General features: G+C 37.5%; 2 protein-coding genes across 2 annotated transcripts; both read left to right on the top strand.

Moving 5' to 3' along the window:
* The first annotated feature begins 24,600 nt into the window (after window positions 1–24,600).
* LOC149835826 (uncharacterized) lies at window positions 24,601–35,692 on the top strand. Its single transcript, XM_090010684.1, has 3 exons — window positions 24,601–24,987; window positions 25,067–25,225; window positions 35,219–35,692. The coding sequence occupies exons 1-3, from the start codon at window positions 24,673–24,675 to the stop codon at window positions 35,357–35,359; spliced, it is 615 nt and encodes a 204-aa protein (XP_089866810.1). The 5' UTR covers window positions 24,601–24,672; the 3' UTR covers window positions 35,360–35,692.
* A 2,993-nt stretch (window positions 35,693–38,685) lies between these two features.
* Window positions 38,686–59,098, top strand: LOC149835825 (high mobility group B protein 9-like). The gene is made up of 7 exons (XM_090009659.1): window positions 38,686–38,745; window positions 56,329–56,543; window positions 56,634–56,712; window positions 56,880–57,045; window positions 57,168–57,302; window positions 57,384–57,739; window positions 58,865–59,098. The coding sequence occupies exons 1-7, from the start codon at window positions 38,686–38,688 to the stop codon at window positions 59,096–59,098; spliced, it is 1,245 nt and encodes a 414-aa protein (XP_089865785.1).
* Window positions 59,099–72,089: the final 12,991 nt, after the last annotated feature.

Below are 72,089 nucleotides of genomic sequence, written 5' to 3'. Positions count from 1 at the left end.
TTCCTTATAATTGCTAGAGAAAGTCCAAGAGTTCTCCACTTGAGGCATTTTTCAGTTAAAATTCATTGAAAAATGCAACCATTTCATTTTTCGTCGTTCCTCTTTGTCGTAACAGCATTTTCTAAATAGAAGTGTAACTAACCATTTTGGACCTTGTGATCTTATGCTTTTCATTGATGGGGAACTTTTACCATTGGGGTGCCGTAAATACTTTTTATACTCTTCATTCCCTTTTTCTTTTTCATTCAATAAACAAGGTTCTTACTTTTCTGCCATTCAATAAACAGGGTTCTTATGTTTCTGTCCTTTATTTTGGAAGACTTTAATTTACTATTGTTCTACAATGACCCCAGTAGCAGCCCATGAAGGCACCGCTCATCTCATAGGGGTGACTGGTGAAAGTCACCAAATTGGCACATGTCATTAGTTCAAAACCCAGTCATGCACGCCCTTCTCTGCGAGAGCAAAGTTTATTTTTTGAGCAGTGAAAAAATTTATTAAATAATGCTATAATACAGGATTTTGAGGACGAGGGATCCTCAGAAACCAAAGTTTCAATCTCAGGTTACATGGTCAACTCGAAATAGAGGATGGAGTTCTTGAAGTTGTCTCCAGCAAACGTTTTCTTGGGATCCCGATGCCTTTATCGCAAAGTGCACATCTCACCGAATTAAACTCTCTACTTTGCGTGAATGGACAAACTTTTCTCTAAATAACCTATTATTTCTTTCCTCCCGAAGCTTCCACCACAGCACAAATCCATCAATGCCAAACTTTAAGCCATCTTCTCGAGAACATAGCGGCCTGAGGTCCAAGGAATATCTGCCTCAGATCCGAATACAGTTGATTAGTCCACACGATTCCCGGCCAGAGCGTTCAAGGAGGGAGCCAGTCAACCCCGGCAAAGTTGGGTGTACTCTCTGGTGTGCATGGGGGCCGGCTTGACATTTTATGCCAGTGAATTCAATGAGCGAAGGCAGTTCTCTCTCTCTCTCTCTCTCTCTCTCTCTCTCTCTCTCTCTCTATATATATATATATATATATATATATATATGACCCCGATATCCTTGAAGGCAGTAATGACATTCTGATCTAGTGTCGGTACAGAATTCCTGCAGCGAATTACCGCAGGAAACACAAAAAAACTGAGGAAAAAGAAAAAGGCGCCCATATCATTAAATTTCAAAAACAAAAGCCAGTTTTCCTACCAAAAAATTAATGAGGCTCGTGTATTCAAATTCTATCAAAAAATGTATCTGATAAAGACACCACCGAGACAGAATACATAAACAATTTATGACTTGTAAGGCCTCTGCCTGCACTTCTTTATTTCTTCACCCTTTTGTGTCTCATAGATTTGTTTCGTTTCCATTGGCATTTGTGCTGGTCATTACGAAAAAAACTTCTCCTGGAAGAGTTCGTACTGGTGGAAATACATTCCGTGTTTGGCATAACCAATTCCTTTTTTTTTTAACAAAAGATATTTTTGGATAGAAAAACCAATTATTGTTATTAATTACCAATATGATTCTTACTCTTTAATCCATCGCACGCATGCATAAAAAATCTATGCGTTTAGGTCGTTTATTGAGATTTGCCAATCTAATTTTGCAAAGGGACGTCTGAATCAGAAGTTCTGATTAATACTCATAGAGAAAGAAAGGTGAGAGGTATCAATTGCATACTTTCATTACCTACACATATTCACGTTAATGCATGTTTTTTAGCTTACATATTCACATCAATACATGTTTCCACTTATTAATCACACATGTGAGCATTCATGCACCTACGCTTGAAACAACTATGCAATATTTCTTTGTTTGAACATAACATAACGTGACTTCAATATATATACAATTGTTGCTCATGTATATACCAAACCAAATGCGTACATGAGGAACCTCATTCTTTTGAATGTACCAGCCCAATTCAAGTGTAAACATATGGAAATTTTAACTTCAGAGGTGCGCACATATGTAAAACCTCATTTTTTTTCTCCTGCGGTCCAGCCGAGCCACTCGGTTGAGCTCCAACAACATGACAGGCCGGGCCAACTGAATGGGTTCAGCTGGACCTGCGGCCTATCAAGGAGTGGCCACACCCGGCCGCGCCTGGCCAGCTGAGCTGAACTCGGCCGGCCTGCTGCCCAAGCCTGTCGTCATGCCATCTCTTAAGACTACTGGGCATTAAAAGAAATAATCCACCTCAAAGTACTTAAAAGAAAGAAATCAATCTCATGAAGTCCTTGAATGCAATGCTAATTGAAGCTGTCGTTTAGCCTAAAATCACATCAGATTTATGACCATATTAAAAAGAAACAAAATTTACCTTTGCAACCCGAAATCAAGTTTTATAACTATACCTCAGACAAATCCAGATTCATAAGCAAAATACCAGATTTTATGTGTTCAAACAATAACTCAGGTTTACTTAATAAAATCCCAGGTTTATAAATTGAAGAACCTCAGATCTACATGTTTAACAAAAACCCAGATTGATTTAATTAAATCCAGATTTAAAACATGTTTTACAGTAACTCAGGTTTAGTTAGTTAAAAGCCCAGATTTAAAGTGTATTTCAAGTTCCAGTTCAAATAAATAAAATCTCATGTATACTCATGCACCATACCAAAAACTTTGTACTTAGCACAATACATAGTCGTCACATTCCACCAAGGCACATGAAGATTATGTTCGTAATCAAAGCTAAAATCTGTATACATATTCAATTTGATTTCTCAGTTTAAAAAAAAACACACGCATATTGTGTTATCTTCATATATACCCCATATATGTATGTATATAAAAAAATAATTTTTTTCTCTAAAGGGGTTTACACCCAGCAGAACTAGTTGGCTGGGTTCCAGACAGGCCCAGCTGGCCTTGGTCGGCTAGGTCTAGTCATAAAAGACCCCAGGCCGGGTGTGGCAGTGGACTGAGTCCTGCCCAAGGCTGGACTGGGTTTGGCTAGTCCCTAGCAGAGCTAGCTGGGATCAACTGGGCCTGACAACTCATGCACAGACCTAGCCCGAGCCTGTGTGTGTTGTCAGGGCTGGACAGACCTCCTAGCAAAACACTATATGTTTATAAAATCTCTCTTTTTTTAAAGATACTCCCAGCAACTACACTATATGTGAGTACTTCTAGATGGCGAGTCTGAAAACAGTTTTGATTTCCATCGTAATAATGGACAACCTCCTATCATTGTTATGAGGATTGACATGTGCAACCTTAATCTGTTTGCTGAGAACACTCGACCCACAAATGACGCATTAACTAGTTTTTTTTTTCTTTTCAAAATTCCTCATAATCCATCGCAACTAAAATACACAAGAAACACATAAATAAAACCTAGTGTGGATCGTGAACACCATTAGAGATACTCCATTGTCCAAACTTTAATAAATATTGCATGTATGAAAAAACTTGTTTCATCACATGTTTATATACGTCTAAAAGATCCCTAACATGGATCCTCCATCAGGATCGATATCATTGCAATGTAGACCCATAACAAACTATTTCTTTGTAATAAAAGAAATTCTGTTTTAACATAGAAATAGATATGTACATAATTTTAATTTAAAAATGAATGAAAAGAACCATCAATGCACCCATGGAATATACATCTATTTCAAAAACAAAAATCAAATATGCATTGGTTATTGACATGCTCATGCAAACTTCTGTGAAACTATAAATGCTTATATAGATTTTCCTTTTTCATAACAACCATACATGTGTTCAATAGCATATATATATATATATATATATATATATATATATATATATATATATATATATATATATATATATATATATATATATATATATATATATATATATATATATTGAGCAAAAATGTAGGAATCAAATCCACTATAAAACAAGTGCTTAAAATCATCTTTAACAACAACAACTACTACGCCTTCATTCCAAAACAATTGAGGTTGGCGATATGAACCAAAAAAGGAAATCATTCTTGGTCTTCCACATGAATCCTTCTCCTCCAATCATTTCTATCCAATTCCATGTCCTCGGTGAGGTTCAAAGCATTCATATCATTTCCTATCATCTCCATCCATGTCTTCCTAGGCCTACCCCGACCTCTTTTAACTAATATATTTTCTCATTTCTCCATCCTTCTAACTGGAGCATCATTAGGCCTTCGCTGAATATGTCCAAACCACCGTAAACGATTCTCTCTCATCTTATTTTCAATGGGTGCAACGCCTACCTTCTTACGTATCTCCTCATTCTGAATCTTATCTTTTATTGTATTTTCACACATCCATCTAAGCATACACATCTCAACTACACTCATTTTTTTAATATGATGTCTCTTGGCAGCCCAACATTCCGTACCATATAGTAAAGCGGGCCTAATAGTCGTCCTATAAAACTTTTCCTTCAACCCCAATGGCATTTTATGATCGCACAACACTCCAGTTGCACTTTTCCATTTCATCCATCCAACCTTTATCCTATGATTTACATCTCCATACTTTTGAATGATAGATTCCAAATATTTGAAACAATCATCCACCGGTATTTTTTGCTCACCAAGCTTCACTACACTCCCATCATTACTTCGTTGCTTACTAAACCGACATTCCATATATTCTGTCTTACTCTTACTCAACTTAAAACCTTTTGCTTCCAATGTCTGACTCTATATTTCTAACTTAACATTAACCCCAACTCTAGACTCATCAATCAAAACAACATCATCAACAAACAACATACTCCACGGCACATTTTCTTGAATTGATCTCGTAAGCTCATCCATCACTATAGCAAATAGGAAAGGGCTTAAAGCAGATCCTTGATGTAACCCAACCGTTATAGGAAAATTAGTTGTCACCCCTCTACAAGTGCGGACATTGGTTACTACTCCTTCTTCTTGTATTCTAGAGTGAACATATAGATTCACTCTTTAACTATGGATTTATCCCAAATATTGCATGAAAATCGAATCGGCATTCAATTTCTCACTTGATCCAAAAAAGAGAACCCGTACCTTTGCAAAAATTGGAAGAACAAGGAAAAATAATGGTAGATGGATGGAGAAGAGGGCTCCTCCTCCTTCTTCTTCCTCCTCTCATTCTCTTTCTTTCCCTCTCTCTATCTCTCTTATTTCCCTCTTTCTTGCTTTTTTTTCCTTTCTCTTTTTTTTTCTTTGTTTATGTAGGCCAAAGAGGGGGTGATACCATAAAAATCTTGTCCACACACACCACAACAAAATGGCCTAGCGGAGAGAAAACATAGGCATATTATTGAAACTTCAAGAACTTTACTTATTGGTAGCTATGTGCCTAAGGTTTTTTGGGCAGTTGTCCTTACTGTTGTTTATCTTATAAATAGAATTCCATCTTTTTTACAAAACACCTCATCAGTTGAAAAACTCTTTAAATTCTCCCTTGATTATTGAAGATTATGAACTTTTTGTTGCAAATGCTTTATTTTTGCCAATAGGAATGACAAGTTTTCTCCTAAAGCTATTCCTTGTGCCTTCTTTGGTTATGCCGATAACCAAAAGGGGTATAGGTGTTATAACTCTAAAAATAGAAAATAATATCTCTTTCAAAATGTTACCTTTTTGGAAAAAGAAAACTTATTTGATAAGGATCAACCACAGGAAGTAACCAAGTATTCTTTTTTGTTTGACCTTGTTTCCAAATAAGATAGTTATTGAATCTAGCGACTTTGACTCTCTTGATGGAGTGTCTCACAATTATCAAACTTATAGACAATATTCTATAAGGGGAAATCAAAACCCTCCATATGCACTTGAAAAGTTTTCTAACCTTAGTAAAGATGATTTGCAAATTAAGAAATCATCTAGAATATCAAAACCCCCATCTAAATTTGTATCCTATGATTCTTTTTCTTCAAAATATCAAGCATGCATAGCCATAATTTACTCATACGTAGAACCTTTATCTTATGATCAGGCTAAAGAACAACCTGAATGTGTTGAATTTATGAGGGTAGAACTTAAAGCTTAAAAAAAGGCTCAAACTTGGTCTATTCAAAATCTTTCACCAAGAAAGAAACCCATTGGTTGTAGATGGGTATATAAAATAAAAACCATGAGTAATTGAATTCTTGAGCGATATAAGGCTAGGCTTGTTGCAAAGGGTTTACAAGAACATGACATTGACTATAAAGAAACCTTTGCTCCAGTTGCTCGCATGACCGCAGTTAGAGCTCTTATTACAGTAACGTTAATTAAAAACTGGTCTATATATCAAATGGATGTCAAAAATATTTGTTTAAATGAAAAACTTATGATGAAAGAAGTGTACATGGAATCACTTCCTGGTATGAGTCTTTCTCAAGGAAAGATTTTTCACCTTCAAATGGTGCTATATGGGTTGAAATAGGCACCTAAAGTCTGGCATGATAGATTCAACAAAGTTATGTTTGATATTGGTTTTAGATCTTGCTTGACTGACATTACTTTGTTTGTGAAGAATTCAGATGCAGACATTGTCATTTTATTGTTCTATATAGATGATATGATCATTACCGAAGGTGATAAACAGAGAGTTCAATATATCAAACATATTCTTAAAACTAATTTTAAAATGACTGATTTGGGTTTCCTATGTTACTTTCTAGGAATAAAAGTTGCCTATTCTTCTAAAGGTTATTTATTATCTCAATCTAAGTTTGTTTCTGATATTATTCTCAGGTCTGAAATATCAGATGATAAAAAGGTCGACACTCTTGAAGTAACAAATGTCAAGATAAAAATTTATGATAGGGAGCCTATGGATGATCCAACTCATTATAGACAATTTATCAGAGTTCTTTCTTACATAACTATTACTAGACCTCATATATCACATGTTGTACACACAACTAGTCAGTTTTAGCATGCTCCCACATCTTGTGTATTATTAGATATCTTAAAAATTCTCTTTTTAGAGGTTTGTTTATGTCTTCCTCTTCTGCATTAGGTTTACTTGCATATATTGATGCAGACTGGGAGGTGATCCAAACAATAGACATAACCACAAGTTTTTGTGTTTTCTTAGGTGAATCGTTGATCTTGTGGATGTGCAAAAAGCAACAAAAGGTCTATCTTTCCTCAACTGAGGCGAGGCTGAGTACCAATCCATGACTACTACCACAATAGAGGTAGTGTGGTTGAGAAGATTGTTGGTTGATATGAAAACTAAGATTCTAAGAGCTTTGAAGATGTGTTGTGACAACAAGAGTGTTATCTACATTGCCAGCAACAACACCTTTCACGAAAGAATAAAGCACATTGAAATAGACTATCATTATGTTTGAGAGAAATATCTTCAAAGAACAATTGATCTGTCTTATGTCACATCAAAATACTAGTTGGCAGACTTTTTTACCAAACATCTCTCTACTTCTAGGTTTCACTTCCTTTTAAACAAACTTTTGCTTATCTAAGTAATGATATGTTGAATATGAAATCAAAACATGATTCCACCAATATTTCCTAGCAAACACATCCAGATGCTTAACAAATATACACGTATAGCTTGTGATAAAGACGCATAACAAATTGAGAAGCCCAGCATACACAAATAGCTTGTCATAGAGATGGCTCACAAATTGATAAAGTAGTTGCTATTGAGAGAATTGAGAGCTCTAGAGAACATTGAATGGCAGACGTTCCTTCTCTAGTGACAGGACAAAGAGCTAAGAGATTCATTTCCACAACTTCAAGGTTAACTTACAGGGCCTTGGTAGCTAGTAGAAAAACAATTACTTTTGGGAACACACTAAGAGAAGGGAGATTTGATCAACCACAATAGAATCAACTGGAGTAACATCTAGAGTTATGGAATCTCAAACCTAAGTCACATGGATGCTCCATTTTGGCCCCCTATGTTGTCCCCATATATACTAGTCTTATTGAAAACTTCATAAAAGTAGCCTTATGCCCATGTCGACAGCCCTATTCATGTGACATAGCTTCAAACACATTTGGAATCATCACATTTTTAGTGCGGCTACAAGTTATGATTTAAGAAGGTGATATATTCACCCAAACCCATTACTTGGGTTTTGACCATTAAGCCCATTTTCAAAACTCCAAACCTAAGCTTTGCTTATTTATGATCTTTAAATTTAGATGACTAGATCTGCAACTTTTAGCTTCAGCTATTAAACCCTAGCACATACTTAGGGGCATCATAGGATTTGTGAAGCATCAAAACTGCATGAGACAGATGCCTCAAACTAGAATACATGGTGTAAAATAGCAAATAATGTCCATGAAAACTTTTCCATCACATACAAATAGAACTGTTGCAAGAATAACCAATGACTAGCCAAAAATTCATGCACGTTCATTGAAGTCCCAACTTAAACCCAGAAGACTTGAATATGAATTTGGGTTTCTGATAAATTTAAACCACACCATTTTCAGAATCAATCTCACAATCTTGGGTGAAAGAAAATATTTCTGTAATTTCCTGATGGTCATCCGTTTTCTCTGCAAAATACTGCACTTCTTTGCTGCATACTTGTACAGACCTCTCACAAAACCCTGGCATAAGAAACATCCAGAAAAGAATAACATTCACTAAGTTTTTATCAAAATCTTTCAAAAGAAAAGATTTTTTTTTCTTTTGAACTGATTTAACTAACTCTTGTCCACAACTCCAGATAAATGTATGAATCTTTTTGCCATCTTCATCTGTTACTTTGTATGAAGGACTAGAAAAAACATGGACAACCTCCTCACCTTCTAGTCCAGCAGTTTCATCCCCAACCTCTCTCATACTAGTCCCAACTGTTTCACCATTGCCACTAAACCTCTGTACAAGAGACTCTATAGCTGCTCTATAATGATGCACTACAACACCACAGTTTGAATCATCAATGTGCAAGCACTCATAATTTTCCTAATTGGCAGTTGATCATTATACTTTGATGCAATCAAGCAAGTTTTACGTTTTTTGGACTATTTTGAAAACATGAATTTTAGACTCTCTCTCTCCTTACATGGAGAAAGGAAATCTTCTTTTATAATGGGATTAAGAGGGGCAATAACTTACCTTATCAAGCATGGAAATCAGCCGATTCTTCTTCCTCCTGTACTCATTACGATCTGCAAAACACCATCCAGAAAAAATATAGAATTACCCCCAAAAGAAACATAAAATTTGCATTCAGTATCCCGCATTTCCATCCATCACAAAGAAAAACAACAATATTAATCAACAGAATAACAAAAATGCATAAGAAGACTTATATCCAATCTTCTGCAATGCAGAATCATATCGAAAAAACCCAAAATCGTTAGGAAATCCAAAAAAATTATTGTAATCGAGGACCCATCACCATCTTCATACGCACCCGAATTCGACCCAGCGATTATCGAGCTCCCGATCCTTTTCATCAGATCCTGACCCCCACAACACGCCTCCCCCCCCCCCCCCCCCATTCACATTCAGCATCTTTGACGCCGACCATGGGCCCCGCCTCCCATCGACGCAGAAGCACCCGACCTGAATCTCCTCCGAAGCCCACAATAAAAACCTCAAAGGAACCCCCTTCCAGCAGACACAAACGCAACAAAAGAAAGCTTAATCCTGGAGCAACAATTCTTCCGGGACGCCCATTCGCAGCCTGAAACCCTAACGCATCCTCCCGAAAACGCGATCATCTCCGTTCATGAAACCACATGCGAACCGTTCTCACCATGAGGGAAACGCATCCCTGCCGAATCCCTCGCTATTTAAAGACGAAAAGGATAAAGAAGAAGAAGGAACAAATTTGTTCTGAAGAGGGGGGGGGGATAAGAAGGAGAAGAAAATGGGGAATGAATGGATTACCTGAGAATGTGGGGGTTCGGACATGGTTGCATGCATTTGAAGTTGATTTCGGGAGATTTTTGGGGGAAATGAAAATCCTCTTTCTCCTTGTCCTGCTGCTTCTTCTTCAGAGAAAGAGGGAGACGTTCTAGAAAAGGGAAAGAGAGGGAGCAAGTTTTTCGGGCAAAAAAAAAGTTTTTTTTCGCTGGCGCAATCTAGAAAAGGGTTTTTTTGCGCCAGCGAACCCATGTTTTGCTGGCGCAGTGTTATCTTGCGCCAGAAAAAGTGTCTTACCTTGCAAAAATGCATTGTTGATTTATGTTAGGCAGTAGTGAATGGGTGTCATACCAAGTATAAATTTGATTGTAACAGGTTTGATAATTGTAGAAAACATTTCTAAAAATTGATGCCAAGAATTTGATCATACCCCTTCACAATCAATCACCCTTTCAACCATTCAAGAGAGTCAACACTCTTTATTTTGTTTTAATAGCCCATTTACTCCCTTTTACATTCATATCTGATGAACGAGGCACAAGTTGTCATTTTGCTCTAAAGCTTTCATTTCTTCCATCATTGCAGCATACCATACTGGATGCTTGAGCGCAGCCATAAGAGTCCTAGTTTCAAGTGGTATAAATAATGCCAAGAAATACTTGGGATTCGGTTTCACTATACCATCCTTCATTCTTGTTGTCATCTGATCTAGATTATGAGGTCTAGCTACAGGTTGAGCTCTTTCATTATGCTAATCTTTGACAAGTTTGTCAAAAACAAACTGCCTTGATAGAAAGTCCCACCCTGTAGGAAGATGTCCTGTATCTTTTATATTGTTCTTTGTATCCCAAGAATGCATACAGAAGAGATTTAGGTTCAAATTTTGTCTTGTAATCCTTGAGGTACAGAAAACACCTAGACTCAGACGTTTGAAGAGAAGTATAATCCGGCTTAGTATGAAACAAGAATTCCAATGGTGATTTCATCTCCAGAATTGGTGTAGGGATTCCCTTTATTAACCAAGCTACTGTAGGAAAATCTTGTACCCAAAATTAAGCAGGAAGGTAACCATGAATAACATGGTGAGACCCAATGCAGTGACGGTTCTATGCTTACGTTTTGCAGGGTTGTTTTGTTCTGGGTTCTTAGGGCAAGCTTTCAAATGATAAATTCCACCATCTTTTAGATAGGTATTAAGTTCTCCACCCTCATCAGTTTGAAGAATCTAATTTTTCTTTCAGATTGTGTTTAAATTATTTCATAAAAATCAACAAATTGTGTTTATAAAGCTCAGGCTTATACATCAAGGGAAGGGATAGAACCACGTGTGTTGAGTGCATTCATTGATGAAAATGGCGTAAAACCTAAAGTTTTGAAACGAAATAATGAGAACTGGTCCCCATAGATCACAATGTATCTTCCCAAATGGCTCATTATAGTGTTAAAAAACTGGTTAAAATGGAAGATGACACATCTGGCCCATTTGACAATTAGCACAAATAGAAAACTCCGCTCATTTTAGTGCTATTTATGATCTTTATTTTTTTCAAGTAACTAACTATCTGAAAGTGAGGATATCCTAAGCAAGAATGCTAGATATCTTTATTTACCACATGGAATCTCGAGGAGAAGAAATCTTTCTTTATTCCAGTCTTCAAAGCATGGATAACACTTTCTCTACTCCCTATCACCACTGCCCGGTGACTGTTCAGTCATATGAGAACTCAAAAGTATATGGCATTTTTTAAGTTAACTGGCTATCCAAATTTTTTTATTTTTATTTTGAGAACAACAAGAACTATATGAAGAAATCAGGCTTGATCTTGAGAGTCAAAAACCTCCATTGCTGCGAGTGTTTGAGGAACATCATCAGATTGGTAAAAATGTTTAAATCGATGCTGATAATTGAATGCACTATGATTTGAAATCCCATAAATTTGACAAACTACTTTCTTATCTTTGTTTTGTTGTTTTGAACTACTGGCTGAATTCTCTGCCATTATTTGACTTTGTTCCATCTTAATTTGGCTTGGGTCTAATTATTCCTACTACTCACAGTGCTCAGCGTGGGAGAAAGCCCATGACCCTTAGAGTTTCATTGCTACTTAGTGTTTTTTATTTCTTTGATTCCCAACATGTTGACTCAAAAAAGCAGCATTGTAATCAGTTTCATCATAGTATGTAAGCTACGCATTATCTCATGGCAACCTCACTGCAATATGGTGTTGGTGGCTTGAGCATTATAGTAACAAATGCCTCGTAGCTCAGACCTAAATCGTTGAGGACCTAAAGATACTTTGTTATGGCCCTCAACAGGTTTCCCCATGGCTGCCAGTTTTAAAATTCTAATAAGATCTATTATAGACGGATTCTTCTTTTGTAGTTTTTGGATCAAGAGGAACTTGCAATCCTATGATTCATGATGTCTATGGTCCCACCACGAGTCCAAGCACTTCTTCCAACAATGTTATAGTGATCCAGACATGCAAAAGCCGATCCGGCTTCTTTCAAGATGCAAGATCAGCATTTGTACGTATCTGTTGATTATGTCCCTTCACCATCTTAAACCTCAATGACAAGCAGCGACATAGGGTGTTCACCATCGACGTATCAGCGATATGGATCAGGCCGTTATCGATAACACACATGCAGGTGTTATCAATAACACATGTTGCCGATAAAGCAGGAAATGCAACCCACTCATCGGATATCGATAACACACATGCTAGTGTTATCGATAACACATATGATGTCAATAAAGCAAGAAATGTAACCCACTCACCGAAAATCACGTGAAGATAACGTGGGCTTATGTCCATTGTCACTGGGTCGTTAGCTGAAGATAAGAGATGTTATCAGATGTTTTATCAAATCTTATCTTTCTTAACTGTTATAAAAAATGTAACAATAAGGTACACACACACACACACACATATATATATATATATATATATATGAAGTGTAAATGTCAGCAAAAAAGCAAGTGAATAATACATTCATAGGCTGAGCTAGGGGGGGCAGAACTGGGCTGTAGCCCAGTCCTGCCTCCCGGCCCAGTCAAAAAAAAAAATTTAAAAGCCCAGTCCTAGCCCAGCTCTGCAGCAAATAGTTTGATTTGTCCATATAATAGATTTTTATTAATAATTGTAGCCATTTTTTATTTTATCTCAATTTTTTTTTTCGGGGTGCTGCCCCAGAACCCCAGACTATCACACCAATTTTTATTTTTTTTGCTACACCCTTGTTCCCCTCCCCCCCTCACATGAATCCTAGCCACGCCCCCGAATACATTCATTATTCTGAGAAACCTATCTCTCATTTTTTCTTTATAGTATCAGAGGTCTTTTATTATTCTCACGATCTTAGATGGCTTCTTCTTCTTCAATTCCTATACCATTCCAACCAATTTATCCCTACCCATCCACGTTAAACGTGGGGAATTTTGTCTCCCTCAAGCTAAATCAATCTAATTACCTCATATGGAAGACCCAAATTCTGGGATTAATAGAAAGCCAAGATCTTCTTGGTTTCATCAATGACGAAACTCCTATGCCACAACCTATCATCAACTCCCCCACACTTGATTTTTTTGAAAAAACATCAGAAAACCCAGTGTTCGAGGCATGAAATAAGCCAGATATCGGCTTTTAAGGGGATGAATCACTGGAACTATCCGAAGAAGTTTTTGGCCTAATCGTAGGACAAGAAACCGCTGCCCAAGTTTGGGCCATGTTGGAGGAATCATTCCCTGTTGACTCTCATAAAAGTGAGTGTTACCTAATCCAACAATTACAGATGTATCACATGCGAAATTCAACCATCACCGAATATATTAGAGGTTTTAAAAACATCTATGACGAGTTGGCGGTGATTGGAAAACCGGTAAGTGATCAAACAAATGATTTCAATCTCATGAATGGACTCAGGACATGTTATGGGTCATTTGTCACCACTATGCTGAAGTCGCCCACTCCATCATATAGGGAGATAATCCTTTTACTTCAAAGCCATGAAACAATGAGGAATTTTCATGTTGCATTCGAGCACCCAGAACCCGCAAACAACAACGTTGCCTTCTTTAGGCAGCCACAAGGAAAAGGAGGACCAAACAAAAGGTTCTCTTCGAAGGGAAGAGGATTTGCTCAATTCGGGCAACAAGCTTCCCGCCAAGGAGCTAGTTTCAGTGGAAATAATAATTTGGCAAGATCTCAGGCTATCTCTGCTAGCAACAATCAATCACATGGGGCATACAAAGGATCCCAAAAGGATAAGGGTGCTATCTGCCATATCTGTTTCAAGCTCAATCATACTGCACTCAAATGTTGGCACCGGTTCAACCAAACCTACCAAGCAGAAGACGTTCCTTAAGCTTTGGCAGCCATGGACATCTCTGACAATCAGGATGATCATGCATGGTTCCCTGATACTGGTGCGCCTTCTCACATGACTTCCTATTCAGGTAAACTCCAAAATCTTGTTAAATATGAGGGACCAGAAAAATCATGGCCGAAAATGGTGATAAATTAGCAATATCACACATTGGTTCAATATATATTAAACTTGACAAAAAGGAATTACATTTAGAAAATGCATTGGTAGTCCCTGAAATAAAAAGGAATTTGATTTCAATCAGTCAGTTGACAGAAGAACAACCACTAATCGTTGAATTCTTTGCTTATGGTTTTTTTGATAAAGGACAAGAACACACAATCAATGATCACAAAGGGGCGCAGGAGCGAGGACTTATACATATTGAAACCAAGATCTCAAGAAGCATTTTTCTCTACTCGGTTTCAGATTGTCAGTGATAATCATTGGCACCAAATGCTCAATCACTCTCACATGAACGTCGTCAATTTTTTGAAGAAAAATAAATTGATAGCTAGTAGTTCTAATTCCTCCACTAAGTGTAAAAGCATTTGCCCTAGTTGCTTCATGGCCAAGGTGTGCAAACTCCCATTCATAGAATTTGATTTTATTTGTAAACATGCTTTCAATAAGATTCATTGTGATCTATGGGGCCCTATGCCCATAAGTTCAAACCAAGATCTTTAATACTATGCCATTTTGATAGATGATCACTCTCGATCTTCCTGGATCTATCCACTTAAACAAAAATCAGATTTTGTGGATCACTTTGATGGTTTTAGAAAGATGGTTAAGACACATTTTGAGAAAGAGATCAAAATTTTTTAATCTGATGGTGGCAGCAAATTCATTAACCATAAATTGACAAAGATTTTTTGAGAGAATGTGATACATTATAGTATCTCGTGTCCTGACACACCAGAACAAAAACCATTTGAGAAATTGAATGGTAAGATACCAAATTATGGATATATGAGAATTTTTTGTTGCAGATGTTTCCTATACCTACGGGACTACTCCTCAAACAAGCTCGATCCACAATCCTTGTCGTATGTTTTCATTGGTTATAATCAGCAATACAAGGGTTATCACTGCTTGCACGTTCCTTCAGGGTACGTTTACATATCACAACATGTGATATTTGATGAGAGTGTTATGCCATTCCAGGATCCCAAGTCGGCATCTATTCAACATTTACCACCATATAAATTGATTGAATTTTCATCTTGGTTTCCAGACACTCCTAATCTATCATCTATCAACGTGCCACAACACATTGTCCCACAACAATCATTATATGATGTTGTCGAACAAAACCATCCTCGTACCATGGACGGGCTCCCTAATGTTGAGATTGAAACCCTTGCACTGGAACATGAAGGACCGGCCGACTAGCAACAACTTGAACTTGGCCATGATCATGTTGTTGCCAGCCTGCCAATTGCAGTTGTCTGTGCTACTCATGCCATGATCACCCGTTCACAGGCAGGTGTGTTCAAACCCAACCAAAAATAGCTCATGTTGGTCACTCTTAGTTCCTCTTGAACCTAAGTTCGTCAAGGCAACACTCAAGCACCCTGGCTGGTTCGAAGCTATTATAGAGGAGATGCACGCTCTCCACCAAATGGAGACTTGGGAACTAATTCCACCATCACCCCACATGAACATTGTCGGTTGCAAATGGGTGTTTATAACGAAGCTTCATGTTGATGGTTTCCTTGAGCGGCTCAAAGCATGTCTCATTGAAAAAGGCTTCAACCAAGTTGCCAGCATTGATTTTCTAGAAATATTCTCACTAGTGATTAAGTCGACAATCATCTGAATTATCTTGTCAATAGCTATCACTCATGGATGAACAATCCGTCAACTTGACATCAAAAATGTCTTTTTACACAGTTTTCTTATCGAGCCTGTGTACATGCAACAACCACCAGGTTTTAAAGATCCCACCAAGCCTCATCATGTGTGCAAACTCAAACATGCATTGTACGGGCTGAAGTAATCCTTGCACACTTGGTTTGATTGATTCGACGACTACATCCTTAATTTGTCTGGGGTTTTATTATAGTACCATTGATTTCTCCTTGTTTGTTTGCCATCATTCACGAGGAACCATTTTACTTCTCCTCTATGTTGATGACATCATCGTCACCGACAATCATCCCACTTTTTTATCTAACTTCATTCAGTGGTTAAGCTTCGAGTTTGTCATGAAGGACCTCGGGGATTTACATCATTTTCTCGGTATACAAGTCCAATGTTTTGCCGGTGATATTTTTCTAAATTAATCTCGGTATGCTCTCGACATACTTGATCGGGCCAACATGATTGATCGCAAGCCCATTTCCACACCCATGGTCAGAAAGCCTTATACTTCCCTAGATGATGTGATGTTCTCTGATCCCCATTACTATCAAAGTCTTGTCGGGAGCCTCTAATAACTCACCTTCACCCACCCCGACATTGCCTACAGTGTCAATCATGTTTGCCAATACATGCATGCCTCGATGAACCACCATTTTCAACTAGTCAAAGGCATTCTTCGGTACATCAAGGGTTCTATCAGTCATGGGATTCGTATCATGTCCAAAACCCTATAATTTTGTATGTTTTTTTTTATGCAGATTGGGCAGGATGTTCTACTACATGTCGGTCCACCTCTGGTTTTTGTATTTATTTAAGAGGAAATTGCATCTCATGGTGTTCCAAGAAACAGCCCACTGTAGCCCGCTCTAGCATTGAAGCATAATATCGTGCGCTCGCTTCTGCCGTTGAATTAACATGGGTGTCATTTATTTTGCACAACATTGGGTTATTTCTTCGAGATCCGCTCACTCTATTTTGCGACAATCTCTTGGCTCTTGTCTCTGGGTCATTAGCTGAAGATAAGAGATGTTATCTTTCTTAATTGTTATAAAAAATGTAACAAGGTACAGGTATATATAAACGTGTAAATGTCAACAAAAAAGCAAGTGAATAATACATTCATTATTCTGAGAAACCTATCTCCTCTTTTCTTTACGGCAAACCCCAAACAAATATTGGCTCTCACTGAGCCCAAGGAACTGAGGTTTTACACAGAAATTTTTGAATGGGAAAGTTTAACGGTCACAAAGCTGACCACATTCAGGGTACACGTGTAAGGTTACTTGGACATGGACTGTTGTTGATTTGCTGAACAAACAGTATGACTATTTGAGGTAGCAAATGACTGTGAAGCCCATAGGGATAGTAAATCACGGTTCATATACTATGACTTGCTTATGTGCCGAAACAAATCAAATTAACTATAAAAAGTTCTAAATAAAACAAAAACCTAAATTACAAAAAAAAATATACTATAAATTCAAACCCCAATCAAAGAAATTAAAAGAAAAACAGTCCTAATCAAGAAAAGTTATAATCAAATTAACTATAAAAATACATAAATAAACTAAAAAACCTTAAATTACAAGAAAAATAAAGCATAAATTCAAAGCCTAATAAAAAAACTTCAAAGAAAACATTTGATTCAAAGTCTTAATCGGAGAGAGAGAAGAAGAAAAAAGAGATGAACAAAGAAGATGAGAAAAAAGAGAGAGGAACGAAAAAAAAAAGAGAGAAAGAGAGCAACCTTTCACTGCCACTCTTTGTCCGGCTGCTACACTGGAGAGAGAAAAAGAAGATCAAGAACAAAGAAGAAGATGCATACAAAGAGAGGGGGTTGTCGATAGAGTGCCTCGTCAGCCCAGTGGCTTCGCCCGACTGATGCACAAGGGTGAGAGAGAGATAGGGAGTGTTGGTGCGTGTGGCCATGCACTGGACGTTGTGCTTATCCATGAGTAGGTCTTCTCATGGATAAGCTAAGTTTATTTTATAAATCAACCTTTTTATTTAAATTTTAAACTCTAGTTTATTAATACATTGGACTCATCGATATTCTCTCAACCGTCTGCTGAGCCGAGAGAGGGAATCCGAAGGCTATATAAACACGGGACTCGGCCCCTATGGTGATATGCAATACAACACATCGTGAAGCCTTTGAAGCAAACCTCCAAGCTTCAAACTATTCTCTGCTCTTTCTTTTCCCTCTTCACTCTCTGCTGTCGTAGCTCAACCTCTCTGTTGCCACCACCTCAAGACATTTCGCTGTGCCACCTCAACAGTAGTATCAGAGCTAAGGTTCGAGGACACTCATCAACACCTGCGACCTTCAATCTGCAAAGAAGAAACAAACACAAACAAAAAAAAGGAGGGAAAGGTAAGAGTTACTGCTCTTTTTGTTAGTCTTTAAGCTTCCCATTTTTTGTCTCTAAAACAGAGATCTCTGATTATTTTTGCCTGCCTCTGAAAACCCCAACCGAGAAAACAGAGACCTCTGTTTATTTTTGCCTGCCTCTGAAAACCCCAACCGGGAAAACAAAGACCTCTGCTTATTTTGCCTGCCTCTAAAAACCCCAACCAGGAAAATAGAGACCTGCCTGTTTTTATATATTGTTTATATCTGAAAATCAAACCAGAAAACAAAGTTGATACTTACTTGTCCGTCTCTGTACACCAAAAGAAAACAAAAAGGAGGGAAAACAGAGAGACACACCGAAGAAAAAAAATAATATATAGGTTTTGTCACCGGAAAGACATCGATCGCCTGCCATTCTTTCCGGCAACACCAATCTATTAGAGGTAAAAGGCCTCCTACCTGTTTTACTATTACTCCCTGACTGGAAAAGAAAATCACAAACACAGAATAAAAAAAACAGAAAACAGAGAAAGGGAAAAACCCCAAACCACCGGAGAAAAAAAAAACCCAGTTTCGCCTTGGGTTTGAGCGCAGGGAAAGCCCGTGTCAAGGAAAATAAACCCAAATAGGAAGTCAGCCTATCGCTGCCAGAGAACGACCGAAAAATTTCCTGGTCATTTTATCTTCCAAGGAAGCTCCGCCGTAGAAAGATGCCTCAGACTTATGTCAGAGGGAGCCTATAACGAAAACATCAAACCCAACCACAGAGTCGAGGCTATCACTGCCGAAGATCGGCTGAAAAAATCGGTTTCCCATTTTTCTGGAGCTCCGATGAAGAAGAGAGAGAAAACCTTATGCTCTTTTGAGTCGGTTTCAACCTGTTCGGGGCTTAAATAGCCCAAGGGGTAAAAAGACCCCTTTGTCCCTAGATGTTTTACATATTTTAAAAAAAGGGTTAAAATAAAATATTCTATAACCCACATACCTTTTCAAAAGTATTTACTAAAAAGGGTCTGCGACTTTGAAATTTCTAAAAAATTAACAGAAATAGTTATATTTCTCATTTAATACCCAGAATAATTTTTAAATTTTCAAAAAACCCCTTGCTCCTGTTAAATTAAAAAAAAAACTCATTTAAATTTTGTTTAAGACCAAAATTAGGTCTATTTAAAATAAACAAACTTGTTTAGTCTGACCAGATCTTCCTTTTGTTTTTTATTATTCCTGTGTGCTAACTTGCCATAAATAAATTAAATTAAAATTGGTTAGTTCAAAATGTCAAGTCGTGTCTGTGCCTCTGAATTAGCGAAAACATACAAGCTAAACGGAACCAACTTTCCTTTCTGGAAAAGGCGGATCCCTTTAGCTCTAACCCTGAAAGGACTGAAATATGTCTTTAGTATGTCTATAGAAAAACTGAATGACGAATCATCTCAAGAAGAAGTAATCAAATTCAAAAAAAATTAAAAAGACGATCTGATGGCAAGAACCATCATGCTCACCTATATGGACAATGATTTGATCAGAGTCTTTGAAGATTATAAAACCGCTAAGGAAATGATGGAGGCCATCGCCACCAAGTATGATACCACATTCGAAGTCCGCATTCAATTGTTACTCGAACAATACAACTCATATAAGATGAAAGAGAGTGACAATGTGGCAGATTACGTTAATAGGATGTTGGTCATAGCTAAAGACCTAGCCATTGCTGGAAATGTAATTCCAGATAGAATGCAGGTGTCCACCATACTGAATAGCCTCCCACATTCGTGGAAAATGGTGACCATTACGTTAAGATTAAATTCAAAAAATTTAAATTTGACTGAGTTGCCCCTGCAATTATCTATAGAACAAGAACACATGGCTAAGGAGAAGAAGTCTGAATTGATGATGGTTCAAGACACATCATCTCATAGCCAAGTACCCGTTAAGCAAAATAACTGTAAAAAGAAGGGTAATGGCAAGTTCCATAAAGGACAAAGTGCAAGTTTCAAACTTCAAGGCTATAAAGGCTCACAAGTCAAGTGCGGCAAGATGGGACACAACCAGAAGAATTGCAAGATAAAATTTCCCAATAACAGGAGCAACTGGAACGGTGGGTGATACAACAACAATTCAAGCAAAAAGCGTGATGGAAAAAAGTCATTTGTGTTGTATTTGAATGTCACTTTGCGAATGAAGAACTCTCAGGGTGGTGGGTGGACTCTGGGGCTACTCGACATATAGCCAAATCCGTTGATAGAGCTGTGGATCTCAAAGAGCTAGGACCAGGCGAGCACAAGGTCTACATGAGCAACAACTCCTATAGTGATGTTCTAGGAGTTGGGTCCTACAAACTCAATGTGGGAGGGACTAGTGTATTACTGAAAGATATACTTTATGTCTCTTCAATGAGGAGAAACCTTGTGTCTGTATCAGCTTTGACTGGAAAAGGTTTTGAGGTCTGGTTTGTCCCTGTGATGGTCACTATGAGGAAACATGGTAGAATCCTGTTTGAGGATAAATTTGACAAAGAATATGAAATGTTTAAATTATCTGAAAATAAAGAAAACTTTTCATCGTATATTGATTGTGCCTTAGTGATTGATGTAAATGCATGGCATAAAAGACTTGGGCATATAAGCTTAAAGAAAATGAAAAATCTGGCACAACAAGGACTAATCCCTAACTTCAATGAATCTCACTTTGAAAAATGTGAATCTTGTATTTTTGAAAAGTTGGCAAGAAAACCCTTTTCACATAATATTTTTCGAGCCACTAAGCTATTAGAAATAATTCATACGGACATTTGTGGACCTTTTAGAGTCCAAACTCATAGTGGCATATTATATTTTATAACATTTATTGATGATTTCTTGAGATATGGATACTTGTATCTCATCAGAAATAAATCAGAAGTACTTGAGAAATTCAAAGAATACAAAAATGAAGTTGAAAGATAACTTGGTAGAAACATTAAAATTATGAGATCTGATAGAGATGGTGAATACACCTCAAATGAGTACAACAATTATTGCAAAGATCTTGGTATTAATAGGTAAAGAACCGTACCAAGGACACCGCAACAAAATGGTGTTGTTGAAAGGTGCAACAGAACTCTCGTAAACATGGTAAGATCCATATTAGTAGGTGGTCATCTACCCAAAGTTCTTTTAGGGTGAAGTTGTAAATACAACTATGTATACATTAAATAGAGTACCTTATAAGGTTGTCTCAAAGACTCCATATGAAAGATGAACTGATATGAAACCAAACTTAAATCATCTAAGGAGATGGAGATTTGTAGCTCATGTAAAAATCTTAGATCCAACTATGGATAAATTGGATAACAGATCAGCTAGATGTATCTTTATTGGTTATCTAAAAGAGTCAAAAGGCTACAGATTGTATCACCAGAGTCTGGAACTGATAGAGGGTAGAGATGTTGAGTTTCTGGAAAATCTCAATAATGAATCCGGTGATCCAACTGAGGATCCCTTTTATTTGCTAGATGATCATGATGATCAAAATGAATAGTTAAGTAATGAACCATTTGTAGAATAGTTAGGAAATGAAACAGCTGTGGAACAGTCAGGCAATGAACCACCTGATTTTGAACCCTCTATCTCTCAAGGATTAATTGGTCGTAAAAGATCTAGAGCTCCTCCATCCTACTTGGATGACTACTATGTATATTTATGTGAGGAACTCTGCTATTTTGTGGATCTTGATGAGTTGATCGATAATCTCTCATATGCTGATACAATTAATTCTAAAGAGACATCAGAATAGAAAAGAGCTATGGATGAAGAAATTGAATCCATTGAAAAAAACAAAGCCTGGGACTTAACTGATCTTCCTGAGGGAAGAAAACCAGTTGGTTATAAATGGGTTCTTAAGAAAAAATATATAAAGTTGATGGATTTATAGATAAATTTAAAGCAAGACTAGTAGCGAAAGGTTTTTCTCAAAAGGAGGAAATCAATTATATGAAAACCTATTCGCCAATTGCTAAATTTACGCCCATCAAAATGATATTATCCACAGCTGCTCATCATGACCTGAACATATGGCAAATGGATGTAAAGACTGCCTTCCTAAATGGTGTCCTAAAAGATGACATATATATGACTCAGCCAGAAGGTTATGCGATAAATGATGATAAAGTGTACAAGTTGAAAAAATCCTTGTACAGATTAAAGCAATCGCCACGACAGTGGTATTTGGTTTTTCACAAAGACATAACAAAGATTGGATATGAACTAAATCAGTTAGACCACTGTGTATATGTATGGAAAAGTGAGTCTTTTCTGTATCTTGTCATTATATATTGATGACATTCTGCTGATTGGGAATGATAATGAAAAGTTAGTCAATACAAAGAAACGGTTATATACCAACTTTAAAATGAAAGATATAGGTGAAGCTTCCTAAATTTTGGGAATTAAAATCACCCGAAACAGAGATTCAAAGACTCTCTGTTTAAGCCAAGAAAGGTACATTGACTATATTCTTAAGATATATAGAATGCATGACTCCAAACCTATTGGAACTCCTGTTGCAAAAGGAGTAAACTTAAGCAAAAACGATTGTCCTGATGAGGGCCAACCAAATCTTGAAATTCCTTATGCTCAGGTTGTTGGAAGCCTAATGTATGTGATGCTATGCACAAGACCTGACATAAGCTTCACCGTATGTCTTGTTAGCAGATATCAAAGTAATCCAGGATGACCTCACTGGCAAGCTGTAAAGAGAATTTTTCGATACCTAAAAGGTTCTAAAGGCTTGTAACTGAGCTTTCAAGTTGACAACCTTGATTTGATTTGATACTCTGATGCTGACTTTGCAGGGTGCAAAGATGACAACAAATCTACTTCTAGCTACATCTTCCTCTTTAGAGGAGGAGCTGTTGCGTGGTCCTGTAAGAAACAGGGTTGTGTGGCTAGGCATACTCAAGAGACTGAGTATATCGAGTGTAATGCAACCACGACATTTGCAGTATGAATCAACATATTCATTAAAGATAGAAATATTATGTGAGCCTGTACAGATATATTGTGATAATCAAACTGCTATTGTTCTAATGAAAATTGAAGTTGATAGCTCCAAGAGCAAGCATATAATGATAAAATATCACTACATACATGATATGATTGAAAACAATGAAATAACTGTAGACTACCTTCCTACATTGGATATGGTAGCGGATCCCTTAACTAAGGGTATTGCAGAAGACTTGTTTACCAAGCATGTTGCTCGAATGGGATTAAGATATATATGATTACGAAGAAAATCCTTAACAAAAAATCTGTAATCAATTCAAGGAAGCCTACAATAGTGGGAGCAAACTGAGTAGTCTCATGTCCAAGTGAGAGATGTTGGTGCATGTGGCCATGCGCTGCACGTTGTGCTTATCCATGAGTAGGCCTGCTCATGGATAAACTAAGTCTGTTTTACAAGTCAACCTTTTTATTTAAATTTCAAACTCTAGTTTATCAAATACATTGGACTCACCGATATTCTCTCAACCGTCTGCTGAGCCGAGAGAGAGAATCTGAAGGCTATATAAACACGAGACTCAACCCCTATGGTGATATGCAATACAACACACCGTGAAGCCTTCTAAGCAAACCTCCAAGCTTCAAACTATCCTCTGCTCTCTTTTTTTCCTCTTCACTCTTTGTTGCTACACCTCAACCTCTCTGCTGCCGCCACCTAAGGACCTTCCGTTGCGCCACCTCAACAGGGAGAACGAGAAGGTCGGGGTTAGACATCCCTCCACTTGATTTTTTTTCATCATTCTTCCATCCTGGTCTCAACGTAAAGGGGTAAAACAACTGCATCAATGAAAAATGAACGCGACAGACGACATTGTGTGTGTCCACCACGTCCATTGTTTGATGACTCCCTTATTCTCAGTGACCGTGCCATCGAAAAGCGTGTGTGGGATGAGGGATCAAACAACCCCTTGTGCCCACAATTTGGGTAAGTAGGACAAATCCTTTTCCATTTGTAAAAGAAAAGCAAGATGAAGAATAACCCCGTGGGATTTTAAACCGACACCCCTATTACAAGTCGCACCAAGCCGAGTTGACTAACCATAATCGGTTCGAAGCAGTTTCGAACCCAACGTCGCCGTGCCCTTCCCGACCTGTGCTCCTCCAACCTGAGAGAGAGAGAGAGAGAGAGAGAGAGAGAGATCCGTGTAAAAGAGGGGAAAGAAGTCTGAGAGAAGGAGAGAGAGTTTTTTCCGTGTAAAAGAGGGAAAGGAAGAGCCTGAGAGAGAGGGGGGAGCAGAATGGAGGGGGCAGGGAGCATGCGGCTAGGAAGGTCGTCCACCCGGTACGGGCCGACGACGGTATTCAGCGGGCCCGTGAGGAAATGGAAGAAGCGATGGGTCGAGATCTCTCCCCCCAACCCTCCCCCGCCCAACTCCTCCTCCTCCTCTTCCTCCCACCACCTCCTCCTCTACAAATGGACGCCCGCCACCACCACCGCCACCGCCACCACCACCACCACCACCAACGGCACCGCCACCAACAACGCCAACAAGGACGATTCTTCGCCTTCTCCCTCCGAAGAGCCTCCTCTTCGGAAGTTACGCTATGTTCCGGTAAAACCCTTCTTTCTCTCTCTTTCTCTCATGTTCCTGCGATGATCACCATGGATTGGTGATGTATGACATGTACTAGATTGTTGCAATGGAGGAGGATCAGAAGAAAGAGGCTTCTTCAGAGACCGAGGATGAAACGAAGCGGAGCGACACGAATTCTCAATCTTCGCCGGGAGGTAACAAGGGCGATGCCGATTCCGTGCCCAATTCCACCGATGTGGAGATGTCAGACTTGCAGGTTTGCTTGATTCTCTTGTACTGTTATTTTCATAATGAATTCAGTTTCTCTCTGCTTTGATGGGTGTATCTGATGTCGGTATTTTTACTTTATTGTGATTGTATGTTGCAATATCTCAATGGCAAAAGGATTGGTTTTGTTCTCAGAATCTTTTTTCCATTTCGATTTAGAATAAGTAGTTACATTTTGGGTTGAGGAAGATTTAATAAATGCATAAGGCTACTTGTTGTCTGAATTTGGTTGGCTGTTGAAATTGATGAGTTGGCTCCTTTTGTTGAGAACATGTAATATGTTAGTGAACCTAGCAGATTTCTGTTTTTTGAGTTTTCAGAACATTTTATTGGAAAAGTAACTAGTTGTACTTAATGTGGAAATCCTTTCTATCATGGTATTCGTGGTGTAAGTGTTCGTCTCATAAGTTTGCAAGAACGGCTAATGACAAATTGCTGAAGAGTCCATAATATTTCTCATTGTCTGCAATAGAGGCACCATATTGTGGTGGCTTTTTACCTCTAGATCGATCTTTTGAATCATGGGCAGTTTCTCGATTATGATGTATCCACTCGCATTTTTTTACTCAAAGCAACAAAAATGCTCATTTGAACATAGCTCTATTCTGAGGACAGGATTTATGCTCCGTATTGTGAAGAGTAGGACTATCTTGGAGCTCATATGATTCCTACTATACTAACATTCTAAAGCAGCAGTAGTACTTTTGAGGATCACTGTGAGTATTGTAAAAGGCGAGCAATAATGATAATAAATGAACTCGAGAGAAAAACAAGTCTATTTCAGACTAAAACTAGAATTGTAAGTGCTGCCTTCTCAAACATGGGCGGATTTGTAGTTTCTTGATCTTGCTTGAGTCAAGCCTCTTGTTAAATCTCTTAGTCACTTGTCCAAGTTGCGCTTATTGGAGTCATCTCAATCAAGTTACAGCCCAACATATTTCTTGGGAAGAAAAACCCAGTGAAACCATTCATGTTAGCTACATTAGTATCTAGGTTCATTTTTTTCTGGAATAGGCTGAAGGTAGAGAAAAATAGAAGGGACATCAACTTGAAAACTGCAGCAATTTTTACTTAATTAACTAATATATTCATTATTGCACAAGTACTCCAACTGTTAATGTATGATCAGGGAGAATCATGGGTTCTGTTGGAATTGATAAATTGCTAAGATATACAAGTCAATGCTGTATTATCGCGTCCTAGCCCTTATTGGAAGGGCTGGTATTATGGGTGTATCATACCATATCATAAGATATGGCAAAAACTCATTCTAAAAATCACAAAAAAGTAAAAAAAACACATAAAAATTTGCAAAAAATCAGAAAAGTTTAGAACAAAATCATATAATAAAATAGAAAAAAAATCAAAATTAAGCATTATGAACAATTAAATCAGAGTTGCCAGTTGGGAAAGCGGGAGTGGGAAGCGAGGCACTTCCAAAATTTTAGGAAGCGGGAAGCGCAGGACGACTTAGAAGCAAACCAGGAATCATCTCGGAAGTGACCTAGGAAGCAAGGGGGAAGCAAAAAAAGAGAAAAAAGAAATAAAAATAAAAATAAAAATGAAAGCACAAAAAAAATGAAAAAAGAAGGGGAAGCGTACTGCCCAATTTTTTTTGTGCTTCTCAGCATATTTCGGAAGCACCACGTTTCGCTCTTCTAAAATGCACATCGGGAAAGCGTGCTTCCCCATGCCCTATGACGCTTCTGGTAACCCTGAATTAAACATGTGCATGTACTACTATTAACATGTGAAATGCTATTATAACAAACTAACAACTAACAAAACAAAAGGTTTACTATTAAAGAGCTTAGTTGTCAAAAGTGGCACCTATGTGCCGCCTAGGCGGGCTAGTCATAGGGCTACTGCCTAAGCTTATGGGTATTGGCAGTAGGGCCCTGTTTTATCTGCCTAAGCTATCCCCACCTAAGCCATGGGGACATGGTTATCCTTTTTTCTTCTTCTTCTTCTTCTTTCTTTTTCTTTTTCTTCTCCTTTCTCTCGCCGTAAGCCCTTTCTTTTTTCCTCTCCTTTTCTTCTTTCTTTTTTTTCCCTTCTTCTTTCTCTTTTCTTTTTTTCTTCTCCTTTCGTCTCTTCACCTTCTCTTCTTCGTCGTCTTCTTCTTCTTTCCCCTTTTCTTTTTTTCCTTATTTTCTTTTCTTTTTCTTCTTCTTCCTCCTCCACTCTCCTTTTCTTCTATTTCTTCTTCTTCCTTTTTTCCCTTTTATTTATTTTTTCCTTCTATTCTATTTATGTTCTTTACATGTATATCTATGTTTTTCACACACACACACACACACACACACACACATATATATATAGTTTTTGTATATACATTATACAATATGTATATGTATTTATGTATGCTTTATGTTTAACGTTGTGCAATTTTACGAATTTTGCAATATGTTACACTGAATTACACACTTCATTCATAGATACAATCATATTGACTATTTATTGTTATATTGCTACTTTTCTTCATGTTTTTTTTGTCCCACCTAGGCCCGAGTCACATTAGATAACAAACAAAAGAAAAAAGATTTGAGTAAACAAATTATAACAATCACATAATGCAAAAGTAAAATAAAACTTAAAATAACTGTAAAAAAATAAAAATATGACAACAAAGAGAAATAAAACACATTTAAGTAGTCAAATTACAATATTAAATCAACTTATTTATGAAAATTGAGCATGAATAAATATGTAACAATTATCGGAGCACAATTTGGCCAGATATGATTTTGCCGCATCGGTTGACCCCAAACTTTGGGCCAACTCTTATTTTTCTAAGAAAAGATACAATCAGTTGACAACAAATGTAGCGGAGAGTTTCAACGCATGGATCAAAGATAATCGTGATAAATTGATTATCAAGTTTGTTGAGCATACTTGGCATATGTTGATGATGGTTTTTGTGGAGAGAAGAAAACATGAGAATGAAACGAAAGGCATTGTTGTACCAAGCGTGACGCAAAAGTTAGATGATTTGAAAAAAAATGCTAGAGAATTGCATGTAAATGTTATACTTCCACTAGATAAATGCTTTGAAGCATGTGTGGGTCCTCACAAGAATGGAGTCAACCTTTAAAAATGTAAGTGTACGTGTCTAGAGTTAAATTACACTATGATGCATGTGCTCATGCGATTTCTTGCTATCTAGCTTGCGTGAATGACCAAAAAAATTACTGCGATGAGTGTTTCACAATTTAGAAGTACAAGAAGACATAAAACAATTTTCTTTTTATGGAAATGTCAAATAACATTCCTTATGAGGCTCCACTTGATCAACTTTTGGTCGTAATGCTGCTTGACGGAAAACTAAAAGAAGAGAAACACAGTGTCAGACAAGATTCCATACAAGTAATGTATCCATTACATATATCAAGTAAGTATGAAATTAAACATTAAAAAGTAAAAATAAAAAAGAAAGTAATATGTCATTTCTAAGTAGTAAGCAATAAAACAAAGAAGTTTCATAATGTCTTTCATTAATTAGTTTCAGTAATTGCTATAAGCACAAGAGTGGAATAATATGTGATCTTCCATAATAATACTTCTCTTCTTTCTTGTCTTCACTAATCACAATAAATTAAGAAGAAACTTCTTTTTTTTATTCTCGTAGTTTATGAAATAAGTGAATAGGACTCTACTAAAGTCTTATTTATGTAAGTTGTCAGGGCGTGTTTGATGCCCAATAAAAAAAATCAACTTGGGTAAATTTTATCATGGAGAAAGTCTCTATTGTACCCCAGCGACTTTTTCTCGTCAGAAAGTTGGGAGAAAAAACCCCCACCAAAGCAAAAAGTAGGGAATTTTTTCTCTCCCGTTTGAATGTGTGCATAGGGCCACCAAAAATGGTAGTTTTTATCCCCACTGGATTCTTTTTACCAGGCGTCAAACATGCCATAAAAGTGAAAAAGATCCAAAATAAATTACTTGACATTTTCAACACAAAAAGTAAAAAATTAGACATATCTTATGATACGACATGTATCATAAAATACAGTATGATGCACTCTATTTTCCAATTCAAGAGGGTATATCATATCGCATGGGCTAGCCATACTACTGTACACCGTATCGTATCATACGATATTTATAACACTGACACAAGTTACTCCCAGACATCTAGACAGGCATTAAGGACTCAAACATTGGATACTTACAAAAGTTGTGCATTAACATAGCATAAATTATGCTCTTGATTTTCATTGTTTCCGAAAAACCTTTTCCAAGCAAGTACTGAGTAGCTTGAGGTTCTGTTTTTTTACCGTTGTCTAGTATGTACCTTTTACCAAAAGATCTACAATTTTATCCTTAAAACTATCTTATTGAATGAGTCATCAAATTTTTCGTGAATGATGTTTCAGTCAATTTTATCGTGTTTGGTTTTCATGTTGCATTGGATTTAGAGATATCTTAACAGCAGTTTAATTGTAAAAAATACTTTATGCCCATGGATACTTTTTTATGACAAGCTGTAAGTAAATGTTAAATCTACGTTACCTGTGGTGCTACTCATTAATGCCAACCAAATGTATTTGATCTAGCTATTTTTGTCTCTTTTTACATCAATATGGTATAGCCATTTCTAAGAATGAAGCAGCATTCTGAATCAGCTTTCACTATGATCCGTTGGACAATCAGCCTCAAAACCTGTTGCATCATTAATATGCCTTGAGTTGAATTTTGTTCACAACAGCCATCATCAATCATTCCCTTTGAGTATTGTAAGATTACTAAATGTCTTAAGTACATTCATTGTTCCCTTTTGAGTATTGCAAGATTACTCAATTTCTTAACTGCATTCGTGAATAATGTTGGATAAAGGTTGGGTGGATGAAATGGAAAAGTGCTACTGGAGTGCTGTGCGATCGTAGAATGCCATTGCGGTTGAAGGGAAAGTTTTACAGGACGACTATTAGACTCGCTTTACTATATGGTACGGAATGTTGGGCTGCCAAGAGACATCATATTCAAAAAATGAGTGTAGCTGAGATGCGGATGCTTAGATGGATGTGTGGAAATACAATAAAAGATAAGATTCGGAACGAAGAGATACGTAAGAAGGTAGGTGTTGCACCCATTGAAAATAAGATGCGAGAGAATCGTTTACGGTGGTTTGGACATATTCGGCGAAGGCCTAATGATGCTCCAGTTAGAAGGTTGGAGAAATGGGAAAATATATTAGTTAAAAGAGGTCGGGGTAGGCCTAGGAAGACTTGGATGGAGATGATAGGAAAGGATATGAATGCTTTGAACCTCACCGAGGACATGGCGTTGGATAGAAATGATTGGAGGAAAAGGATTCATGTGGAAGACCCAAAATGAATTTCTTTTTTGGTTCATATCGCTGACCCCAATTGTTTTGGGATGAAGGCGTAGTTGTTGTTGTTGTTGTATTTGTGAATAATGTACATAGGTCCATGAATTTGTGGAGCTTGATTAATGCCAACACATTTTGTCCCTATCATCAACTTCACTTTGTTGGAAAAGTTCCAGTTTTCTTAGATCTTTGATCTGATACTTATTGCGTTACAATTTTTAACTTCATTCTTTTGCAGTCCTAAATTCTTGTTTGTATTGTATCATCTACGTAATCTAAAAGGGCTGCTGTTCCATGAGTGCCAAGCTGATAAAATTGGAAGGACTCAGAAAACATGCCACAATTATTGACCCTTGATAACACCATTCAAGTCAAAATTTGTTTTCAAGCAATAGATATTTCTTTGGCACCATATAGACTTCTTCATTAAGACTCCCATGTGGAAGCAGAATCTTACATTTAATTGATGTAGGGCCTAGTAATAAAGGATAACTAAAGAATTATAAGTTTTGATACATTTGGTCTTCACTATGTGGTTAAACATTTATGCGTAATCTGCATAATATTCTTTTTTGAACTTTTAGCAGCCAGCCTTGCTATAGATCACCCAATATTGCCATCAGTTTCACTCTTCATTGTGTCCATTGTTTATGTCCATTTATTTATTTATTGGCATCCACTGCACATGTTTTTGTCATTTTTGGAATTTCTAGAAGAAGGATTCATGCTTTTTGTGAACTGTTCATAATTCATCAAAAAATTTCATGTGATGCCATATTTGATGATCTTCTAATTGTTGCTATGGAAGCTTATTGAGATGATCACATACTTAAGAGCTTGCTTGTTCTCTTATTAACGGTTAACCACCCTTTGTCAGCAAGGAGTTAGAAGTAGTTATATAGAATCCATAAGAAAGCTACTTAGGGTGGTATCTTTAGCCGTATGTTACCAAGATAAACATGCCAAAGTTGTGGCTAGCAAATGATATCTTTTTAACCTAGACCAGAAAGGTCTTGTTGAACTTTGATCTCACTTTGGAATGATTCAGCAATCAAAGCAAACTATTGTATATTCACTTTTCCATTTACTTCATGTTTGGCTCAAAAAGATCTTCCCTAAGGCAAAGAAAAAATTTCACTATAAAGGAAAATGAGAGCGGATAACTAGGGGTCTGAGGGTATACTTGGAGGTGAAGGGGGTAACAACAGTTATCAAAGTGAAAAAGAAAAAAATGAACGGTAAAAGTGCAGTGTAAAAGGGTCTGCTGTCTGATTTAGGCCAATTGATAAAACTCAGACTTTTGATGTCCTCAATAGGAGTTCACAACCATTAATAGTAAAGCAACCTCATATATTCTGGCATTCCTCTCCAGCCATGCATATCACACAGACTTCAACCGACATACAAAAATCATTGCTCACATTCTGCCTTGGAAGATAATCTTGTCAGATAATGAAAGAGATCTATACTCTTTCCAGATCAGAGATATTTCCTTCCACAGGCCAAACCAATTTGCTGATCTACAAAAATGTGAAGGTCTATTTTAGCTGAAGATGGAGTAATGGAAGCCCAAGAAATGTTTAAATTTTGTTTTAGAGGAAAGCCCAAGAAGCGCTTAGTGAAGCATATATGAAGTCGGTGTTTAGTGAAGCATATATGAAGTCATATAGAAGTGCACTTAGGACTTTGTAGAAGCAATGAATGCAATCATCACATGTTCTTACATTATCACATGTAAGAGAATTCTCTCTCTCTCTCTCTCTCTCTCACACACACACACACACACACACACACACACACACACACACACACACACTTGTTTCCTTTGTTACAACAAATTCAAATGATAAGGATCACTTAAATCCAGATTAAATGAAAGCTCCTAATCAGTGGAAGATTTTTTATGCTGCCAATGAGAAGTTAGATTTGTAAAGTTTATTGGGAGCTTGTTGAAAAAGGAAAGAAGAATTAGTGGGGACAGGACAGGGTTGCCAAAAATGTTGTACATGAATTGTATGTATGCTTCCAGGGAAGCACACTTTGTGCAGGACACATCACTTCTAAAGTGCAAAGGAAAGCAAGGCTTAAAATAAAACGTGTGATTTTTCATTTAATGAAAAGCATGCATCCTGAACATTGAACAACGATTCCTGAGATACCCTTATCGGTTGCCCTTTTAACATTAAAATTAAAATAATAATTCTACTTAAATTTGTTAAAACTTAAAAATAACACTTCATCACTTTTAGGTTTTCATTTCTTCCCATTATTCCCTCTTATCCTCTAGCATCCAAGCTTCTTGCAATGAGGCATCCAAGTTTTTGACGCTAAGGCATGGCAAGCCCTCTCTCTCTCTCTCTCTCTCCAGTCCCCACACTTCTTCAAAATGGACCAAATTTATCGTCTTTTTGCTTATGATTTTTCTCAGGTTTGATATCTATTTCACCTTCTATTTGATTTTTCTTTTTTACGTTTGGTAATCTGATTTCGCTTTTAGTTTTTTTTATCATTTCACTTCTGATTCGGTTATGAGTTCTTGAAAATTCTAGAAGCACCTCACCTCTTCCTTTCTCTTCTCACATTGCTTCTTGGTTCTGCTTCTCAAATTGGCAATTTTGGACAGGACTACCAATCATCAACATAGGGTAATTGATCTTTTTTGTTTTTTAGCCAATTCTTTCTCTTTTTTGGCGAGATCTAATTTTACAAATTGGGGAAAGGCTGAGGTCAAAATTGACCTACTTTGTTTTTGACATTTGTAAAAAAATTCTTATTTCTAATGCAATGTCTTTATAAAAAAATAGTGCATGGGGGGAGAGAGAGAGAGGTAACATATGAAGATATGAAGAAGAATCTGAATTGATAGCACAAGAAATGTGTATAAAAGTGTACCCAGATGTGGAGATTTCGCTAATTCTATGTGATAAAATAAGTTGAAGATGAAGATAAGAGAGACGTCAACTAAGTGCTCCAGCAGATTCTCCATTAATGATGATATGATTATAAAAAGTTGTGTTCCCTTTAATTATATTGAGATATGAAATAGTGGAATGAGTACAATTTTAGATAACTCTAAAGCACCAGTTACTTGTAATGACACCTAATCATAAAGTAGCCATGAATATAGTATGAAAGTGATCAATGAGATCTCTTTTTTGTGAAACTCAAAAGGCTAGACATTAACATTGAAGTAGGATGGTTGAAATTTAGTATGCAAGGCCTATTCTTTTGAAAGCGTCTCAAGCATGAAGGCCTCAATTGGTAGAATGCTCTCGTCTCTTGAAGGTGAAACCCATTATGAAGCTTGATGATTTATCATCATTTATTGGGGCATCATATCCCACATATCCTTGAATGGTACAATCAACTACAATTGGTTGATGTTCTGAAGGCTATGTCACATAGGTGCGGTTGCGGATAAGGGTGCGGGTGTGGCAATGCGGCACTATGGTTGATGTTCTGAATGGTACAATCAACTTAAAATTGTAAAAAAAAACTTGGGTGTGGGGAGGGTATATATATAATTTTTAACAATTTTAAGTTAACACTAATAAAATAAAAACAATTATCATATCATCAATTCATCATGCATAAATTCATAAAAGAAAGGCGTCGCACCTGCCGGAAACTGAAAAAAGTTCTTTTCCTTTATCTGCCATTTTCGTTCTTAAAACCAAAAAATAAATATTTTATTAAAATAAAATTTATAAAAAAAAAAGTTGGCCGAACTCAGAACCCAACCCAAGCTTGGGTTTGGTTCTAGTGAACCCAGGCCTGACTTCACCAGAGTCGAACCTAGTCAGTCTGGGTTCGGTTTTGCTGAACCCAGGCCTGAGTTCACAAGAGCCAACTTCAACAGGACTAGGTTTGGTTCTGCTGAACCTAGGCCTAGGTTCGGCCTTGCACCAATGAGGGGAGGAGGAGAAAGGAGAAGGAAGCAGAATAAAAAGAGGAGGCGGCGGCATAGGGAGGAGAAGGAATGATAAGAAGGCAGGAAGAGGAGGAGAAGGAAGAAGAAGAAAGAGAGGCGAAAGAAAAGGAGGAACATAGAGAGAGAGAGATGTACCTGATCAACACTATCGAAAGAGGAGAGGAGGAGCCGCCGTTGGAAAAGGAGGTCGGGGGAGGGGAGGAGTCATGCCCTAACCCCCTCTCCCTCTAATTTTTTTTTTTTTTAATATTATACCAAAATGGAATCGGTCAAAGTTGAAAAATCCAATCCTACATCTTTCTATGTGCTGTGGATAGTTGGCTCGTGGCCAACATTGAATGGTTGGTCGATTGACAATTGTTTGATATGCCGAAGGATAATTAAATTTCTTACAGTTCTTTTTTTTTCTATGTTTTTTTTAGTTTGTTCACCTTGGTGGTATCTTGTCCTCTTTCTTGTATTGCCATTTTTTCTAATGGAAATTTATTGCTTTAAAAATGGTACTAGCAACCCAAGGTCAAGCAGCCAGGCTCAGGCTCCATGCTTGTTTACAGCCCTGACTAGAATGTAAAACCCTATTCTTTGTTGCCAGTGGGCACTCTCTAATTTGTTACTTTTTGCTGTGTGCTGCTGATCTGCTCTCTCTCTCTCTCTCTCACACACACACATAGCTGACATTTTGGAACAAGTTAATTTCCTGATTTGCTTGTAATCTTCAGGCAGTAGGGAAGGATCCTTCCGTGAAAAGGGAAGCCAGTGAGACAAGCTTGGATTTGAATTTGGGCCTGAAAGCAGGATCTGCTGCCACAAAGTCCAGTGAGAACAACGAGCATGGTGCTGATTCCAAAATGGTTGATTAAACTAATGGGAATGTCAGTCGGATGGACTCAGTTCTTCCATTGTAGAAATAAAAGTGCAGATTCAGAAACATTGCCAAGAGGGAGAATTGCATGTTAGACTTTGTGGACAAGGGCCTAAACACGAGTAATCTGTATTTTGTGGTGCTTTGGTATGACCACATGAGGGAGACTAATTGCCATTTTATCACTGCATTTTATTCTACTCGCCCTTGATTGATACTGGGTAAGAATTGTATTTAGCAAAATCATTTCTCATTTTCAAAAGCTTTGTGTAGATGAAGTTTAGATTTGAAGTGTTCATTGTTACCTTGTACAATTATTGAAATCGTGTTCCCATTCCTCACTGCTAATTCATGTGACATAACCCCTGGATTGTACTGCTATGATAGCTATTGAGATCCATCTGCATGTTTGTTGCTTTGGAAACTTCTATGCATTATACTGCTATATCTATGCACACATTCACAGTGCCTTCTCCGTCTAATTAGTTAACTGGATCAGACCTGTAAGATCTGAAATGTAGATGGTAAACTTGGGTTTGGCTTGAAAGTTTATAAACCAAACTGAGATCCAATTTAAGGTGCAGAAAATTTTATATCTAAAGCATTTAAAAATAGTAGTTCTATATGGTCTGGTGCTTGCCATCTGGACCTGGACAATGATTCAGTACCGGCAACTCAAAAGTCAGAACCTTGTGTAAGGCCAGCCCATTGACAGCCTATTACATGATTTATGTTTGTCCTTATCGTTACCAGTGCCTTTGATTCGTAAGCATCTCCTTTCCCAAACCCCACTGCTGCTGCTTAATACTTTGTTGTTTCTCGTAGTTGCACACTCCAAATGTGTAACCATTTTATAGAATGATAGAATGACAAAAGTTTTCACTTGCGTACTTTGCTCAAGCTAAAAGCTTCAAATGGAGAAAATCACAAAAAAGACAAGGACACTTTTTATGTAGTTTAAAATTTCGTTGTCTAGTAATATGCGCATACTTTTTAAGAAAAACACAAAAAACATCTTTTAGAAAATGGCGAGAAAACTGTTAAACCTAGTTCAGTGTGTGACATGACCTAAGCAAAATGTATATAAATTTGCTACTGTCTACTATGTACAAACTAGTTGGAAAATCATAGGTGCAAGTTGTATCAGCTCAATGGGGCCTCAAATGTATAGGTATAGCATGGTTTGTTTGCTAGGAATCACATCTTGGATAATGTTTTTTCAACTTAAAAATATAATCTTTTGAGTGATGAAATTTGTTACATTGTGGGCTGTCATCAAGTTGAATGACTTTACATGAGGGCGGTGTGCATATTCAATTGGCCTCATTATGGTTATATCCACAGAAAATTTGGAAAAACAAAAGAATGTTTTCTACTAGAATGTATGTACAAATGACTAGCAAATATATGTCCAGGAAAATGTAGTGGAAGATGCAGCGCTGGAGCATTGGCTGAAGTGCCCAAGAGATTAAAACTAATTTAAGGCATGTTTGCAATCATGCCTTGAGAAAACAGCTGAGATTTGTTTACTCATGATAAAGAGTGGAGAAAACTGTCCTATACAAAAAAAAAAAAAAATCTACTGCAAAGTTACATGTGGTTTTGGGTCATTTTGTCATGAGAAAGGGGAAATCACATGTTTACAAAGTTGTGAAAATGTCTCACCTGAGAAGTGATGGATTAGTTTCTTGTGTGAAATTCTTTCACGGGTTTGCAAACGTGTCCAATCATAAGTACATTGTATATATGCATAGGCTGAAGTCGATGAACAACCTTTCTACAGCATAAATACCCGCGGATTCACAAACAATTCATTATGGTGATGGGCATTACATTTTTTTTCGTTTGGTCAAGAGACTTGCTGCATTGGCAAGTCTTGCCAAGCTATGGTCGCCACACCTTAGCGTAAAATCCTGGAGCAGCACCAATGGGGGCTCCGCGTGGTTGGCAGGAGCTGTCAGTGCACGTTTCCTGGTGGTGGGACGTTGCAGGTTCAAACCCCATTGGTACGTTGAATAATAACTGGTGGGCGTCTGCCTAACCCCAGCTTGCCTAAAAAAAAAAATCCTGGAGCAGCCCCCTCGTCCACGGCCTTGCCTTGCTGCAAGGGACACACACTCTGGCTATCTCTCATCGTCCTTTGGCTTGAACGCCTTTAGCCAAAAGTGGTAAAAAGAAACCAAGTGGCCCGAAAAGATTAAACGGGGAAAATGGGAATGCTAGACTGTCCAAAAGGGTTCTCTCTCTCTCTCTCTCATTTCAGTGGGGTGCATGCGTGCATCTGGATGTGTGTGTTGGCCGGAGAATCATTCTTAATTGGATGGTATTATCCCTTAAAATCAAAACCATTTGTTGGACCAACGGCGGCTCAGCTTGTCTGGCTGGAGCAAATTAGTACACCGTCACCTTGTGTCGCAAGTTCGAATCTCAAATGGTATGGTTGTATAACTGGTAGGGGTCTGCCTAACCCCAGCTTTCTCTGTCAAAAAAAAAACATTCATCGGAAAAAATTAGGTGACTGCAGGTGCCTTTTACGACCAAGCCTGATCCAAGAAGATTTGGGGTGCATTTGCCTGCCGCAGAAACCAGAAGATTTCCACAGAAATGCACAAAAATCGTTGTATTTCCATGGGCCCTACCATGGCAATGCAAATGCAGGCTTGTTTTAGGGGGGGGGGGGGGGGGGGGGGGGGGGGGGGTTAGCAAATGCAAAATCGGTGGACCGATTGGCAGAAATCTACTCTATTATACTATCAACCATGAAAAAAGAAGAAGCAAGGAATAAAGTTTAGGAAGAAAAGAAAAGAGAAAATCAAATTTAGAGTAATTAATCAACCAAGCTAATTACAAATCTCATAACAATAACAATGTATTTTATATTTGAAAGAGAAAACCCTAGCCTTAAATGGATTTCAGATAAATCCAAAATCCAAACAAATTCAAATAAAATGCAAGACTGAAATGGACCTATCTGGATCCAAATCGATTCTCAAGACTAATACTCTTTCAGCTTCTTCTTACCTTTCTTCTTTTTTCTAGATCAATCTTATTTGAATCCAAATTGAATTCAGAGATTAATACTCTTCTAGCTTCTTCTTGCCTTTCTTTTTTCTTCCTAGATCAATTCAGATCAGGCTCCCACCCCTACGTCATTCTCCCCCAAGAGCTTGGCTTCAACAAAAAAAAAAAATAGAGATCTAGGCTAGCATGATCAAGCATTAAGATATAAATATCATCCCCATGAATAATAATAACATTCTCTTTCTTGGACTGCACTTTATCATTTTCTCTATTTGGTTCTTCATGTTCTTCCTGCTCCGCAAGATGGGCATGCTTGTTCAGGATAGGGCACTGGGAAGCAAGATGGCTCGAGCTCGATACCGGGTAATATATCCCCCTCAACATGTGATGCCTACTTTTGATCTGTCTCGAGACTTTGACGTTATGGGAACACCCTCCCTGGGTTAGATGAGTTTTTGGTACCTTGAGAAAATATCCTATGTATCACACTCAGCTTCGGCACCACTTTTTTTGTGTTTGCTTCACATTAAGAGCTTATTGATATGCTTGGTTTACATTATGGATTGTGAAAGAATCAAACGGTTCAAAAATTATAAGATTTAAGCCTAGCAATATACCATGTCACTTGACTTTTTATTGCATGTAATTTGGGGGATGAGCTTTTCTCGCATAGATCTGCACATTTCTTCTCAACCTGAATCGGAGGCAAGCCTTGATCGGCCCGACTCTACTCCATCTGGGTTCATCATTTCTACGCTAATCCTAGCAGCTTCCTAGACACCAACATCACTTTGTAATTAGGGATGGCAGTGGACCGGGGGAAAGCGGGGCCCCGCCTCGCCACGTTTGGACCGAGGATGAAGGGTATGAAACGGGGATGGAGGCGGGGACGAAGGTTAAAATCCATCACCGTTCGGAGATGGAGGCGGGGATGGACGTACACTTTTCCCCGCCCCGCCCCGTTCCCGCCATGATCCCCGACCCGTCCCAGTCACTTTTCCCCGCAATATCCCCGCCCCGCCTCATCCCCGTTTGAACCGGGGATGGAGGACATGAAACGGGGATGAAGGCGGGGGTGGAGGTTAAAATCCATCCCCGCCGGGGATGGAGGTTCTAATCTTGAGGCGGGGCGGGGGCGGAGACCTTGTCTGCCATCCCTATTTGTAATGCTCAGGGGTTTCACATGAAGCGCTCCACTATGTAATTCTAGGAAAAGAACTCATCTAGATCCAACTGACCCCAACACTCCAAGAAGTCCACCTTCACTGTCTATAGTGGTGCTCTTGCTCCTGGGGACCGTAGGATTTGGATCAGTATGTGGGATATCCATATCCTGGTCAGGTTTCTCGCCTCTAGCCTCTGGAAGACGCTTAATATACCCAGTAGGATGCACGAGCCAAGCATCATTCTTATTATTGGGCTCTCCAAACTTATCTGCTACTCTACTCTAAGCTGTGTGTTGGAAGGAGTGCCCTCTGTGAAAGGGCCCGAAAAAACTCTCCCTTGTCTCTGATCACACGCATGCTGCCCTGGCTAAACTCCATGTGTGGATTGTGGATTCATGCAACCAAGCGGACCTTGGATTCTAATAGGTCCAAAATCTGGGTTTGGGTCATGATAGGGTGGACTGGGTATAGGATTTAATAGAGGATGGGGCAGTGATGGATTCGGTTGGAGATGGTTTGGGTATTGGTTGGGTTGGTTTTGGATCTAGTTTAGGTTTGGGTTCAGGTGGTTCCGGTTAGAAGTTTGGTTAGAATCCAATTGGATCATGATTGAATCAGGGTTTAATTGATTCGTTGGACCCAAATTTGATTGGGAAGAGTTATGGATTGGGTTTTGGGTAAGAGAGGTTTGGTTTAGACCCGATGCATAACCACAATGTTATGATTGGGTCTAGCCTTGACCTGATCCAAATGAAAATTGGGGCTCCGTCCGAGTCCATTAAGATCCATTTTGGGTTAAGTTTCGTACATAGGGACAAAAATACGGGTTTGGAATCCAACCTGCAAAGTTTGAAAACAAAAATGGGTTGAAATGAGTTAGATTAGGCCAATTTTGGGTTGAAATGGGTCCAGAATCCAGACCTGTTGGAAGTGGGTTCTGGACCCATGAAACGGCTTCTAGTTGAACCGGTTATGTCAAGAACTCGTTTCTCCCAAATGAGGCTCGGTTGTTTGCCCACTCAAACCCTAGGGCATGAGGAGCGTTACCCCACCACACTGTCTGAGAGAGTGGTGGGCCAGGGGGCCCTCTCGCCAGTAGAGCATAGGGATGGCAATGGACCGGGGCGAGGGACAGGGTCTCCACCCCCGCCCCGTCTCAAGATTAGAACCTCAATCCCCGCACGGGGATGGATTTTAACCTCCACCCCCGCCTTCATCCCGTTTCATGTCCTCCATCCCCGGTTCAAACGGGGATGAGGCGGGGCAGGGCCCCGTTTCCCGTAGTCTATTGCCATCCTTTAGAAGGACCGGGGATGGGGCGGGGCAGGGAAAAGTGTAAGTCCATCCCCGCACAGGGATGGATTTTAACCTTCGTCCCCGCCTCCATCCCAGTTTCATACCCTTCATCCCCGGTGAAAACGGGGCGAGGCGGGGCCCCACTGCCATCCCTAGTAGAGCATCTCCTAGCCAACCGAATATGGCCTGTGGATTGTCGTTGGTTGGAATTCAGCCAGGGTTGGTGCCTTGTTCGGCTTCCCATGGCTCCATTTGCAAAGAAAACCCGCCGGGACCCCTATTGGTTTTACCCACCATCAGGTGGCTCCATGACATCGATCAAGCCCAGTCCGATTGGAGTCATGAAGCCTAAGCTTTGCTGGATAATGGTTGTGGCCCTCCTCCATGGTAAAAACAAATATTTGGGTGGCCTTTTTCCTACGGCTAAACCTACCTCCAACAAAGGTAATATAAAGAGGCGGCACACCCAGTATTGGAGCCACTTGCACAAGGGACTAGTTCATTGATGTTGGATCTGAATCACTCAACCGCTGCTCCAAACGATCAAACCGCTCTAGGAACATCTCTAGCATCGCTGCAAAATTTTGATCCATCGTGTCCAATTGTTCATTCAATCCATTAATCTTCTCAAACTTTTTTACTTAATTTTATTGAGATGATCAACACACACTTCAGTAGATTCTCCAAACTTGCACTTCAAAATGTGTGCCATCACGATCATTAAGTGGAAGATCTCAGGATCTAATACGACTTGATGCAAATAAGTTGCTCAAATTCTAGAAATCTACCTATCTATGACTACACTATCAACTATGAAAAGTAAGCAAGGAATACAGTTTAGAGAGAAGAAAATAAAAAATAAATTCAAAGTAATTAATCAAATGTGGATACCTTCCTTGTAGGCTTTTAAAAAATTGAAAGAAAGCAAGGTTTTTCACTTTAAAATATATTTTTGAAATGGATCCGGAATTTAAGAAAGTATATGGGGACTGTTCTTCAAGGTAAAGAGTATATCCTCCTCCGATGAACAAGGATTAGCTAAATCAGGAATCCTCGATCTTCGTTTCGGGGTAGCAGTGTTTGAGAGAATTGTGTACCTTCATAATTTAGACCTAAAAGAAAACCGAGTTCGGAGACAAGAGCCATCGAAACTCGGAAAAATCACAAAAAATAGCAAATATGAAAACGTTAGACAAATCTAAACTTGATGAAATGCATAAAAGATATAAGATACAGAAAAATAGAAACCAGGTCACACATCGAACTTAGGTAGCCCTTTCTACATTATTAACGAACGTGGAGGAGCATGGAAAGCACTTCAGCTAGGTGCAGGTTCTAAAAGATGGGTGAGACTAAGGATTTGGGTTCTAGGCTAGACTAGGTTTTGACTTAATTGGCTAGGCTAGGTCAGCTAGGCTAGGTCTTGTATGGAATTTGACAGAGTGTAGACGTGAATTTCAAATGCTAAAATAGAGGGGTGAGACTCTCTATTTATAGTTTTTTTAGGTGGTTCCAGATATGTTTCTTGTGTATCTGAGATCTGTCTAAATGGACGATTGTTAGGTCGTTGAATTTAAATGAAAGGTTGAGATTTGTCTAAGGTATATTGCCTTGGATAACAGGTTTTTAACAAGAATGTGGTTTTGAGAATAGGTGGCCTTCTATTTTTGAGTTTGAAAGGCTAAGAGGGCAAATCCCACTCAAGAGGTGTGCTGAAAAAGGGCGGCAAAACATTAACAATAACTAGTATTAACGATAACTGAGTTAATGATAATTCTCGACAAAAAAAAATGAGCTAACAATAATTTTTGGTAAAAAAAGAAGCTAATGATAACCTAGGTTGTCGTTAGTGCTTTTGGGCAAAGATGCTAACGACAACCTGACTTGTCGTCAGCAAAATCAGGTAAAATAGGCCTAACATGCTAACTTGTTTTGACCATAACTTTCTACTATGATGTTTGTTTGTGATTATTTTTATTGTGTTTGAAAGCTAACATCCTCAACATTAATCCATCTTTTAAGTGAAAAACTAAATTCGATAGTTTTAGTGGTAAAAAATGCAGTACAAATAGGCTTCACTTGAAAAATAGGTTTTTTATTAAACAAGTCAGCTTGTTTTGGATATAACTTTCTATTCTAATGTTCGATTGACAAGATTTTTTATTCGTTGAAAAGATGAGATTCTTTAGTTTACATTTTTTTTGGACAAAAACCTTGTGGACACCGTTTTAAAGGCCAAAAATAAAGTTTAAGTTAGCAGAACCTTATAACATGCCAAAAACATTGGATTTTGATATGAAATTCATGACATAAAATGATTCGGTCAAAATTTGCATCTATATATGCCACTATTTATTGTTGAACATATGAAGCTCGATTGATAACAAAGAAATAAAAACATTGGCTTTTAAAAAGAGCGAAAAATTAGCTTTGACAAAGCATTTTCGAAAAGAGAGCTTTAACAAAAAGACATAAACAACTTGATGGTTGACGTTAGCTAAAGACATATAGATAATTTAACATGAGGGACTCCCTAGGGCCTTCCACTTGATAGGCAGGGAGGTCTAACTAAAATGGTTGGACTACAGACTAAGCTAGTACCTTGTTTCACATGAGGGTTTTCTCTTGAACTCAGTGTTGTGAGCAGAAAGTCTTGCTGAATGAGGTCAGACGAAGATGAAACAAGTGTCTTGTCACTTAAAATTGTACAAAGATGACTGATGTTTTTAACAAAAGACAAAGACTTTTTTTTTTAAAACACGAAGAAAAGACAAGCTTTTTGGGCATAAGCATCGAAACGACTAAGACATTTTTTACTTTTGACGGAATGGAATGGAATGGTGCCTTTTTCAAAAAAGTGCTCTTGGAAATAGGATTGAGTTTAAAACAATTTATACGCTCGTCAAATGTGTTTCGGATTGCATCATCAATCCGTGGAACAACCTATGGACCTAATGTCCATCTATCTACAAGATGATCCTAAGATAGGACTGGGTAGATTTTTTCAAATGGGACATGGGACAATTGAGTTTCTAAAAATTATGCTAGTTGCAAAGAAAACTTGTTAGTAATATGCAAAAAAGAATGCATATGATGGCATGCATAGTGAAATACTTTGACTTGACCCATTTTAATCAAGGTGATCTTGTGCAGATAAATAACAGTTCAATATCATAGGCAATAACCTTTCCCATGGATGATTATCTAAATTATGCATGACTTACCAGTGCAAGCGAAGCAATCATCGTAGGCATGAATAACTGATAATTCTTTTTATTTATATTTTCTTTCTTAGATGGTGCATGTCATGCTTCACTATATGCACGATATACTTTTGTTTCTCTTTCATAACTCTCTGTGGGTATGACACAGATATACATATTAGAGGTTTGGCCCAAGGGTATATTCAATCAACTTGTATTTTATTACCCTGGCCTTGCACATCCTCTCTAGGCGTATGGTGATGGACGATACAGTCAAGCGAGAAACTCCAATACCTGCAACCTTATATATTAGAATTTACTTTCAACATAAGCCTTATTCATTACCACCTCGCGGCCTCGATAGTAGCTATCATCTATCTTTGTGACTAAAAAAACAACATTTCATGCTTAACAATATCCCATAAAGCCTTATGTATCGCTTACTCTCTTATTGTAATCTATAAGAGAATTATTATACACATTCTTTAACATTTGATTAACTCTCTTGACATATATGATTTACATGATAATAAATCTTTTACCGCTTCAACAACCTCTATCAACATAATGTCATTTTGAACACTATCACATATCAATCCAGTTGACCGTGCACAAGGTCAGGAGCCACTCATCCAGGCTCAAGTCATAACAATTTTATAACATGCTCTTCATAATGAACATTATGCAATACACACATACATAATTCAATATGCATTTCATCTTTGATAAGCATAAACATCATGCTAACATATATCATAAATTCTGAAATACACTCATAGGTGCATGTTCATAAAAATTCAAAATACCTAAATATGCTCGCAAAGCTTGAACATATACGTGTCTTTATTGAAAACATATTCAAAATATTCACATATGGATAATTTCAAAGCTTTTTACACACATACGTAGTTTTGCTTGAAAAACCCAATGCTTTCATAAATATACATTTTTCTCAAAAAATATGCAACATGAACAATTTTCGAAACCATATATATACGTATATATTTTTTTAACTACATAAATATGAAAATCTATGTATTTTAGAAAACCTAAAACTATGCATATATGTTAAGTTATCGTAAACCTATCTCGTAGTGCATGAAAAGAGAGAGGGTGTCAAGAAAAAAAAAGGTGGAGTGGGTACCAACTGGGTGTCAGTGACTTCTGCTCACTTGAAGGGAGGGTAGCCACCATGAGAGAGAGAGAGAGAGAGAGAGAGAGAGATGATAAGTGAGTGAGAGTGAAGGGTGAAGAGGGATATTTATAGAGGAGAGAGAGAGTGAGTACGTGAGGAAAAAGGGAAGTAGGTAGTACGCTTGATGTGAGGGCTTTAATGGGGATGTGAGGAGTAGAGGTGATGGGCATTTGGGTTTGGATTTGCTGAGACCCACTTGGGTCTCATTAAATCCAAATTCAATCTCTAGTATTATATATATATTTAATTAAATTCATTTGGGTCTTATGTTATTCCAAAATCTTATTATATAAATTTATTTTTGTAGGATCCATTTGGGTATTCCAAATGGATCCAAAATCACATTTTCTTAATGGGATCTAATTGGGTATCCAAGTATAATCTAATATCTTATTTTTTTAGTAGGATCTATTTCAGTCTCCAAATGAATTCAAAACTCACTTTTTACTTAGTGGGATCCATTTGGGTCTCCAAATGGATCCGAAACTCACTTCTGCTTAGTAAAATTCAGTTAGGTTTCCAAATGAATCTAAAACACTTTTTATATTAGAGAAGATCCATTTGAGTCTCAAATGAATTCAAATCCCCTCTATGCTTGGTTTAAACCCCAATATGGGTCTAAACCCTACCCAAACCCACTTGGATTGATCTGAATCATATGGAGATCCAAATACCTTCTAAAAACCTCATAAATTCCCTCATTAAACATTTAATAACTTCAATAAATGTTGAACTATTATCAATAATGAATTTGATAATTAATCAATCGATAATTTGTCAGAAAAACAATATTTAACTAAATAACTCATAAAAATTCCTCTTTTATTCATTTTAAAAATTCTGAAAAAAATTGCAGATTTTACATCCCACCCTCCTTAAAGAAATTTCATCCACGAAATTTGTTTACAGTTACATACTAAACAATTCAGAATGTTTCGCTTTCATTTCTTCCTCTGGTTTCCAAGTGCATTCCTTAATTCTATGGTGTTGCCATCGTACTTTCACTAAGGAAGTAGTCTTCTTCTGCAAGACTTGCTCTTATCAATTCAAAATCTCTATAGGTTATTTTGTAATTGTAAGATCTTTCTGGATCTCAAGATCCATTTACTGGATGACATGAGTCGGGTTAGACATGTATTTTTTCAGCATAAAAATATAAAATACATTATGAATGCTCAAAAACAAGGGAGGAAGTGCCATCTTATATGATGCTTCTCTGATCTTCTCAACAACTTCAAAGGGCCTAACATATCTCAAATTAAGCTTGCCTTTCTTGAAATCGATGAGACCTTAATGAACACATGATCGCCTATAGCAAAGGCAAGTTCTCAATGTCTCTAATCATCATAATTCTTTTAACAACTCTGAGCTATCAAGAGTCTATTTCAAGCTAGTTGTACTTGATCGGTGTAGTACCAAAGCATAATTGGTGATTCTACCGACTCATCACCAACTTTACTCCAACAAACTGGGGATTTGCAGGGTCGCTCATATAGGGCCTCGTATGAAGCCATTCCAATACTTGAATGATAATTATTGTTATAAGTAAACACTACCAACTTTAGATATTTGCTCCAGTCACCCTTTCATTCCAGTACACATGTGCATAGCATGTCCTTCAAGGTCTGAATCATCATTTAATATTGTCCTTTTGTCTGAGGGTGAAAGACTGAACTAAACTTGAGCTTTGTTCTCAAAGCTTTCTGCAATTGTCCCAACAATTTAGAAGTAGACCTCAGATCTCTATTTGAGATGATCGATAATGAACTTCGTGAAGTCTAACGATTTCATCAATATACAAATCTGCAAGACTCTTTAGAGTATTATTTGCATGAATTAGCAAAAGGTATGTCAACTTCGTTAGGCGGTCTACAATAACACAAATAGCATCACACTAATGCCTAGTCTTGGGCAGGCCTACCACAAAGTCTATGGTAATGCCTTCCCATTTCCGTTATAGTATATCTATAACTTGCATCATATCGCCAGGTCTTTTATATTCAATTTTGACCTATTGACAAATCAAACACCTTAAAACGTATTTAGCAATCTCATATTTCATCCCATTCCATCAGTAGTTATGTTTAAGTCCTTGTATATCTTAGTACTGTCAGGGTGGATGGTGAACTTGGATCTACGAGCATCGTAAAGCAAATCCTTCCTTAATTGTGGATCCTTATGTGCCCATAATCTTTGGCCAAACCATAGAAAGTCATCTTCTTCTAAGTGCAAAGCCCATTCATCTTGTTGGCAAGTTGCTAGTATCCTAAAGAAGTTTAGATGATCTTTCTACTGAGTTATTATCCGATCCATGATATCCATTCGAATAGCCATGTTGATTATTCTCATCTTGCTAGAATTGAAACCAAAAGGTTTCCATGAAATGAGATCTTCGAGAAGCTTTCACTTATTACTCATGGCATAAGATAAACTTCTTGCCTTTCTGATCAAGGCATCTATGACAACATTAGCTTTCCCTGATTGGTAAGAGATAGTAAAATTGTAATCTTTAAAAAGGCCTAACCACCTTCTTTGTCTCATATTTAAGAGAAAATATACTTGAGGTTTTGTGGTCGAAGAATACCTTGAACTGCTCTTCGTACAAATAGTGTCATCATATCTTGAGAGCGAACACTACTATTGCTAACTCTACATCATGAGTGGGGTAATTACGCTCGTACACCTTCAATGGGCAAGAAGTGTATGTGATCACTTGTCCATATTGCATTAGAACATAACTTAAACCCATTCTTGAAGCATCACCATATACAATAAATCCTCCTTCGCCTGGGAGAAGTGTAAGTATATGAGTTGAGGTAAGCCTCTTCTGAACTCCTGAAAACTTTCTTCGCATTGTTGTGTCAATATGACTTAATTTCTTTGCGAAGCAATTTTGTCATACGAGTTGCTATCTTGGAGAGATCATGAATAAACCTTCGGTAATAACCAGCAAGTCCTAAGAAGTTATGAATGTATGTGACATTCATAGGTTGTTTTCAATCCAAAACCGTTTTTGCCTATTAGGATATCTAAAATCTATTTACAAAAACCCATTTCAAAAATTAAATTAAGAGATTTAATTATCAATGGGATAATTACCTTAGTGGGGTCCACGAATACTCTATTTTTTGAGATCACGTGTCCCAAAAACATGATATACTCTAACCAAAACTCACACTTAAAGAATTTTGCATATAACTTATGCTTTCTAAGTGTCTTCAAAATGATCCATAAATGGTTTATGTGATCTTCTTTGCTTTTCGAATAAATCAAGATGTCATTAATAAAAACAATCACCAAAAGATCTAGTAAGGGCCAAAATATCATATCCATAAGATTCATAAATGTTGCAGGTGCAATGGCTAGCCCAAAAAGCATCACCAAAAACTCATAATGGTCATAACACATTCTGAACGTCGATTTTTGCACACCAGATTCTGAAATCCTCAACTGGTGGTAGCCAGATTTGAGGTCTATCTTGGAGAAGATATGTGCATCTTTAAGTTGACCAAATAAGTTATCTATACGTGGAAGTGGGTACTTATTTTTTATAGTTACATGATTCAACATACGATAATCGATGCATAACCACATTGATATGTCCTTATTTTTTATAAAGAGCACAGGGGCTCCCCATGATGATATGCTAAGTCGGATAAATCATTTATCCAAGTGTTTTTGCAGTTGCTTTTTCAACTCTTTCAGCTCTACGAGTGCCATCTGATATGGAGCTTTAGAGATTAAGGTTATACTAGGCACCAACTCTATCAAGAAATGAATCTCCTGCACAAGAGGTAGTCCCAAAAGATCATCAGGAAACACATCCATGAATTCTCTTACAACATCCAAGTCCTCCATAGGGGTCGTGCTGGGTTTGACCACAAAAATGCTGGCTAGAAAGGCCTTATACCCCTTCTAAACACATCGCTAAACCTTTACTGTAGAGATTATATTTCCTTTCTTTATAAATTTATTGACTCTATATTCCAGGATAAGCTAATTAAATCGAATAAAATGGATTTGTCTCCTATGACAATCCACACAAGCATAGTGCTTGTATAGCCAATCCATTCTCAAAATTACATCATACTGAACCATGTCTAAAATAATCAAGTTGGCAGAGAGGTTCTCCCCCAGAATGTTAACTTTTATTTTTGGCAAATAGTTTTGGCTAATAATTCTATCGCTCGATAGTGTAACAATCTCTAATGCATATCTTAATATAACAAGTATTATATCTATCATGCTAACAAAATGTGTAGACATAAAAAAGTGTGGCACTAGTATCAAACATAACCTTAGCCTCAAAGTTCACAATAGAGATGGTACCTTCTATCACATCAGCATCGTCTGTCAGTTCTTCTTTGTTAGTTGCATGAATATGTCCTATAACTCACTTTTGTTCTTGCGACTGTTGTTGTTGTTGACCTCTTGGTGCTGCATTTTGCTTGTTTTGTGCCATAATCTTTGGATTGTCCTTGATGAAGTGTTCCATCCTTCCATAGTATAGGTATGCGCCGATGTCAAAGTAGCACTGGCCAATGTGGTGCCTCTTACACTTCAGGCAAACATAGTTATGTGGCTATTATAAAAAGTTTTCACCTTGCTGAAATCATGCCCTTTTGGCTGGTGGCCCTCTATTCTATCCAGCAGCAAAGTTTTGAGGCCTCTTCCCGTTGCCTCCAGTCTTAGTCGTCTAAGACTCCTTGGAAGAATTTCAGTCTGCCACAACCCATCACGAACTTCATGCACATACTTTTGAGCGTGTTCCTTATCTGTGACATAGACATGTAGATAATATTTCTCTAGGTGTCTAAACCTAATGGTGTACTCCACAATGATATGAATGCCTTGCTTTAATTTCAGGAACTCTTGATTCTTATGGTCCTTCACATGCTGGAAAAAATAGGTGTCGAGGAACACCTTTGAAAATTGGGCCCACGTTAGGGCCTACAGTTGTTACGGTGTGTAATGGATCTCATGAACCGTGTCCCGCCAACTTTTTGCATCCTCCTTCAGCTGGTATATGCCAAAGGTTACTTTATAGTCCTTAGGCACTCGTAGTACCTAAAATATCTCCCCAATTGCCCGGATCCACTCATCTGTTGCATCAAGGTCCTCTTTCCTCAAGAAGGACGGGAGATGCAAGACCATGAAGTGCTTGAAGCTGACTTCATGATTATTGTTCCGATTACTTTTATAGTTCCTTTGTCCATCATCTTTACCATTGTCATTACCCTCGTTATTAGTGAGGTTCTAGCAAGTCTCGATTAGAGTATCAAGAGCTTCTAGTAGGAAGATTCTCTGCGCAGTTCAACCCTGGGAATGTTGTCTGGCAATCTAGTATAGTAGAGAATTTATAAGTTCACATAAATATCGGTGATCTAGGTTTACACTTGCAAACTTTCAAACTTACAATAATAAATATCACAATTTCAATAAATTAAACAAGTGAAAATTATTTACAGAGTGATGTCCGTCTGCTGACCATGTCATAAACCAGTATTTTCTTTTAACTTTGATATCAATAATGTAACGCCCTAAGATTTGAAAACTTGAAAAATGCAAAAAAAATAAACTTTTCTTTTCTAAGTATCAGCAAAAACATTCCTAACTTTTGGTCAAAACCTCGTGCGAGTTACATAATGATCAATCATAATAATATTGAATTTAAGGCAGTTAACATTTACCAAAATGATTTCATTTCATAGACATAGTAATTTACAAAATCTGAAATTATAGTAATGTTTTTTAACACAACTAGTAAAATTTGTCCAAAAACTCAGTTCTCAAGAAAGAAAAATGACTAGCCTTGTGATGTTGCCTTGGCTTCCCACAATCATTCTGTCTCAGCTAATCAATACCTAAAATTGTTTTAGGAGGGGGTCAGAACAACCACTAGAAGGAATACAATAACATAACATACTTGCATAGAAATAGGTATCCATGCAATAATAGTTTTTTCATGTAAATAAGGAATTATCAGTGCAAATAAATACTAGTTCAATTTCATATGCAATAGTCTTATTCATGCATGCTTATTCAATTTATGCATGACTTATCAGTGCAATAGAAGCAACCATCGTAGACATGAATAACTTATAATTCTTTTTGTTTACATTTTCTTTCTTAGATTGTGCATACCATGTGTTAGTATATGCACGATACACTTTTCTTTCTCTTTCATAACTCTCTGTGGGTACGACATAGATAAACGGATTAGAGGCGTGGTCTAAGGGTATATTCAATCAACTTATATTTTATTACCCTGACCTTCCACATCCTCTTAATTTTGAAGGTGAGAAACGATAGAGTCGCGAGAGAAACACCAACATCCACAACCTGATATATTAAAATTTACTTTTGTAACTCTCTTTGTTCATGAGAAGGTTAAGAAGAATGAGATACAAGTACAATTTGTTTTTTCCAAACAATAGTTAACAAATATCTTGATCAAACCACTCTAAAGGTTGTCCAAAAACTAGTAAAGTTATTCTAGATTTTGTAAATGTAGTTGTGTTGGAAAAACTAGTAAATTTTACTAGATAGAGTAATTTACTAGTAAAGTTTGTCAAAAAACTCAATTTTGGATAAAGGAAAATGACTGACTCTGTGATGCCATCTCAGCTTCCCGCAATCGCTGTCTTAGCTACTCAATGCCTAAAATGGTTTTAGTAGGAGTTTAGAACATCCCCCAACAGAAATACAATAATACAACATACTTGCATAGAAGTAGGCATACATGAAATAACAGTCTTTTCACGTAAATAAGTAATTATCAAAACAAATAAATAACAGTTCAATATTATAGGCAATAGTCTTATCCATGCATGATTATCCAATTTATGCATGACTTACTAGTGCAAACGAATCAATCATCGTAGTCATGAATAACTTATAATTCATTTCATTTATATTTTTTTCTTAGATGGTGCATAACATGCTTCACTATATGCACGATACACTTCTATTTCTTTTTTATAACTCTCTATGGGTACACCATAGATATACAGATTAGAGGCTTGACCTATGGGTATATTCAATCAACTTGTATTTTATTATCCTGGCCTTGTACATCCTCTCCGATCTTAGGGTGAGGGATGATACAATCGAGAGAGAAACTCTAACACCCACAACCCTATATATCAGAATTTATTTTTAACTGAAGCCTTATCCACTACCACCCTGTGGCCTCGGTGGTAGCTATCCCCTATCTTCATGACTAGGAAAATAATCTTTCGTCCTTAACAATATCTCATGGAGTCTTATGTATCACTTACTCTCTCATTATAAGCTATAAGAGAATTATTATACATATTTTTTATTATTTGACTAATTCTCTTAACATACATGCTTTAAACGATAATTAATCTTTTACTGCTTCAATAGCCTCTACTAGCATAAGGACGTATCATTTCAATTAACCTTATCATTAGGTTATTGGCCACCTCTTTAGGGAACTATCACATATCGATCCAATTGACCCCACAAGGTTGTGAGCCATTCTATCGGGCTCGAGCCATAACAATTTCATAACATGCTTTTCATAATGGACATTATGCAATACATACATACATAGTTCAATATGCATTTCATCATTTATAAGCATAAACATCATGCTAAAATATTTCATAAATTCTGAAATACACTCGTAGGTGCATGTTCGTAAAAAATCAAAATACGTGAATATGCTTCTAAATCTTGAACATATATGTCTTTATTTAAAACATATTTGAAATATTCACATATGGATAATTTTGAAACTTTTTGCACACATGTATTTTTGCTCAAAAAATCCAATAGTTTCATAAATATATATTTTTCTCAAAAAAAATGTGCAACATGAACAATTTCTAAAACCACACTAAAACCATATATATTTAATTAAATTCATTTGGATCTTATGTGGATCCGAAATCATATTATATACATTTATTTTTGTAGGATCTATTTGAGTCTTCTAAATGTATCCAAAATCTTTTTTTCTTAATGGGATTCAATTAGGTATCCAAGTGGATCCAATATCTTGTTTTTTAACGGGATGCATTTGGGTCTCCAAATAGAACAAAAAATCATTTTTTACTTAGTGGAATCCATTTGGGTCTTTAAATAGATTTGAAACTCACTTTGCTTAGTATGATCCAATTGTATCTTCAAATAGATCCAAAACACTTTTCCACATCATAGGGGATCTATTTGCGTCTCAAATAGATCCAAATCTCATCTATGCTTGGTTTGAACCCCTATATGAGTCTAAACCCTACCAAACTCATTTGGGTTGATCTGAATCTTTCGAAGATCCAAATACCTTATAAAAACCTCATGAATTCTTTGATTAAATATCTAATAACTTGAATAAATGTTGAATTATTATCGATAATGAATTTGCTAATTAATTGATTGATAATTTGTCAAAAAATGGTATTTAACTAAATAACTCACAAAAATTCATCTTTTATTCATTTTGAAAATTTTAAGAAATTTATGGATTTTACATGTAGGTTCCTTTAGAATCCAACTACGCTAAGTTTGTTCATGTTTATGCCTATGAGTGTGGTTAGTGAGCTCAAAAAACGAAGAGTAGATCAGGTGATCTTGTAGACGGTGAGGATGCCAAATCACTTGATCTGCTCTCTAGAAAATGTGTTTCCCAATTTCACATCACAAGCATGATCTCATTTATTATCATGGTGTGCCTCCCTTTGTTTCTAATGAATACAAATTGGGTGATTCCCCACTTGAATGGCTTGAGCACTATTCTTGAAAAAGAGGTTCCCTCATGTGGAAGGCCATATTCAAATCTTTTCAGATATTTTTATCTTTCTTAGTTGCATCCGACGATGGGTCGAGTATCAAATGGTCCTTCACCTCAAATGGTGAGTTCTCGATTGCCTATTGTTATGCAGCGTGCATAGATCCAGGCGTGGATTGGTTGCCGATGGGATCAGTTTGGGATGTGGGTTCTTCACCTTGAGCGCAATTTCTGTCTTGGACCTTGTTAGCTAGTCATGTCAATACTCTCCACCATATCCAAAAATGGGGGGTGCAGTTTCGAAATCATTGTTGCATGTGTGAGCAAGACTTGGAGTTCGCCATACACCTGTTTCGGTCTTGTTCCTTCTTTCAATCTCTTTTCAACTTAGAGGGATTTAAACATGATGTCCAAGCTCAATCCTCAGGGATTTGGTTTTGAGCCCTCATTTCTTAAGTTTTCTAAGAAATAGCGTTGGGTTTAAAAGCGTTGGCTTTCTTAGGCATGGTGGCAGACTTGGAAGGAGAGAAATGACAGGCTTTTCAATGGTAGAAATCGCGATGTGAGTGGCCATTCAATCATATATGTTTCACTCAGCCTACACAGCATGGCCGAACCAGGACCTTTCGTGGATTGGGATTCGTCTGCTCGGACCATTTATTTGATGAAGTACCTCTAATTTCTCGCTCATCTGTAATTATTCCATCTGAAAATCTATATTTTTTTTTTGAAAGGCAAGCTGGGGTTAGGCGGACCCCTCCCAGAACCACAGCCGGCCCATGTGGCCGAGGGATTGAATCCTGTCAGCTTCACACAGGGCCCCGCTTACCACATGGGATACCACCTCGGTGGTTCATCTGAAAATCTATTGTTTCTACATCTGTATCGTCTACACTGCTTGTTCGAATAAAATCTTTCTTCATTTATTTTCAAAAAAAAGAAAAGACAAATTGCACAAGAATGGCGTGTCCTGCAATTTTTTGTTGTGTCTTTGTGACAAGTGGCATTCAAACACCTACATGTGCAATATGATCAAGGATCCAACTCCAATTGGACACCATTCCTATCGCAGGGGTCCAAGTGAAGTGGAGCTCACGTCTGGGCTCTTTTCGTTTATGAGATAGATGGTTTACTTCTCTGGGCTCATATCCATCGGCGCAATAACTTCGTAGTTTTGATGCTGTGACTTAAGATCAAACCCCAAAATCAAGCTTCAACCTGCCATGCTGTCAGCTTTACAGGTTATGTATAATGTATTATCCATACAAAAGCAAAATGTCACCAAGAGCGTTGAAAACAAAAGGCCTGAACACTAACATTAGGAGATCTTTCTCAATAATATGAGTGCAACTATTGTAATATATGAAACAAAACTCTGCTCTAGGCTTGTTTGATGCGACCCATGAGGGTGAGCCTACCGACTCGGGCCAACTAGCTCGAGCCTAGGCTCGTAGGGGCTAGGGAGTTTGGCAGTAAGCCAGTAATCAGAGAGAGAGAGAGAGAGTAGGTAAGTATCTACAGGCCAACTAATTAATGCAAAAGGAAGGGGGGAGGGAGGGGGCATGGTTGGAAAATGTGGACAACCTGACCTGCTTTTGCATGGGAGCAGGAGGTCAAAGGTGGCGCAGGAGAGATGTTAATCCTGAATAGGTACGGCCAAGATACGATACGTGATACGGTCAGAGAGAGAGAGAGAGATGTAGGCCTGCAGGAAGAAAAGCTAAGAGTACCGACTTCCCAAGTGAGGGCAAAATCAGAAGCTGCTGACATTCTGAAACAGCAATTATGTTTTATTGCATGTCTCCTCTCTATTAGCTAACCAGCCGAAGACTAAGACGATTTTTTAAAAAATCCATTAAATAGTAGCCATTAGCCTCCACGCGTCCATCATCACAATAATGGTTTTCCTTAGCAACACTCAACCTGGGTGTTTTTTATATGCATAAAATACTATACTGCAGTCTTGCTTTAAAGACCAACATGAGTAAAAGAGTAATCACCGTGAGACCCCAAGTCTGGTTGGTCATTTGGTTATGGTTTGGGTTATTGGTGTCCCTTTCTCTCTCTCTACGGAAATATGACAGTAAGCCCTAGTCTTGTCGGTCATTTGGTTATGGTTTTAGTTCTCTCTCTCTCTCTCATTGAAAACTTCTACCTCTTTCATTCTTTTAAACCAAGCTTTCTTTTTGCTTCTAAGACCCAACAAGACCGCAAGAGCAATTAGCAATAACAGTACGACCTAAGTCTGGTTGGTCACTTGGTTATTGTTCTGGTTATTGCTCTCTCTCTCATTATTGAAAACTTCTGCCTCTTTCTTTCCTTTCCGACTCACAGGCAGGATTTGGACATTTGGGTGGCCGGAAATACTTGGGCCTCATGTTAGACAACAAAGAGAATGTGCAAACTTTGCCGGAAAAGAAGCCGGAAATTTTGAAGGACGAGAAGATATATCCTTCTGCTCTTTCCTCACATGAAGATGTGGTCAAGGATTCGGTGGTTTTCATGGATACACTGAGGAAGTTTCATTCTTCCCTTGGTACAAGATTCATGTAAGTTTATCCCATAGCTACTGTTGCTGGTGTAAAATAAGATATGAACATACCCAGAAAAAGTTAAATATTGTTTTGTTCTATTGGAAGGATTCCGGTCATTGGAGGGAAGGAGCTGGACTTGCACCTTCTTTATGTGGAAGTAACACGGAGGGGTGGTTTGGAAAAGGTTTGCTTTTTATGCATTATGTGTTCTTTCCTGACCTTTTGACAAATTTATGAAGATAATATTGGAAGGAATAAAGAAAACGCAGGTTTTTGGTTTTGATTGATGTTGTTCTGTGCATATGTTTCTTCTATTTTCCTGTTTTTATAGTATCCGGTTTTTCTGTTTAGGTTGTTGCAGATAGAAAATGGAAGGAGGTGATTGCTGTTTTCAAGTTTCCACCCACAACCACAAGTGCATCCTTCGTGTTGAGGAAGTATTACATTACTTTGCTTCATCATTATGAGCAGGTTTACTTTTTTAAGATGGGGGGACCTTTAGTACCAGCAGCTGCAGGTAAATACTAAAGAAAACAAACTTTTGTCTGTTTTTTTTTCAGTATCCTTGGATGGTATTGTCTTTTTTGTTGTCTAGGTTCTCTTGTTGGTTTTTGCTTCAATTTTTTTATCCTGTTTCAGTTTCCTTGTCTGTTAAAAGCCCGTCACACCGACCTGCAAACAGTGAAGTTTCTGAGACTGCCTCTGAACCTGTAAACCAAGAACAGCAAATAACCAAGAAAAGGAGAAGAAACAAGACCACTCTGCAAATTGGAGGTTACTATTTCAACTCTTCACTGCATGCATTTGAGTTTTCTTTTTCTGGTCCAATTTTTCTGATATATAGTTGATGTTCAGCTGCAACACCAATGAATTCTACCGTGGTTGGAATCATTGATGGGAAGTTCGATCATGGATACTTGGTGAGTGTGAAACTGGGATCAGAAGTTCTGCACGGCGTGCTATATCACCCGGGAAGGTCAGAAGACAAAAATGGTGGCAATGCAAATGGCGCACCGCCATCCGGTCATCTTCGCCGGCGAAGAAAAGGGAGGAGGAGGGATCCCAATCACCCCAAGCCTAACAGGAGTGCCTACAATTTCTTCTTTGCAGAGAAGCACTCCAAGCTCAAGTCCTTGTACCCTCAAAGAGAGCGTGAGTTCAGCAAAATGATTGGGGAGTCATGGAACAAGCTCACCGAGGAAGAGAGGGTGGTAAAATTGCTGTGTCGCTCTTTCCTACTACTATTTAATGAGCCAAGGCTTTCTACCTAGCCTATCTATCTGCGTTTGCAGAAACCAGACAGTCAGTATGTCTCGAGTCTACCTCACTAAGACACTTCACCTAGCATATGTCTTATTATTGACACGACACGCCACCAGGCACGAAGACACCTTGACATTTCATAGACAATCAAACCCGTGTCGAACACAGTCAAGACTGTTTCTGGTCTTATCTGTTTCTTTCTATGACCTTAATTGTTTGAACTCCATTTACTTGAATGTGTTTTTTTTAATCATTTCATTGGCTGCATTATACTTGAATTTTTAAGTTAGATCATTATTAAATCTTTTTAATCATAACCAGTTAGAATTGTTCAATAATTCGCACTTAAGATGATATTTGTACTTTATTAATGAAACCAAGAAGCTTGAATGTACATAGTTCATATGCGCGTTATATATAAAATTGTTCGACTGTTTCCGTGTTTTACAAAATTTTGTGTCGTACCGTGTGCCTTGTCTCTGTGATATAGCTTTGAGCATGAAATAGTCGGTGTGTGGCCATAAACTTCGCCCATCGACAATAATTTATAAGGTCCGTTGTGAATATACTGCTCGTGTGAGCTTCTAAGCAGGTGAGGGATGGTATGACTCTTGCATATTGGTGCAAGTTTCCTATATGCTTAATCTAAGTACAACCATCCGACAGGTTGTAGAAGATTTTGAGTCTGTTCAATACATGATGTAATCCGAACAGTTCATGGATGGTCATCAAATATGATGGTTCTGTTGGCGATCCTGCACATGTTTTGATTTATCTCAAAGATGATTTTAAGAGACCACACAAATTGATTTTGGTTTACATATATAGTTCTGGTTGTATTAAGTGTAACAGGATCTTGCTCGAGACTAACTTGGGTTCAGTTTCTTGAGCTAGTAGGACCAGACTGAGCATCTGCCGAGCTGACCAACCACACTTTTCTCTTGCCCTTAAATTCTAGCCAAACCAAGTCACAGTGCTGGGATTCCTTCAAAAACTTGGTCGACTCCTCTTGTTGGTTCTCTCTTTAGTGTTCATTTCTTGTTTCTTAGATTCTCAATGTGTGTTGATTGCAGGTTTACAACGTTTGTGGTATGAAGGACAAAGAGAGGTACAAGAGAGAGATGCAGGAATACAGAGAAAGGTTGAAGCTTTCCCAACCAATGGAAGGGATGAGTGAGGGGAGACAAAGGAGGAGACGTGCTGCATCATCCTCATTAGCTGATCAAGCTGTTCGAACAACGACTAGCTCTAACTTGCCTAGTGATATTGCCTCCCCAACGCATGCAGGGAACGTCGATGAGAAATAGGAAATATGACTAGGCTTGGTACTACAGGAACATGGAGAAAAACAGGTTATTTGCTTATGTTGAATTGAGAAAAATACCATTTGTTTTAGTCCTGATTATGTAGCAAGTTTTTTGTACTTTTTTGTGGAGGGCATTGATTTTGTAAACCTTTGTATGTGGCGATTTAAAACTATATGCTGTTGTTAATGGATGGTAGTGTTTCCTTTGCTTGCAAGGCAAACAACTCCTTAACTAAAAGACTAGCATAAATTATCAACCTTCTTTAAAAGCAAACTTCCCGTCCCTCGCAACCTATGTAGATTGAGTGAGAGGAGAGATTCAGGTTGCTTACCTTTAAAAAAAATTTAGTGAAATAGAAATCAAAGTCTCTCATCAAATCTATTCAATCAGAAGCATGATTTTTAGTGAATCAGCAACGATGAGCTCATTAATGAGTTTAGATTAAGGAAAAAACAAGTGCATCTAGAAGCATATAGGACAGTTTAAGATATAAACTGTTAAGGAGCTAGAAATGATGGCCTATCTGAAAATATGCAGCTAGTTTACAATTATAGTGGATCTTTTATTAGGACAGAAAAAAGAAGTCAAGTACGTTTTCCAAAGAATAAAGGGTACTTTTATAGTTGCACCTGGCAAATTGAGACCAACTTTTCCAACATGGAAAATAAATTGAGCATGCCAAACATGATAAATGGTAGTCTTAGCTTTTAATTTAAGTAAATTAACAGTAGAAGATTGAATAATCACAATAGTGTACCCCAAGTTATCATGCCTCAAAGCAACAAGGCCCGGAAGGCCTGAACTATGCCGATCCAGCTGTCATTAAAAAGAATCCAGTAGCAGCAAAGAACCAGATTAGTAGAATGCCAATCCAAGAGTAATCCTAATCCATGGTGAACATAAGAGTGATTTTCTTTTTAGGCTCTGTTAGGAAATTAATAGCTGAGATGGGAATTGACGCAGTTGGTAAAAACTTAGTCAAATTACCTTGGCGGTAGACGTTTGGTAAGTGGTAGATGGGATAGGTGTTTATGCATTTGGGATGGGAAGTGAGGTGCTGTCTCCTTTGTATTTACACTAAAGAATGAAATTGATAGCTACCACCTTTACCAAATACATAATTTGGCAGCTGCCACTTTTTCAAATACATAATTTTCATCCCTCTACCAGTTTCCAAAGGGAACCTTAATCAAGACGGGAGATGATCCTTGTAGGATTTGAGATCGAGATCTCTCAGTTATGATAGCATGACCTAACCCATCCAGCTATCTCATTCAACCCCATCTAAAAAGAGATTTTTGGGGATAAAACCTCTATATTATAAGAGGTGAAAGCAAAATGTTTCGAGACATTTTTTAAATTAAGTTAATCATCTTCCTCAAGGTTGTTAAATGCGATGAGGCGAAGCGAGGCGTTGAGCCTGCGCTTCGCCTCTGAGGCGTACACCTCTCACAACTGGAATGGAAGTGAAGCGGTGGGAGGGGAGGCAGTAAGAGAAGGACCACCCGCCCAGCTGGTACGGAAGCGAGGGATATGCCAGTCGTCCGGTGGTTGGAGAAGACTGAGCAGCAGCTGCAGCACAGCAACTCCGGTGGTCGGTGGTCACAACTGGTCGGAGGTTGATGAGGGGCGCATCACAGCAACGCCTCAGTACCTTGAGCGTGCGCCTCGCCTCTGAGGCGTACGCTTCAGGTACTGAGGCGTACGCCTCTCACAACACTGATCTTCCTTAAGAGGACGTTTGGTACACGTCGAGATGTCATGAGAAACACCCCCTCCTGTGGAAATTGCTTCCCCATAGGGGTGTGTGACCCCTATGGAACACAGGTTTCTCACATCACAGCATGAGTCTCATGGAGCGTTCATTTCACCACCCTGGGGAAAGAGGCATTTTTTTCACGTTTTGCGGCGAAACAGGTGACCCCAAAGAGAAAATTGCACAATGTGGATCAAGCCAATAGGAAGGCTTGGGCCCCACCATGTTTCAATGAGTCAATCACAAGAGCCAAAACTAAATGCCCACGGACCTGTTGAGCCATTAATGGGGACAAAACGACGACTAGTCTGGATTCTGCACTTAAAAGATTTCCTAAGTAAGTTCTGAAAAAAAAAAGATTTCCTAAGAAAATCAATGAGGGTAAAGTTTTTAGGTTTGGCTTTAGTCGTTTTCTTTCTTCGTGGAGAGGAACGACATTATTCATAGACACGTTCCAATCAAGCACATGTCCCCATCTGGTCTATTTGGATTGCACGCCAGTAGCTACTTACAGGATCACAAACAATATCCAGCAGGGTTGCAAATGGGTCAGATTTTCATCCAGGTCCGGACCAAATCTTACCGATATGATTGGTTCGAGATGGTATATATCTGGATCTAGGTTGGATCCAGAACAAATATGTTTGGATCCAGGTAGGAATCTGAAAAGAGATACGCGGTCGTGCTCGAGTTGGAATCATGTCTAACCAACCGTTTTTTTTTTTTTTTACTTTCAAATCAATAGGTTAGGCCTTTTTTTGGCAGATCTAGAGTGAGAGCCTCATTCTCTAACCAGATCTGAAACTTTATGGTGAGGTCCAAGCCAGATCAAAATCTAGAATTGGACCCGTTCTTTCAAAAATTGAATCCGGTGTTAAGTCAAGCCCGACCAAACCCATATCGTTTCGACCCATATGCAACCTCGATATTCAACAGCAGGGGTGAACATCGGACTGGGCCTACACAGGGCACATAAGGGCTGACTAACCTGTTTAGCTAGGGCTCAGTTCTTTTAGCTCAGGCTCATTTATCAGTTTGAACTCGGGTAGGCTTGTTACAAAAATGAACTAAGCTTCAATGCTTCAGGCTCCGCCCGTTAGGTTCATTTATCAGCCATAACTACGAGTCCTGTGGAGGGTGAATGGGTCAGGTAAGATCCCAAAAACTTTACTGTCGTTTGGAAGAATTTGTGTACTGTATCCGTAATATTGTGTCATGAGGGCTCCTCCCATTCTTCTCAGCACTTTCCTAGTGTAGTATGGGGAGCATGAGGCGACAATTTTCTTAAGATTCCATGGGATGAAGACACCTTTCCGATAGGATTAATTTTAACATTTTCCCTAGTTCCTGTGAAAGACCATTTGTTTCATTTCCCATGAAAGGAAAAGGCCTTTCACAAGAAAAGGCATTGGTTTATAAAATGTTAAAAACTCCTGCCAGCTCAGTTTTTTTTCTTAAAAGTCGTTTCATATGGGGAGAGGTATGGAAGGATTTGCACAAGAAAAAAAGGGGAAGTTGGTGAGAAAAATTGAAGGCCACTTGTGTCAGCATGATACTTTCTCACCATAATGTTTGGATATTTGTTTCACCCATCATGAGAAAAGGATGCCAGCTCAGTATTTTCCCATGAAAACTATACGAAACAAATGGGCCCTTAGAGAAGACAATGGGTAAAGGTTTGAAAGATCATAAAATTACGCAAGTCACCTCCATATAAGAATGTACTTTTAATTAGTCGGTCAGAAATTTCGTTCCTGATGTGGTTTATATACATGAATCAAGTATAAACTGACCATGACATGACACTTATCTGTAAACTGAATATTCTTGTACACATTTGCATCATGGGCGCCACTGAACAGTAGACACACATGAAGGAAAACCCGATAGATCTATTAGGGTGTGTTTGCATCGCGGCACAAACGCCGCACGTCCACGACATGTGGCATTTGTCCTGCCAGTCACATCCCCAGAAGTGCGACTGGCTCGTCCCACCAAATTACACTGCACAAGATGCACCAAGTCTCGTGCAGTGGGTTTTGTCCGCATGATTCAAACGCGGTACACATTGTACAGCGGTTCAAACACCCCGTTATAGTCTGTTTGATTGCACGTTCTGCACAAAGCACCAAAGGATGGAGGCAGCATGCCTGGAACGGAATGCTGGTACCGCTGCTTTAAAAAAGAAAAATCAGGCGGAGCGGGGTATACCCCGACTCACCCCTCATTCCCACACCCCCTCTCTCTCACCCACCCTTGTGCGGAGATGGTTGGCGACGACACCATGTTCTCTCTCTCTCCCACCCACCCACTCCTGTGTGGGGACACCATGTGCTCTCTCTCTATGATACACAAAATTTGCAAAAGTTTTTTTTTTTTTTTGAAATGATATTGAAGAGAGAACAAGTGAAATAAAATTTGGTTTATGAAAAATAGATTTAAGAGAAAACACTCTAACAGTGAATCGAACCTGAGATTCAAAACCAACTAATTTTTTTATTTCATTAAAATGAGAGTTCATTTGTACACAGTTCACTTGCAAAATATCAAAATTCATAACTGTAATATCACGTATTTTTACAATTAGTTAAATTTGATTTTTTTTTTTAAATTTGGCTAAGTCGAAAAGAAAAATCGTTTGAACCTCGATTTTAGATTGATGTTTTTGAATCTGGGTTTGACCCAGGTCTCATCAACTAGGTCTAAACGAGCCAATCAAAACGTGAGAAAAAGTTTTATTTTTGACCTTTAAATTCAAGCAAAATTCGAGTAAAATTTGAGTTATTTTCGTGCAAAATTTGAAATTTGGTATTCGTGTAATATGTTGTTGGATGCGTCTCAAAATTTTGAGCGCAACGATATTTTATTTTTCTTGATTCAGGCTACGGTTGATCCAAAAATCATATTTTTAAAAAATTGAACAGTTTATCGTGTTAGATCCAGACTTGTATCGGACCGGACCTGATGAATTTGATCCAAATTAATATAAATTTGGACTCTATCCAAGATCCATATTAATCAGATTTTGATCCAGTTAAAAACCCATTTGAATTTTGGAGATGAATTTGGATCTTGGATCTGAATCTAAATCCAAATCTATATCCAACAAATTTTTTTCCAACTTTAAATTCATCTAAAACCTTTAAATTAGAGTTTAATTATATTAAGAGGCCTCCTATATTTTTTTGGTAATTTTTGAAAACTTTTAAAAATTTATTTATAATTTAATATTAATTAATTAATTTAATGTAATTCTGAAATTATATTTTTATGTTTGTTTAGGACTCTTGCTAGAGCCCTTAACCATCTCTAGAAACATCTAAGAATGTTAAGAGACTTAGAGTTTCTTTTTAAAGCAAGTTTTGAAAAGTCAAACTTGGAGAGTTTTTAAAAAATTTGAAAACAAAGAAGAGAGAGAGTCTTCTCCATCTCATTTTAGAAGGAGCTGGAGAAGGAGGGGCGACCTCCCCTATGGGGCCTATAAAGAGACCACAAAAAAAAAGAGAAAAGAGAAAGAAAAGAAAAAAAAAAGAACAGAGATAAAGTGAGGAAAATGAGGAAGAAGATGAGGAGTTTGGGTCATCTTCAACCATTTACCCACATTTTTCAATATCTATCATTGTTTTCTTCATCTCGGATTCATGATACGGGTCCTTCTTTTGTTTCGGATGAGAAAAAGAGCATGAATTTGTATTCCATGTAATATTTTTGATAAAAATCTATGAGAGAGAGTAAACTTGACTGTCTACTCTGAGCATCATCATTAAACTAATGTATTTTCTTGAGGATATATATATATATATATATATATATATATATATATATATATATATATATATATATATATATATATAGAACAAGCCGCCAACCTAGTGTGTTAGCACTTCACAACGATTTATCATTAAGGTTTAACTTCATGATTGAGTTAGAAATCATGTTTTTGTTGGATTTATAAAAAGAGTGTATTAAGATACACGTTCGGGTTATTTTTTATTATGTGAAATCTAGATTTCAAAATCTGCATAACCATGTTCTTGTTGCTGGGTCTTATAATGCCTGATTTGGGGTTTTGGCACTGTTGAGCATAAACCCTAAGTGCATGATTTTGGCCATACGCGTCTTGTTGTGTATGCATACTTAGGTTATTATGTGCACATACCAGTTTTCACTCATATCAATGCTTTAAAATTTTGCTGTTACTCTTTTAAAAAAAAGAACAAGGGCATTCATAGTGAGTTTTGAATCCCTAGTGGGATGACTGTTGGGCTAGTTGAGTCTGGCCTAACGTGCCAAGCCCTGCCAGAAATGGCTGGGGTCTGGTCGGGCTGGACTAGACCCAGCAGGGTGCTGGCTGGACACCTGGCAACCCAGCCGAGTGACTCGACTGAGCATGCCAGGCCATGTTGGGGCCAGTCCTACTTGCGGCTGGACCTGCCAGTCACCTGCCAGGCCGTGCCAGATCTACCCAGCTGGTTGGGTCCAGCTAGGCCTAAACCGAACCCCTAGCTCTTAAAAAGAAAAAAAGGAGTTTGTTTTTGTGTGTACTAGTTGTCAGATCAGCAGAATCTAGTTTGGCTGGCCTGACAGGCCGAGCCATGTGGGCAGTCGAGCCCAGCCGACTACTCGGCTGGGCATGTACAAAAAAATTTATTTAATGCGTGTGTGGGTGTGCTTTGGCAGTGAACAGACCCAACCGACTGGGTTCGGCTGGGCCAGTTAAATGAAAAAGAAATAGGGAAAAACAATATAAACATATATTGTTAAATTAATTTTTTTATGATATTGGGTCATTTGTTCTAAAAAAAAAAGAGAGAGAAAATTTTATGTATATATATATATATATATATATATATATGTGTGTGTGTGTGTGTGTGTGTTAGTTCAGTTTCATATGGATATCCTAAATTTTTTAGTGTATATATATACTCATGTTTAATCACTCACTTGATACCTTTTTAGCAGCATATTTGATTAATGGTATGCATCATGTCATACTTGTGTACCAAGTAGTAAAATACATATGATCATGCAAAGCTTATTAGGTATACACCTATGTAATTAGTGGAAGAGAAATATTTATGGGTGCTGCCATGACTCAGTTAGCTATGTAATTGTTTTTTGTTGTCATCGTATAAGTTGTTTCCAATGCTTTAACTGAATGTTTTATGCTAAGTTAAAGTTTTAATATAAGGTTGGCTTCTTATGCATGAGTCTACATGGAATTGATATAAGTTTATATGTAAATCACTGCATGAGTGTGCACATAATTGATTAAGGTGTGTATTGCATGAAAGTATGCATTTGACATGAATACACGCATTAAGTGAAATCATGCATTTGATATGAATACATGTATTGAGTAAAAGCATGAAATGAATATTAAGTCATGAACTCATGCACACACACATGTATATTGTGGGTTTGTGTGTGTCTCTGAAATGGCATAAATGCGTATGCTTATGAATTTTATTATTTCATGCACATCTCAAAAGTTTGCATACATGAATGTGCGTTGAAAACCAGGTGAAAGTAATGCATAGTTGCATGCGATTGATGATTTTTGCATATGAATACATTGATGATCAAATGGATTATCCCGGCTGTGTAAGCCTTGAGTGAGTGTTGCTCTTTGTATAAGTTGTTCTATGCATTGCAAAAATCAAATGTGATATTATTGTTTTTATTGCATTATTTCATGATGCCACGGGTTGTGGTCCAGTGAAGAGCTTGACATGTTGATTTGCAAGCTTATGTTATTAATTCTGCACGTTGATTTGTAAATATAAAAGAGATGAATTAATAATAAGATAAAAGAAAGTAAATAACAGTGTAATTTATGTTTCCTTGATGTCCCTTCTTTAGTGTGAGAATCTTAGATATTGCTGTTTTGGGGAAGCCGTGAGGATACTAATACTCCATGTGCATTGTTGTTTCCCCTGAACCCGATATTAAGGTTCTTCTCCTGGCAACGGTTTTAGGAAGAATCTCTCACTTTGCCTGGGAGTGGTATGTAGACACAACTGTTGTTTTGGTATACCAAGAAAAGTGACACTTGTGGATGCTGGTGTCCCGACATTAAATATTGATTTCTAATATTTCGATGGATGGTGTTGTTTCATGACATCGGTCGATGACTAAGTTTGGAACTGAGCAATAAAATACTTATGTGCTAAGTTTCCTTGGAAACCCTACTTGACCTCAGGAATTCTTACATGTTTTGAGTATCCGTGGGCAATGATAATTAAAAAGAAGAACCTAAACTGTGTGCATTTAATAAAGACATGCATATGAAAAGAAAACTTCAGTAAAAGATAATAATTTATTCATGCATTGCATTAAAATCATGCATATTTCTGCTATGCATTAGATCATGCATATTTACTTGTTTCATTAAGTGTGATATATTGATGAATACATGATGTTGTTCTTTAATGCATGATAAATATCTTTAATGCTTAAAATGTGATTCATATTGTTATTAATTATTCTCTCATGCTTAATAATTATTCCATATTGCATGAATGATTAATTTAATTATGAATGCGTTATATTTATGTTCCTCTAAAACATTACATGAATCATATTTATGTTCTTTATTCTTATTTGACTCAATAGAGGGACCTGTACACAAGATTCATTGGATTCTGGCATCCTACTTTTTATATTTTTCGCAGCCTTCAATGCCTAGTAAGGAGGACTTGCTTTTGAGAAGAGTCATGAGGGAACTACATGACTACATGGTAGATTCTTGGGACAACATGACTCTTTCATTTGCTTTATTTTTGCTTTCTTTACTTTCATTTACTTATGTCTCAGACTCTATACATCTGAATAAATAAAGTTTGGTTTGTTTTGGTTTGGTATGAAAGATGAATATAAGATCTCTTGTGGTGATGGTAGTGTTTAATTGTAAGACCCCAGGTCTTTGAGAATGTTTCCGCAATTATATAAAAAAAAATTGCCACTTTTTCATGGTTATGAGTTGGGGTCGTTACAATAACACATGAAAGTTTCAAGACTAGAAGGGTCCATGATCCAGATCCAACTTCAGAGATACTCGATCCATGCGTCCATCACCACCAAAGTACACCTACCCATGGGTACTTGCAAAGAAAAAAGTAAAAAAGTAAACAAATATGAGATCAATAGTGTCTCAGTAAGAAACTTGACCTTCTATCTCGCGATAGCAAACACGGCTATGTTTGCAAGCAAACTGACATATCAAATGTCTATAATACAACTCCAAGTCATACTCCCAATCTATACGGGATTTGCCTCCACGTATCCTCAACTCAAGAGAAAATACCAACAATAGGTCACACGGACCACGACATGCTCAATCCTAGATGTATGCACATATCTTAATTACTTTCTCCATTTAAGTTCAGCTTTTGCTATCTACATGATGCAAATGCAATTAACTTTATTTTAATATTAATTATTGTTTTCATGAGAGCACCACCGCCTCGGGCAGCTATATGCAAACTGGAGTGTATTTTATTTTACATCTTTTATTAACCTCAAGAGCACACAGTTACACCAACACCAAGGTCCAGAACCTTTCGTCAAAACGCTCTTTTCTTGGACAAAACCGTAGTGCACTACTGCTAGTGTATATAGCATTGACCTCCTGCTCTCAGGAGTCTTGTCCTCTAAGCGACTATAGTTGAAGACTAGTCCACCCTCAGTGACCAATACGAGGTCCACAACAACAACATGCTACTGTCGTTCTGTCGTCAACTCGGCATCCCATGAGGTTAGTGCAAACTCCCTCACTAGACAAATACAAAGTTACTTAAGGTGACATGTTACTCTATTTTTCAGGAAGTAACCATACATCTCTATGTAACTTGTTCCACTTTATTTTTAGTTTATATGCATTAATGCAAATTATCTAGGTACCCATACGAGTACCTTGGGCCTTTGCCTAACAAGCTACACACTTTTATTTATTAAGCAACATATGTTATTTATACACAATTCTCATTCTACTCATAAGGTCACAATCGTACCCCAATTGGCATTATGACATCATTCATCTATATATTGCGCATCCATAATACATAACCAATATTGTGCCCACATCAACACCATAATCTCGTATTATCATACTTGTAAATATGAGTCAAACAAGACCATGCATGCTTAAACTATGCAATGGCATTCTTGCATTGATATAAATAGAAACTTTTCATCAAACATAATGAAAGAAAAAAAGAATGAATCACATTTATATGCATCATACCATGCGTGAATACTTGCAAACCTGTGCATCTCAACACAAATCGGATTCTCCTTAGACCACCAAACACATATCAATGCATCAATCTCACAAATACAACACACATACATATAGGTCTCCCAACATGTTCCCGACGCGATTCACTTGAATTCAGACTTAACAGCCTTTGCTCGAGCTCAAAATGACTATAATCTATAATTTGGTACATAGAAGTCGACTCTTCTGAGCACAAGAGTCAACCCTTAGGCCAACCAGAATATAAATCATACACAAGAGTCAATTCTTCTGATCCAGGAGTCAACTCTTATGTCAGACAACTCTCAAACAACTCCTAAGAGTCTACCCTCCTGGTTCATGAGTCGACTCACAGGGTGTAGGGGTCAACTCTCCACAGAAGAAGTTGACTCTCCCACTGTAGGGGTTAACTCTCAGTTTGCAAGGATCGACTCTGTAGAGTGCAAGAGTCGACTCATTTAAACAAAGGTCGACTCTTTTGAAAGGAGTCGACTCTTCAAATTAAGAGTAAACTCTTTTTGAAAAATAAGGGTCGAGCATGTTCAGAGAGAGGAGTTAACCCTTGTCTTCCCAACTTTTACAAAGCATCAGGGGTCGACTCCTGTGCTTTGCAGACTCGGGTAGCTCTTTCAAAACATTGATATGAGCTACAATACTCCATCAAACGATGGTTCGACCCTATTAACTTCATTCTAACATGCTAAGGGTAAAAACTCACGACAGATCTCAATTCCAAGGACATATGCAACCTCACCTATGTTCTTCATGTCAAAATGAGAGGAAAAAAATCTTTTGTCTCATGTAGTATGCTTAAATCATTAGTTGTTGCAAAAAGAATATCATAACATATAAAACTAAAATTATGAACTTACTCCCACTAGCCTTAAGGTGTATACACTGATGAACAATGTTTTCAGTGAATCCAAAGTTCATAATTACCTTATTGAACTTTGTATATCATTAGCAGAAGGCTTATTTAAGTTCATAAATTGACTTCTTTAATTTGCAAACTAAATGATTCTAGTCATTTACACAGAAACTAGGAGGTTGTTGCATGTATACCTTCTCTTCCAGATCCCTATTTAGAAAAACAATTTTCACATCTATTTGATGTAGCTCTAAATCAAAATGAGATACGAAGGTCATGAATATCATTATCGATTCCTTAGTTGAGACAGGAGAAAAAGTCTTATTATAATCAATGCCCTTCATCAAAGTAAAACCCTTTGCAACGAGGCTAGTCATGTACCTCTCCACTTGCCCTTTGGAGTTTGTCTTTGTCTTAAAGACCTACTTACAACCAACAAGTCTTACTCTATCAGGTCGAGGTAGAAGATTCTACACTTGGTTCTTTATCATAGAATCAAGCTCTTCTTTCATGACATTGATCCAATATGTCGATCTTTTACTTTCAATGACTTTTACAAAGGTAAAGTGATCGTCATCAATTTCTATGAAATCATTGGGCTCTTGTAAATACACCACATAGTCTGGATGGATAACAGATTACCTGGTCCTCGTAGAACTCTATACAGGTGCTACAGGTATTTCAAAATGAACATTTGCATCCTGTTGTTGTTGTATATCCTCATCAATAACTTATTTTATTTGAGATTGATGTTTCTTGACCAAATTTTTCCTAGCATTATCCAAAGGGACAATAATAGAAAAAAATGAGTTTTTTTTCTTCGTAGGTATGAAACTTGAATTCTACATTTTCTTAAATTTAAAACTTTGAGATACATCTATCCCAATATAACTATTTTCAAGAAATCTTACTTTATTTGTTTTTATTATTTATAATGTATGAGATGAACAATAAAACTTAAAGTCATTTGATCTTTTTGGATAACTAATGAAAAATCCATTAGTCATTCTAGAATCAAAGACTTATATATATGAGTTATACAATTTAACTTCAGTTGAACATCCCCATATACACATATATGTCAAAGAAGATTTTCTACCAATCCATAACTCGTAAGGAATATTTTCAACGACCTTCGTAAAAACCTTATTCAAAATATGAACTATTGTCCTTAGAATTTTACCCCATAAGGTCAATGAAAGGTTTGAGTGATTCCACATCGCTCAAACTATTTCTTTAAGCGCTCGGTTTTTTCTTTCAACTACACTATTCTGATAAGCATTACCAGACATGATATATTGATGTACAATACCTTCGTTTTTTAGAAATTGCGCTAATGACCCTTCCTTTTATCCCATCTCAGTGAAACGACTATAATATTTGTCACATCTATCAGGCTTAACTACTTTAATAACTTTACCGGTTTGTTTCTTCATTTCTTTCTTGAAGTCCTTAAAAATTTGAAAGACTTTTAATTTTTCAAATAATAAGTAGAGATACATATACTATGAGTAATCGTCTATAAAGATGACAAAATATTTTTCACTCGTATAACACAGGAAAAAAGGTCGACAAACATTTGTATGCATGATCTCCAATTTTTCATTGATATGTTTGACATCTTTCTTATATATGTTAGATTGTTAAGCCTTTATACAATCAACACATGGTTCTGTATCTATGAAATCAAAGGATCCAAGAATTCCTTCTTTCACAAGTCTTTGGACTCTCTCTTTCGAGATGTGTCCTAACCTTTGATGCCAAATCAAATAAGATTGATCTTCCTTTAGACCACGTTTATTGTCAATCATTGTATTTTTAATAGAGTGAGATTTCCAAATTTAAAATTTGGTTTTCAAATGATACAAACTATCACATACATATGCAGAACCTACATAAATAATTTTTTTTAACAATAATAAGCTTAGAGTTTTCAAATTTAAAAACAAAAACAAACTTATCAACTTTTGAAATCGAAATAAGGTTCTGACTATAAGATGAAATATAAAATGTATTTACCAAATCCAAAATGAATCCTGACTCCAACACAACTTTGAAGGTCCCAACGTTCTTGATATGTGAATGCATCTTATTTCTTAAGAAGATGCTT

Source organism: Nuphar pumila, chromosome 6, assembly GCF_984573655.1.
Source record: "Nuphar pumila chromosome 6, dmNupPumi1.hap1.1, whole genome shotgun sequence".
NCBI classification, from domain to species: domain Eukaryota; kingdom Viridiplantae; phylum Streptophyta; class Magnoliopsida; order Nymphaeales; family Nymphaeaceae; genus Nuphar; species Nuphar pumila.
Note: the sequence above shows the minus strand (reverse complement) of the source record. Positions and strands in the feature narration are given on the sequence as shown.

Excerpts from the sequence above, each read along its gene's own strand:
- LOC149835826 (XM_090010684.1), top strand. The coding sequence starts at position 24,673 with ATGGAGGGGGCAGGGAGCATGCGGCTAGGAAGGTCGTCCACCCGGTAC. Across the intron at positions 24,988-25,066 it reads GGAAGTTACGCTATGTTCCG|ATTGTTGCAATGGAGGAGGA; the intron begins GTAAAACCCTTC and ends GACATGTACTAG. Across the intron at positions 25,226-35,218 it reads TGGAGATGTCAGACTTGCAG|GCAGTAGGGAAGGATCCTTC; the intron begins GTTTGCTTGATT and ends TGTAATCTTCAG.
- LOC149835825 (XM_090009659.1), top strand. The coding sequence starts at position 38,686 with ATGGGCATGCTTGTTCAGGATAGGGCACTGGGAAGCAAGATGGCTCGA. Across the intron at positions 56,544-56,633 it reads TCCCTTGGTACAAGATTCAT|GATTCCGGTCATTGGAGGGA; the intron begins GTAAGTTTATCC and ends TTCTATTGGAAG. Across the intron at positions 56,713-56,879 it reads GGAGGGGTGGTTTGGAAAAG|GTTGTTGCAGATAGAAAATG; the intron begins GTTTGCTTTTTA and ends TTTTCTGTTTAG.